The sequence below is a fragment of the Ascidia mentula genome, chromosome 5 (genome assembly GCF_947561715.1).
Source record: "Ascidia mentula chromosome 5, kaAscMent1.1, whole genome shotgun sequence".
Lineage (NCBI taxonomy): Eukaryota > Metazoa > Chordata > Ascidiacea > Phlebobranchia > Ascidiidae > Ascidia > Ascidia mentula.
In genome coordinates this window covers 22,167,680-22,235,900 of record NC_138570.1, presented here as the reverse complement: position 1 = coordinate 22,235,900, position 68,221 = coordinate 22,167,680, and the positions used below count along the sequence as shown (strand labels likewise).

At 38.5% G+C, this 68,221-nt stretch overlaps 11 protein-coding genes, 1 non-coding gene and 1 pseudogene across 16 annotated transcripts in view; 9 read left to right on the top strand and 4 right to left on the bottom strand.

Moving 5' to 3' along the window:
* The window catches only part of LOC145901320 (uncharacterized), a 3,212-nt gene extending 1,511 nt beyond the window's left edge, over positions 1 to 1,701 (bottom strand). Inside the window, exons 1-7 of the mRNA XM_082988949.1 lie at positions 1,469 to 1,701; positions 1,161 to 1,214; positions 939 to 1,061; positions 655 to 789; positions 389 to 478; positions 279 to 329; positions 42 to 166 (exon numbers count right to left, since the gene is read on the bottom strand). Coding sequence (XP_082845075.1) covers positions 42 to 166; positions 279 to 329; positions 389 to 478; positions 655 to 789; positions 939 to 1,061; positions 1,161 to 1,214; positions 1,469 to 1,535 — 645 coding nt within the window. The 5' untranslated portion in view covers positions 1,536 to 1,701. The remainder of the gene's footprint in view (positions 1 to 41; positions 167 to 278; positions 330 to 388; positions 479 to 654; positions 790 to 938; positions 1,062 to 1,160; positions 1,215 to 1,468) is intronic.
* Positions 1,702 to 3,520: 1,819 nt separating this feature from the next.
* Positions 3,521 to 5,548, bottom strand: LOC145903244 (serine/threonine-protein kinase SBK1-like). Its single transcript, XM_082991308.1, has 4 exons — positions 5,380 to 5,548; positions 5,023 to 5,315; positions 4,152 to 4,388; positions 3,521 to 4,066 (listed from the first exon to the last, which is right to left on the bottom strand). Exons 1-4 carry the CDS (start codon positions 5,546 to 5,548, stop codon positions 3,521 to 3,523), a joined length of 1,245 nt encoding a protein of 414 aa, XP_082847434.1.
* A 9,672-nt stretch (positions 5,549 to 15,220) lies between these two features.
* On the bottom strand, positions 15,221 to 20,887 carry LOC145904094 (DNA-directed RNA polymerase, mitochondrial-like). The gene is made up of 11 exons (XM_082992333.1): positions 20,700 to 20,887; positions 20,288 to 20,455; positions 19,699 to 19,883; positions 19,415 to 19,566; positions 17,468 to 19,008; positions 17,260 to 17,408; positions 16,954 to 17,184; positions 16,569 to 16,747; positions 16,305 to 16,443; positions 15,677 to 15,933; positions 15,221 to 15,596 (listed from the first exon to the last, which is right to left on the bottom strand). The coding sequence occupies exons 1-11, from the start codon at positions 20,812 to 20,814 to the stop codon at positions 15,302 to 15,304; spliced, it is 3,411 nt and encodes a 1,136-aa protein (XP_082848459.1). The 5' UTR covers positions 20,815 to 20,887; the 3' UTR covers positions 15,221 to 15,301.
* A 4,540-nt stretch (positions 20,888 to 25,427) lies between these two features.
* Positions 25,428 to 27,583, top strand: LOC145902221 (uncharacterized). The gene is made up of 5 exons (XM_082990101.1): positions 25,428 to 25,610; positions 25,774 to 25,873; positions 26,153 to 26,301; positions 26,671 to 26,784; positions 26,890 to 27,583. The coding sequence occupies exons 1-5, from the start codon at positions 25,458 to 25,460 to the stop codon at positions 27,394 to 27,396; spliced, it is 1,023 nt and encodes a 340-aa protein (XP_082846227.1). The 5' UTR covers positions 25,428 to 25,457; the 3' UTR covers positions 27,397 to 27,583.
* A 42-nt stretch (positions 27,584 to 27,625) lies between these two features.
* Positions 27,626 to 29,419, top strand: LOC145902220 (tyrosyl-DNA phosphodiesterase 1-like). Its single transcript, XM_082990100.1, has one exon. It carries the CDS (start codon positions 27,626 to 27,628, stop codon positions 29,318 to 29,320), a length of 1,695 nt encoding a protein of 564 aa, XP_082846226.1. The 3' UTR covers positions 29,321 to 29,419.
* Positions 29,420 to 31,854: 2,435 nt separating this feature from the next.
* LOC145902258 (transmembrane protein 161B-like) lies at positions 31,855 to 33,367 on the top strand. Its single transcript, XM_082990157.1, has one exon. It carries the CDS (start codon positions 31,860 to 31,862, stop codon positions 33,297 to 33,299), a length of 1,440 nt encoding a protein of 479 aa, XP_082846283.1. The 5' UTR covers positions 31,855 to 31,859; the 3' UTR covers positions 33,300 to 33,367.
* Positions 33,368 to 33,534: 167 nt separating this feature from the next.
* Positions 33,535 to 34,245, bottom strand: LOC145902259 (UPF0729 protein C18orf32 homolog). Its single transcript, XM_082990158.1, has 2 exons — positions 33,935 to 34,245; positions 33,535 to 33,754 (listed from the first exon to the last, which is right to left on the bottom strand). Exons 1-2 carry the CDS (start codon positions 34,073 to 34,075, stop codon positions 33,671 to 33,673), a joined length of 225 nt encoding a protein of 74 aa, XP_082846284.1. The 5' UTR covers positions 34,076 to 34,245; the 3' UTR covers positions 33,535 to 33,670.
* A 1,357-nt stretch (positions 34,246 to 35,602) lies between these two features.
* Positions 35,603 to 39,070, top strand: LOC145903243 (uncharacterized). The gene is made up of 5 exons (XM_082991306.1): positions 35,603 to 36,480; positions 36,537 to 37,240; positions 37,297 to 37,583; positions 37,641 to 38,424; positions 38,616 to 39,070. The coding sequence occupies exons 1-5, from the start codon at positions 35,603 to 35,605 to the stop codon at positions 39,068 to 39,070; spliced, it is 3,108 nt and encodes a 1,035-aa protein (XP_082847432.1).
* Positions 39,071 to 39,315: 245 nt separating this feature from the next.
* On the top strand, positions 39,316 to 40,937 carry LOC145903242 (uncharacterized). The gene is made up of 2 exons (XM_082991305.1): positions 39,316 to 40,181; positions 40,232 to 40,937. Exons 1-2 carry the CDS (start codon positions 39,316 to 39,318, stop codon positions 40,935 to 40,937), a joined length of 1,572 nt encoding a protein of 523 aa, XP_082847431.1.
* Positions 40,938 to 43,742: 2,805 nt separating this feature from the next.
* Positions 43,743 to 43,816, top strand: Trnat-agu (transfer RNA threonine (anticodon AGU)). Its single transcript has one exon. It is a non-coding gene; the product is annotated as a tRNA-Thr (tRNA).
* A 1,770-nt stretch (positions 43,817 to 45,586) lies between these two features.
* On the top strand, positions 45,587 to 55,679 carry LOC145902076 (proto-oncogene tyrosine-protein kinase Src-like). 5 transcript variants are annotated; one of them, XM_082989927.1, is made up of 13 exons: positions 45,587 to 45,700; positions 45,866 to 45,926; positions 48,106 to 48,224; positions 48,607 to 48,706; positions 49,837 to 49,935; positions 50,187 to 50,290; positions 50,787 to 50,936; positions 52,551 to 52,709; positions 53,206 to 53,462; positions 53,822 to 53,975; positions 54,064 to 54,195; positions 54,352 to 54,515; positions 54,690 to 55,679. In XM_082989927.1, exons 2-13 carry the CDS (start codon positions 45,871 to 45,873, stop codon positions 54,750 to 54,752), a joined length of 1,557 nt encoding a protein of 518 aa, XP_082846053.1. In that variant the 5' UTR covers positions 45,587 to 45,700; positions 45,866 to 45,870; the 3' UTR covers positions 54,753 to 55,679. The 5 variants fall into 5 exon arrangements, with proteins under 5 accessions (XP_082846053.1, XP_082846051.1, XP_082846052.1 ...); XM_082989925.1 differs by lacking the exon at positions 48,106 to 48,224 and adding an exon at positions 47,491 to 47,681; XM_082989926.1 differs by lacking the exons at positions 48,106 to 48,224; positions 49,837 to 49,935 and adding exons at positions 47,491 to 47,681; positions 49,241 to 49,339.
* Positions 55,680 to 55,914: 235 nt separating this feature from the next.
* LOC145903241 (uncharacterized) lies at positions 55,915 to 56,851 on the top strand (annotated as a pseudogene).
* Positions 56,852 to 61,734: 4,883 nt separating this feature from the next.
* Positions 61,735 to 65,937, top strand: LOC145902077 (ras-related protein Rab-10-like). Its single transcript, XM_082989931.1, has 6 exons — positions 61,735 to 61,937; positions 62,007 to 62,067; positions 63,489 to 63,627; positions 64,029 to 64,118; positions 64,441 to 64,542; positions 65,030 to 65,937. The coding sequence occupies exons 1-6, from the start codon at positions 61,811 to 61,813 to the stop codon at positions 65,111 to 65,113; spliced, it is 603 nt and encodes a 200-aa protein (XP_082846057.1). The 5' UTR covers positions 61,735 to 61,810; the 3' UTR covers positions 65,114 to 65,937.
* Positions 65,938 to 68,221: the final 2,284 nt, after the last annotated feature.

The window sequence follows — 68,221 nt, the reverse complement described above, 5'->3', positions numbered from 1 at the left end:
CCTGACTCTGAAGTCATGGATTATGTAACAAGCCAACTTACTGAATTCTTGTAGAAATCGTAGGCGTCCTGCATTTCATTTCTGTCAATCAAACCATCAGAATTTTGGTCAAGAGTTTTAAACGTGGCTTTCCAAACATTTACGATCATCCGCTTGGTTCCAGTGGCTAAAGATTTACGTAATAATGATGCAATTGTTACTAAGCCTTACGTCACTAATATTAGAGTGGTGTTCTATGACATTGCTGGAGAAAATTGATGAAAATGAGAGAAACTTACACAAGAGTGAGATTTGCTCAGACTTCATTTCTGTCACGCACTTCGAAATATCTGGAAAAATAATATTTAGTATTCATTCAAATTTAAAAGCAGTCAAGGTTTGAACCAACCTTTGTAAGCTGTCATCAACTTCGTCATCTTGTTGTTGATGAAGGAACAGATGGAGAATTCCGCATCCATCATGTTGCTACGTGGAATCGCTAAGGAAAATAAAACTTGAATATAAAATGTTCTTACACGCAATTGTGGCAAATCTCCTTCCCTGGGTGTGTTTGGTTGCAACAATAAACATAATAACAAACATTATCCCCAAAGTATGTTGATAGTGACAAAGAGTTGGGGAGTCACCAAGTAAACTTATGTTGCTTCTGTGCACCTGATACTTGGCCGATTGTCGAATCGACGAGACCCACAAATTCATCCAGGTTCAACTCGGAGTCGCCATCTAGTGACCCAGTATCAACCCACGTCTGAAGCTGCGGCAAAATCTTCGACATTTCGTTGTTTTCCACTGAAATAAAGAAGGAAGTTTTGACAAAAAAACAAAAAGCGGTAATGTCGGAAAACATCCTTTTTATTAATATTCGATAAATAAACTTTTTTGTCGACACTTTAGAGAATTTGTAACAAGCTTGCCCCTGGGAAATCCCCAATACTTACCCAAACCGGCCGATTCTAATCTGATGGCAATTTCTGATGCACTGACGAGGTTATTATCGTTCAGATCGAGATCGTTAAAGAAAAGGCGAAGAATTGACGAAACGGTGGAAACTCCTTCAGAAGCTGAAACAATATTCAGTCATATTTAAACGAAGTTGGCTTTAAATGAAGTTTTCTTTCAGACGGTTTATTTTCATCGGTGACGAAAATTCAGATACTCACCCACTAACTTTCCAATGTTGACGTCATATTCCTGCTTGCATTCCGTCAAGTTTGCTGCAAACGTAAAATTGATTTATTTTCGACGAGTAATGAAGAAGTTGTGAAGGTGTTGTATTTATTGAAGTGGTTTTAACATTAATAATTCACCAAGTTGTCGGGTTATGTTTTCCAGCCTGGAATATTCGAGCAAGAAATGTCCAGGAAAGTTTTTATGCTGACATTATTTGAAGACGACAGAAATATTTAAAAAAATGCGAATCGGAAAAACCAACTTTAATTGAAAAGTTAAATTTAGAACACAAACTTACATTGAATCGCTGCACTGTAACAAGATCCAACCCCAAACGACAGAAAAACACAAAATAAACTTCTCATTGTTCGACTGAGATGGTTAAACTACAACAAAACATATTGCAATAATTTGAAAGCAACCAAAACCTTTCTCATAGTTTGCAGAATAAACCAAGTCGTCCCTGAAGTTACAAAAGTTTTTATGGCAGCTCAGACTTCGTCCACCTGCACACTGCGCCTTTTGCTCAAGTTGTTGAAACAGCAAAGAATTTAATTCTGACTAAATCCTGAATACTTTCCACCCATCACCAGCTAACTTGTGCCGAGCGCATTCGGCTGCCGCAAAGGAAGCGAAGTAGAAGAAGAATAACGAACAATCTGCACACGAACGCCGCGATGCGATAGCCGGAGGGGGTCGTAATGAGTGCAAAAAACAATAAGTGCGTGTTTGTAGCATTTGTGGTAATTCCACTTACACCAAGTCATGTTTATTCCCTTCTAACCTGGTTTGTGTATTTTAATGGATATGAACACACCACAGTTTTAATAAAAATATGTAATATTTAGTTAAAGTTTTTTACGACGTTAAATAAAAACTTTGCAATTGTAAATAAACGCCTTATAAAATGCATTGTTGCGCTTTACAACATAAACAACTTTTCAAAGTTTACCAAATCACTGCTGCTCGCATGGCGAAGCATATTTCCCGCTCATTCAAGTCAAAACATCATTAATCAATCGACTATGAAGCGGAAACAATCTATCAATATGACGTCACACAGAGTCTTGCGGACACGTGGTAAACAAGGAAGCTTAATGTTTGGTACCTTCTGCAGCTAAAGGTTAGATAGTATAGCAACTACATACAAGGTTGTCGTGCTTATACTTCAAAATACGTGTTTAATTTTAGTTCACGCTGATAGAACCCTGATTATAAAACAAATGCCAACATTCTTGCAAAATAACTTCTGTTATAACCAATCATATTAACCGCAATTATGCAAGATATCTTGGCTCATGTAAGTTAGGTTGCAACCAGTTCCTGGTGTGTTTAAACTCCCCTATCCTGTATTTACGTCACTCAAACGTCATCTTTGTTTACGAAAACTACAACGACATATACAAGAATGTTAATCAAAACATCCAATAATAAAACAAACCTGCATTTTTTTCAAACAAACCAATTCTGTCAGTTGATACTAGCGCTACTGTGACGTCACAAAAGCATGATCGTCTTGTGTGACACGACTGTTGCTTATTGTCACGTTGGTTGGTGCAGTTTCAGTGAAAACTCACAAACATAAAGATATAAATATGGTATCTATGTAACAGATAAATGTGTCTATGACGTCATACTACGCTTGTTCATTTCCATATCTTTCAAAATCCTTTGGACGAAGTTATTTTTGTTGCAGCCTCGAAAATTACAGGGTGTCAAACTTCATGAATAAATAACGGTCTGTATTTTGCAGCAACAAACTACTTGCATTATACATTATTAATATCAGACTTTAACTGAAACATTTTATCTTAATTTGAATAATTCCGATCCTAGCAACGAGAAAAATTCTCAACATAAAAGTTTTTACGGAGGTTTTTTTGAATAAATCAAGTTTTGAATTTACTTTGAATCAGAAAGGTTTCAGATTTCCTTGTTCAAAATAAACTTGAAAGCAACAACTTCCTATGACAAATCACCTCTTCTGCCTTGATTTGTTCGAGAATTCAGGTTGAAATTGGTTGGAAAATTATCGGATATTGTTGGTTTGGAGGAGGAGAGGGCTGACTGTTTGGTGCGATGGAAAATTATTCCACACACAAACGATGTATCAACTTAGCAGAGCGGGTGGGGTGGGGCGATGTCATGATGGCATTAACACATTCTCGAGGTTAGCGTTCGTCATAAAGGCAACAAAGACAGACGAACATTCACGTGTAATTCACATGATACGCATGAGTGCATTCGACAACGACATGGAAGTGATTAAGTGCAAATGTTTGAGGGCAAATGTTTACCCCGGCAGGTGTCGCAATCCTTCACCACCTTCTGTGTTTAAGGGCAATAGAAATCATATGAACTTACAAAGACATTTTGATCCGACACAAAAACATTTGGAACATTTGTTGCTATCAGCGACATCTAGCGGATTACAAAAGAGCGGGAAATTGTTTGAAGTCCACTTGACCTGGATTAACCTCCAATCTTTGCACATAAGACTGCGAAACACTTGAAAATCCCATCTTGACCCCGGGTTAGGGTTCATGACCCCAACCAGTAGCTCACGTGACCAGTCAGTAAAGTGTTTCTCGAATATTCTGGGGATAATCGAAAAATCCCCTTTTCTCCACAGAGTAAATTCCTTAAAGCCGAGATCGGACCAACAAGGTCTGCTCCACGGGGTTTCCCCCGATATAAGAAACATGACGAGCACCCCTAGTGACCAAACATCACAACTTTCCTTGACCATGAACATAGGTTTGTCGGGGGAATCCCGGGGTTGCGCTTTGACCGACGAGTGACCTTCATGGCCCGTTGGGGATTTCCCTGCGAAACGCTTGCGACACATCAGTCTGTTTCTGTCCGCTGGGTGGTGCGAGAGGGCGCAAACTTCTTCCTTCAATAAATTTGAGGTGATTGAGGTCATTATCACTTGTCGCGTGGGAATTGATGCGTGACGATTAATTTCTACACAATTATACCTCGGATGTTTCCTGGCAACGCCGATGTGTTACTTTATGACGTAACAATTCCGGTGGTGAATAGGGGGTACAGAAAACAGAATCGATTTGAGGGGCTGAGGTTCCAAGCTCTCTTGCGCCACCAAAGTCGCAGAGTTTGACGTGAAAAGAATCGCTGTCATGGATTAAAATGTTTTCGGGCTTTAAATCTAGGTGGGCGAAGTTTCTGTTGTGGATGTACTGCAGCGCATGGGATATCTGCGGAGAAGAGAAACTCACTGAAACTTCTGATAGAATTTTTGTACGTAACCATAGGCAACAGGAACACGTGTATGTTTGAGGACATTTGAAGGTCATTGTAACTCGGTTTAAAAGTTTTAATTCGTCATGATTTAAAAAGTAGATTTGTTTTTAACGAACAGGATCATTAACATTTACGTTAATTAGGTTTTTAATTACATTTAAATATTTTAATTACTGGCACCAGTATTTAATGCTGACTAACTTTACGCCAGAACCTAATTAAGCAATCGATCGTATGCTGACTCACTGCAAAACAAATCAATATAATTGGCTCATTTGAATCACGTGATTAATCTAACTGATAAAATTGGCAGCGAATTCGTATTTTTCAGAGCTTGAAACCGATTTTCTTTCAAAGTAGGACAAGCTAATATTAATGTTGGTTCAACCCTCAACCAAACATCCTCAATACAGGGGTGCCAGAATATTTTTTTTGTTTAGAGCCAAACAACACGACAAAAAGCGCCAAAACTAGCAGTTTTGAAGGAACCAGAAAAAAGCCAATCGTTTAAATACTGCATGGTTTAATTTTCCGCTTCCCCTAACATAAGTTAAACTGTATTTACAGGCAAATTACATCAAATGTTACCTGTACGACGCACGATTTCACGATGACTTCGGGTAACCCCACTCCAGGTGTGACGTACGTTGTAAGGTTACCACAGGGCGAATATTCTAGTCCTAAACCAAATTCTGTTTCTGTTTGGTAAACAAATGCAGTCATGAGTTTGGTCACGCATGGATGATCAGACGTGGCGGCCTGTGATTGGATCTCTCGTTGAAACCCGCGTTTTGATTGGTAACGACGACTAATTCGCTTCAGGGCGACGTAACGTTGTTCAAGGTCATCACATTTACACGTGCTTCCGGTGGCCGGCAAGTCTGTAAGAGTCGAAGTTGTCAAAACAAGCAGATTGATACAGAATGTGTTAAGAATGTCGCTCACCCACTGACGTCGTGTAAACTTTGTTAGAATCCGTATTAACCGATGTTGGTGACGTCACCGAGGTTGACGTTTCATTCTTCTCGAGCAAAGAAACTTTAGCAAACCTTCCAGATCCAAGATGTTTTACTTTCCCGAAACAATGCGCGTTTTCCTGTGACTGTGACGTCATAATCTATTTCTTAAACGCCAGAACAAAGATAATAAAGTCGTTCTGAATGGCGTAGAAAACCTAGTTGATGTTGTTTTAGAGTTAACACAAAAATCTACAATCGGAGAATACCTTCACATTGGTTCATTCTTCACTTATGAGACTTTCAAGCTAAAACCACACACAAGTTTTCCTACTAGCTCATCTACAAATCTGGTGATACGTCAGCTACATGGGGGAAATTCCCTGTTTACACTAAACTGGAAGTGAAATTTCATTCAAGTTTCGGCCGAATATCGACCGAGGGAACATTTCTCCCCACCAACGCAAACTGACCTCATTTCATTCCAACTTTAATCATGGAAATGATTTCCGAGTATTTTCTCAATCTTTCTAAAATCTTTTTCAATTCTTTGTGGGGTTTTACATTGATCAAAAATCTCGGGAAACGACAACAAATTGCCCTGGAATATCGACTCATATTCCCGCTGACTTTTTTCCCGAAAGTTGAAATTGCTGCTTTGCAATTATTTAGTTACTGGAATCTGTACCAGACCTACCTGAGGAAATGTAAATAAATAACTTGGAAAGAACAAAGCAATTGGACCTGGGCCGCGTCTTTATCCATGATCAATAATTCCTTAGCTTATGGAGCTGACATATGTTGTCCCGTGGAAACCATTCTAACATTAAACTGCAGAAGCCACAATCAAGTTTTAAACTGGAACTTGTCGGTCATTTTGATGCGACCTTCATTGATTTCACAAACACCTAAATATTTCACAGGCGCCAACTTTGCTTCAAGAATGCAAAGTTCTGCCGTAAACATTGAAATGCATGAAAACACAACAAGAACACACAACCTGTCCAATATTTCTGCAAACACGTTACAACTTGTGAACATTTGAGAAAGCCATCCTGCCCTGCTCACTGAAATCAATCACAGCAGGGAAAAGTGACCGCCCTGCCGCTAAACCATTTCTAATAAACCCATTCGAACTAAATGAGCGATTCATTAATTTGTTTATCGATCCGCTCCTCGACAAACAAACGTTCTAGAATTTCACATTCAGTTTAAAATTATCGGTAATTTGAGGAAGGCTAATAACGGAAAAGGGTGATTAAAGGATTATCTGCCGCTTATGTGGTAAAAGAGGTCATTTAGGGTCTGACTGTGTGACGTCATACGCCACAACAGGAGAGATTATTCAGTAATAATCTGACCAAGATCAATGCAAAACTGACGGGGGTTCGTTTGAATCTGAAAGATATAAAAAATTCGGTAGAAATTATCATTTATTTTCATTTCCTTTTCACATGCTGAAATTTGTTAATTTTGTTTCCACAGAAATTATTTCGCTATGAAACAAATGGCACTGATGCCACCCAAGCAACTTGAAACAATTAAAATCGCGTTGGAATCCTTTACGGCTTTATGACGTCATAATGGTGTGACTGGTGGGAGAGTGGGGGGTGAGGACCCTCAAGCGAACTCTCGCGGCTTTTGTCTTAATTCGACAAAGTGGCGAAGTCAGAGCGCTCGAACGAATTAACGCGATAAGCGCAGTTGGGAACAGAGCTCAGGTTTAATTTTTATGTTCAACCTCAAAACTTTAAGTCGTCCGATAGTTTTTGCTTCGATTTTAAAACAAATCGTGGAGAACAGAGGAGTTTCGGAGGACGAGGAGCAGGAAAACCTTTTTTGTTATTTGTTCGAAGGAGATATAAGTTTTATTCGTTGGATTTCCAGCTAAGGAATAAGAAAGTTTGTTTAAACTTATTTTATTGCTGATATTTGTGAATTGTCCGATCAACGTTTGCACATTCGATAATTCTATTTGTTTGAATCATCTAAACAACGTAACCAATAGCAACAGAAATCTGCAAACTCGAAACATTCTTTCCGCTCATCCACTTGTGTGGCACGCGTCGAGATTTGTAGAATCACTTTGTAACCATGACAACGATCGATCGAAATGACCGCGTCCACCAGGAGATAACACTCCACGTACAAGTGGTTTAACCCGAGTCAATCCCCCCCCACCCTCCACACACACACGCCGCTCAGCCATGATGACGTCAGGAGCGAAATGGCAACGTTACGTCATTAATCCACTTTTGCTCTGCGCTACCATCACCGTCATGTCGTTCATTTTTATTTACACAATGACGTCATTTGCAGGGGGGTTTAACAAAATGATGACGTCACTTGTGAATTCGAAACGAAATCGAAGATCATTGGAGGGGGTGAGAGCACACACGAAATAGTTGGAAAACTTCAGGTTTAACCTTCAAAAACTTTTCAGAGTGGATCAGACCCGTGTTCGGCGAATCCATGTGAAAATGGAAACTGTCGACAAAATGAGAATGGGTGAATGACCTTGTTATTGTCTTTACTTTGTATGACCTTGGAGTAATACAAAGTAAAGTTATCGAAATATGTTATGCCGATTCCACAGATTTTAAATTATTCTTTGTCGCGTGTCCACCTTAAAGGTACGCTTGCGATTGTGACAAAGGTTGGGTTGGATCGAATTGTGACGTAGAAGACCCCTGTATGACGTCACCATGCCTACATGGAGGAAGTTGTAGAACGATCGGAACCGACTTCAGGTTTGTGAACTGGACAAATTGTTCGATGGAATTTATCAAGTATTTCACAGGTGTTCATGTAACAAAGGTTTCGCGGGCAAAGAATGTGAACATAATGTGGATGAGTGCTGGTCCAATCCATGTGAAAATAACGGTATATGTGTGGATTTGGTTGGTGGTTATCACTGTGAATGCGAGGATGGATTCAGTGGGCACAGATGCCAGTAAGTTGCAAAAGTACATTCACAAGGAATCCACAGTGGTCCGTGGCACTTTTGCACTTCTAGCAAACGCCAGTAGTAAATCTGAATCAAGATTTGTAAACAGAATAACGCGGGTTCGAATCCCAGCGTCGTCATGTAATTTATTTCCTCTTCGTAGGGCGGACACGGATGAATGCGCAAGCAATCCATGCGTGAACGGGGGGAGTTGCGTCACACCAAATGTCGGTTTATTTTCCTGCCAATGCTCAGAAGGATTTACAGGGACAACTTGTGATATAAGTATGACGTCACAATCACTAGTGTGACGTGTTTCATCGATTTTGTTGGCGTGTTTGTTCAGATATTGACGAATGCAATTCACACCCGTGTTTGAATGGAGCATCGTGCGTTGATGACGTCAACCAATATAGATGTAATTGCATGCCAGGATATTCGGGGACCCATTGTGACGTAGATATTAACGAATGTGGGTCGAGTCCGTGTAGAAATGATGGGCGGTGCGTTGACCACGTGGACCGGTAAGATTTCTATGTGAGTTACAAGGTTGCGAGTTAAGTTTCCATTTCATCAGATACTCGTGTGTTTGTCCGCCCGGATTCGTCGGTTTGAACTGCGAGGATAATTATGACGAATGTTCCAGTTCTCCGTGTCGTCATAATGGTCTCTGTGACGACAAAGTTAATGGTTTTGTGTGTTTGTGTCGGTAAGTAGACATTATATCCATATAAAGTCGATAATCGTTTTGATGACGTCAAAGGTCGGGTTGGGAAGGAGTCACGTGTGAGAGTGACGTCAACGAGTGCATGAGTTTTCCTTGTTTTAACCAGGGAACATGTTCACAACCTGAAGAAGCAAAATACAAGTAACTGTGTACGTTTTAACGACCACCGTCCATTATTATTGACGATTTCTATGCGTAGATGTTCTTGTACAAAAGGGTTCACTGGGAAAAACTGCGAAGTCAACATCAATGAGTGTGAGAATAACCCCTGTAGGCACGGTGGAAGTTGCATGTAAGTCAGACACATTGAACTTTGGTAGATTAAATAAACATTTGACGAACATTTTTTTACCATCATTGAAGTCTTGAATAGAAGGTGGACATTGAAACGTGGGGGGAGGTCCGCTAAAGTTTTTTGCGTCTTGTTTGAAAGTTTTGTGATGAACTCATCTTGGTTTAAAATATAATTTAGTTGTGCAGTCATTATATAAGTGGCAGAAACCCCCACTTGAAATTGACTCAATTCGATCAGAGACAACCCAGGAAGTTTCAACTGTGTTTGTGAACCTGGATTTTCGGGAAAATTTTGTGAAATCGAACACAAGGCATGTTCCTCCAACCCCTGTCTTCATAACGGTTCGTGTAGAAATGTTAGAGGTTCGTATGAATGCGAGTGTACAAAGAGGTTTAGAGGAAGAAGTTGCGAAGTTGAAGTAAAAGTTTGCGACAGGTAATGTTGATGACGTATAATACAATTCCAATGTGTCATGTCACAATCGTCATAATGACGCAACAAATAATTAATTCTGACGTCATATGTTGACCAGTGGTCCCTGCAAGAACGGAGGAAATTGCGAGGAAGTCGGAGATTCGTTTAAATGTGAATGTTTGGTTGGCTACACTGGACCCACGTGTGATGTAAGACTAACGCTTTATACACCGGTCTTCATGCATTAACATTTGCGATAACAGCATGTGTTGGGGGCTTGATTTAATGTACAACTTGTTTTCTTGCTGATTGCATGAAGAGTATAGCATTGACCTTCGATCTATTATGTTTAGCCAAAACACATCAAGTTTTTAGTTTAAAGCTTTTCTTGGTGAAAACAAAAAGAAATTTTACATAAAAATCCATTTTAATAGAGTGGCTTTTCCATATGCGGGAGTTCACCTTGCCTGAATCAAGGAACGTGCGTAGAAGGCAGAAACTCGTTTCACTGCGCATGCGCGGCAGGTTACCACGGCAACCGGTGTGAAGAGGACACGGATGAATGCGCAAGTTATCCATGTCTCAATGGTGGAAGTTGCACAGATGACGTCAATAGGTCGTGACGTAATATTTGTTGAAAGTTTTTTAATTATAGTCAATTTCGCAGCTACTCATGCGGTTGTAAGCAGGGATTCGACGGCAATCGTTGTGAGGTTAACGTGAACGAGTGTTCGAGCGCCCCTTGTTTAAACAATGGCCATTGTTTCGATGGAATGGGAAACTTTTCGTGTCTCTGTCAGCCAGGTTACTCGGGTAATATTCGTATTCTCGATTTCGCGATTTCGGTGTTTATGCATGTATGACGTCACAATAGGTTGGCGATGCCAGGAAGATAACAACGAATGTGACTCGAACCCGTGTGAAAATAACGCAAGCTGCACAGACCTTGTAAATTCTTTCAGGTAATTTCATGGTTGAGTGATCGCGTATTATTCAACGGTTTCAACCAATCTTGCTAAGGTGTTCCTGTCCATCAGGATATGAAGGTTACAGCTGCGAGGATAAAATAATACTTTGCAAATCTGATTCTTGTCGAAATGGTGGAATTTGTGTTGAGGAAAAGGTGACCCGGTTTGGAAATATTTCCACCCTTGCTTCAAATAAACATTATTTTCAGGGAACATTCTCGTGTGATTGCCTCGACGGTTTTGAAGGTGGTATTTGTGACGTCAACACAGATGATTGTGATGACATAGAATGTTTAAATGGAGGCACTTGTGTTGATTTGATTGCTGACTTCACATGTAAATGCCTCGGAGGATTTCAAGGAAGGTAGAAAGAGATTATGATGACGTCATCGATACGTTTTACTGAGATGTTGCTCAAGAATAATTTTTTGTACAAGGTTCTGCAACGATTCGAGCGAAGCAGAATTTGAAGAATTAAAATCTTTAATGACGTCAATCGCGCCACCAAGTGTCGTGTTTATATGCGTCATCATTGCGTTTTGCGTCATTGCATCAAAAATAAGACACCTACGTTTGGCCCAGGAAGCGGTAAATGACATCCTACGCAACACCGCCATAAACATTGATGACGTCATATTATTTTCGTTCCAGTTAAACGTTCGAACTCGCCATGAACTTCAAAGTAACTTCCATAAACTGAAGAAAATTACTCGCCACCGAAATTCGACGTTGCCTAGCAACTCAGTGGTTCCACTCCCAAACGGTCACGTGATTCCCCACAATAATATTTTTACAGAACCAATACAGGAACAGGTTTGTTTCGTTTAGCCCAGGAACAGGTTGTGTAATTAAGTGTCTTGTGATAAATGAGTGTTTTCCACATTGTATATCAGACTAATACCCGTGATACAACATGACGTATCATATTATGTGAACACTGGCTTCAATTAAGCCCAGTGACGTTTTTATTTTAACGAATATAAACACGTGATCTGGAACAAAAGTGATGTCACTGATGTCACTGATGTCAATGTCATAATTCCCGTGTATAATTTCCAGTCTGAATATTCGAAAATCACAAACATTAAAACCTTCACAAACATTGTGGAAATTAACATCCGTAACTTTTCACATTTCCAGAATTTATTTCCACAGCCCCCCCAACCCATTCCAACAACCAATCAGGATGCAGAAATGGAGCAGATCAATTTAAAGGAGACGGAGCAGGAACGCAAACAATCAAAGTAACAAATTAGTTTGGTTAAAATTTTTTTTCAAATGCCGAAAATTAACAATGTTCTAGAATCGTACGCGAGAGAAGCAAAAAGAAGGAAGAATTAGGGCGGCGCTACAGTCGAGGATCAATGGGAAAGGAAAAAACTTTTAAAAAGCAAAGAAGTAAAAGCATAATCCGCACCAGTGCAGATCGACAAGAAAATTTAGCAAGGGATGGAAGTCGTTCACGAATTTTAACTGTCGACCAAACAGTGAATGGAAAAATGAATAATTCAAACACACAAGAATTCCAAGTAATTGTTTCAACTCCTTCACTAATATTTCCATCTTATTTTAAAAGTATTAACGTTAATTCTGGCAGCCCATGCAAAAAATCCAACCAAGTTTTTCCAGCCAAATGTTAAGAGGTCAAAAAACCTATGTTAACAATCCATCCCTGCATCAAACCACCACAAACACTCAAGGTAAACACAATTTCATTTGTAAAATATTCAAAACGTTTGTTTCAAATTATTTCCCAGATTCTCAATTCCAATCGATTTCAGCGACCAATCCGACCACTTATGTGACGTCACCAACAAATCACAATAATCCTATGTTACGTCATAAACAATTTTCGTGGATATCTTCGCCGCACCAGCAAGGTTTGTTTTTCTGTGTTGCAAGGCAAGGTAGGTTTCCCCTAACATTTCTGTGTGGCAAGGCAAGGTAGGTTTCACCTAACATTTCTGTGTTGCAAGGCAAGGTAGGTTTCCCCTAACATTTCTGTGTTGCAAGGCAAGGTAGGTTTCCCCTAACATTTCTGTGTTGCAAGGCAAGGTAGGTTTCACCTAACATTTCTGTGTTGCGAGGCAAGGTAGGTTTCACCTAACATTTCTGTGTTGCAAGGCAAGGTAGGTTTCACCTAACATTTCTGTGTTGCAAGGCAAGGTAGGTTTCACCTAACATTTCTGTGTTGCGAGGCAAGGTAGGTTTCACCTAACATTTCTGTGTTGCAAGGCAAGGTAGGTTTCCCCTAACATTTCTGTGTTGCAAGGCAAGGTAGGTTTCACCTAACATTTCTGTGTTGCAAGGCAAGGTAGGTTTCCCCTAACATTTCTGTGTTGCAAGGCAAGGTAGGTTTCCCCTAACATTTCTGTGTTGCCAGGCAAGGTAGGTTTCCCCTAACATTTCTGTGTTGCAAGGCAAGGTAGGTTTCATCTAACATTTCTGTGTTGCAAGGCAAGGTAGGTTTCCCCTAACATTTCTGTGTTGCAAGGCAAGGTAGGTTTCCCCTAACATTTCTGTGTTGCAAGGCAAGGTAGGTTTCATCTAACATTTCTGTGTTGCAAGGCAAGGTAGGTTTCACCTAACATTTCTGTGTTGCAAGGCAAGGTAGGTTTCACCTAACATTTCTGTGTTGCAAGGCAAGGTAGGTTTCACCTAACATTTCTGTGTTGCAAGGCAAGGTAGGTTTCACCTAACATTTCTGTGTTGCGAGGCAAGGTAGGTTTCACCTAACATTTCTGTGTTGCAAGGCAAGGTAGGTTTCCCCTAACATTTCTGTGTTGCAAGGCAAGGTAGGTTTCACCTAACATTTCTGTGTTGCAAGGCAAGGTAGGTTTCCCCTAACATTTCTGTGTTGCAAGGCAAGGTAGGTTCCCCTAACATTTCTGTGTTGCGAGGCAAGGTAGGTTTCACCTAACATTTCTGTGTTGCAAGGCAAGGTAGGTTTCCCCTAACATTTCTGTGTTGCAAGGCAAGGTAGGTTTCACCTAACATTTCTGTGTTGCAAGGCAAGGTAGGTTTCACCTAACATTTCTGTGTTGCAAGGCAAGGTAGGTTTCACCTAACATTTCTGTGTTGCTAGCAAGGTAGGTTGCACCTAACATTTCTGTGTTGCGAGGCAAGGTAGGTTTCACCTAACATTTCTGTGTTGCGAGGCAAGGTAGGTTTCACCTAACATTTCTGTGTTGCAAGGCAAGGTAGGTTTCACCTAACATTTCTGTGTTGCAAGGCAAGGTAGGTTTCACCTAACATTTCTGTGTTGCAAGGCAAGGTAGGTTTCCCCTAACATTTCTGTGTTGCAAGGCAAGGTAGGTTTCACCTAACATTTCTGTGTTGCAAGGCAAGGTAGGTTTCACCTAACATTTCTGTGTTGCAAGGCAAGGTAGGTTTCACCTAACATTTCTGTGTTGCAAGGCAATGTAGGTTTCACCTAACATTTCTGTGTTGCAAGGCAAGGTAGGTTTCACCTAACATTTCTGTGTTGCAAGGCAAGGTAGGTTTCACCTAACATTTCTGTGTTGCAAGGCAAGGTAGGTTTCACCTAACATTTCTGTGTTGCAAGGCAAGGTAGGTTTCACCTAACATTTCTGTGTTGCAAGGCAAGGTGGGTTTCACCTAACATTTCTGTGTTGCAAGGCAAGGTAGGTTTCGCCTAACATTTCTGTGTTGCAAGGCAAGGTGGGTTTCACCTAACATTTCTGTGTTGCAAGGCAAGGTAGGTTTCACCTAACATTTCTGTGTTGCAAGGCAAGGTGGGTTTCACCTAACATTTCTGTGGATTCCCACACCTAACAATTTTATGGTAAATTACACAGCGTCAATCAAACGCGGCCTTTTGTTTAACAGATAATCAAACGTTTATGACGTCACCTGTATCTAACCCAAAACTTGTCGAGGAGAGAACTTTTGAAATATCCCAAGCCGCAGGGTGAGTACAATTTGGGTCTACTTTCAACCAACTGTTTGTTGTAAAATAAAATGCGCATTGTTACGTCAGAATACCGACCCGGCCGACGTACAACTTTCCTTTGAAACCGTCCTACCCTCAAATTCAACGCGAACAAGTATTGTTACGTAACAATCGATACTCGGAACCGCATATTGGGTAAGAAATGAAATATAACAAATGTCTTGGGACAGTGCCTCCTTCCCCAGTCCATTGCTTGTGCTGTGTGGTGGATGCAGAATTCATTTCATCCACCTGTCATCACTGTTTCTAATACAAACTAGTAATTGTTATTAGGTCTTTATATGTATTGTGTATGAATGCTTAGCAAACAACATTTTTTTGTTATGTAAATTTAAAGTTAATTCATTGCAGATTTGGTCGATAAGGAACCCAAAACCACTTGAGGGAAGTTGCAGCCGGTTCCAAACCATTTTTAACTACGCTCATTCCATAATCTCCTATTTGTGTAAATCGTGTCTGTGCTCACGAATGTGCTTCGGTGACCACACATATCAAAAAAACGCCATGCTTGCTTTATTGAAACTTTCGGTACAATTAGGGACTTCACGTATTGTTACGTCACAACGAATATATCAGATATTTGCGGATCAGCTGAAGAAGTAGACAGACTTTTTAACTTTATGTAGATCGAATTCACCCCTTGGGGGGAGGTTGCTTATAAGTTTCGATAATTCCTGGCGTTGGGATTCATTGACGTAGAACGGACTATCTTGCACGCCATCTGGTGGAAGGTAGTCGTCACGAAACTGCACCGCAAGGTTGCGCAAAAGAGGTTGTTCGTGAAGATTCACGAAGTGTTCACGACAGACTTCATTCATATGATCGATATCACACGCATGAGTCCAGTAGCAATCATGAATAGAATTGAAAGTAATTCCAGATCTGTGAACAACATGCATGCAATCAGTGAGGCTGACCATTAGTTTAACAACTTTCAGGCAATAATTTTCACACCAACTCACGCGTAGGAATAGAGGGCAGTTAACATCATGTGCGTGGAATCAAGTGAGTGAACAAAGTTTGGTGGAAACGCGTTACGTTGTTTCACAATATTAGGAGTCTTGCTGTCTTCTTGTAGGTAAATACTCTGCATCTTGGTCCTAAACTTTTCGGTGGTTGGTCTGAAGTAGGGTTGGGTCGCGTTAAGACCCAGCGGAGTGGTCCATCGAACAGTTTGACCCCCATGCGATATTAACTTGGCACAAGACATCAACCACTCCTGAAAACATTCATTACCAGATGTGTGCAACCTTAGTCACGGCTAAATATACCAAACTTATTTTGTCACTCAATCATTGAGTATTAGCGGTAAGAAGTTTACAGGATTCTTGTACTTACATAAGTTAACATTTCAGTCTACAACATGCAAGGTTTTTAATTGTTTTGTCGTTATTTTAATGTGTATTCCAAACTTATGTAAGTACAAGAATCCTGTAATCGAAACAAGCCTGGCCATTCTCATGCATTAGCTACCAGATATGACATTTTTACTAATTGACACGCACGATAATTTTTCTCAAGATGTTCGACACGCAATAAAAATTCGGTGCCCTGGTTACAGTGTTCTTGTAAGAATATACAACGATTTACCTGAATTTCGCTGGCAGCTCCAAACATGGACTTTACAGATTGTAGTAGGAGTTGTGTTGTGTAGTTTGTTGCTGGAAGAACATCATGATGGAGAAATTTGTCTTCCAACTGTTTCCTAACCTGCAGTTGGGCCCCAAATCTGAGGGGACAAAGTTAATCTTATAAAACCTCACCGAAATTAAAATAAATCAGATCCTAGTAAACACCCAGGAAAGTACTTTTCAGAAATATTATTTGCAATCTCTAGTTGGTGCCATTACTGACCTTGTTACCCCGTACACTGTCGTCATGACAGTTTGCTTGACAACTTTTCTTGTAATTTTCCCTTCCAGTGAAATTGCAACTTTATTACCATCCAAGGCATCAGCAGCCCTCTGCTTCTCAACTTCTTCAGCAACTTTTGTGTAAACGTCAAGAGGATATTCACGAGGTGACAAATTAACCTAAATTGCACAAAATAATTTATTAACAACAGTCATTGTTTGCATTGAAACTACATCAAGAACAACCAGTTAAGTTATATGGCTGCTTTCTACCCAGCAAATAACCTTGATTTTAAAAATAATACAGTACTCGTAAACCTTACACATATTTTATTTATGATCTTTTTTTAATTTAAAATCTGCCACCACATATTTCTTGTTCAAACCTGCTCAGCCCCAATAATGTCTCGTCCCATGGCAGCATAATGTTGCAATCCGTTGCACGATCCGTCCTGGTGTAAAGGAAGATGAGAGAGAAACTTTGTTGGATGAGGCGAGCGTAGAGCTGATGTAAGTTCCATACATGCAGCCAGAAGCTGCCAACGATCTTCAAACTTCTTCCACCAACCACGACCAGTCAGTGGATTATCGGCAGAATCAAATACTTCGTCCAGCATCTGAAAATGGATTAATTGAAGTTGAGGATTCCAGTGGGGATAAACCATGATAGCAAAACACACAGGGGAAACCACCTCATTTGCATAAGCTAGTCGATCACTGGTGCTTTCACGTTTTTTTATCCCAGTCAAATTTGTGATGTGAATTTTAAGCCAATCCATTCCTTTTTCTCCGAGTGGTTTCCCATCAGCAAACAGAAACAATGATCTGTAAACATCCGCGCCTACAAAATAAACAAACATCAACATAGAAATCACCAATCTTCGAACAGATCGTACGTACCCATGTAGTTGAAGTGTCGTGAGATGGGATACGCCCTCCCACGGAAGTCAAGGTTGTGGGGAAACCAAATGACCTTGTCTCGATATTTGTTAGCGATGGAGAGGTTGTACAAACCGGAACAGTGCAAACTGTGCATTTCTTTGCGAACTTTCTGAGCATAATACGCCTGCATGCGCTTCGCTTTCCTCTCCTCTGGACTTAAATCCATCGAAGTTGCAACGAACGGACTCAGTGGTCCCTCTGAACCAGGAGGGGGGATCCCCAGCTTCTGGTCACCTTTTGCCAGAAGAATTTTGATTTGAAGGTCGAGGATTCTTGTGTTAATTCTCCATGCAACCGTCCCCAAAACATTGAGGGCATCAAATATTGGGTAAATGTTTGGTGAATCGAACTGCGTCCGCTTGGGGTCATTGAACTCCATGTCTGAATGTGTTCTAACGAAGTCGTTCGGACACAACAAAAATCCACCCTGGAGGGATGATTTCCATGGCAATGGTGGCACCAACATTGGCAAAGCAGAGCTGTTGAATTTAAAGTTTGAAGCCGCTTCAGTGACAAGTTTTGAAAACAGAGGATGAGGGATTGTCATTCCAAACATACGTTTACCATATGGGGCATATGAGTTAAACACAGCTGGAATCTCCATGAAAAAAGCTGACGGAACATTATTTTTTTTTCCAAGTGAAAATGTTGTTGATGAAATTAGAACCTCCAACATTTTTGACCCAAGAAACAGTTTCCATAATTTCTGCCATGGCATGATCGGAAGCTCCGACTCCAACCTTCCGTACCTTTCCTCTAAATCTTCCCAAACTTGTCGATGTATCAAATTGTGACGTGAATCTGCATTAAAATTTGCATATTTCTCATACAAGGAAGCCAGCCTCCGGTCTGAGTTGGTTGCTAGCAAGGTCTTGGTTATGTAACGCGAAAATAAAGCTTGTCCCAGAGAGAAACACAGAGAACTTGTAATTTCACCAGTCTTAGGAATGCTCATTAGCTGATTGATTATCACTTCAACATAATCTTTTTCCGGTAAAATGCAAAGAAATGGGTAAACCCCCCGCTTAGTGTTCCACCTCATCATTTCATTCTCTTTCATGGATCGGAATGACTGAAGGATGGAAGGAAACCAACTTTTCTTTAAATCAGCCAATTTTCTCTGTTTCTCTTTTGAGTTTTCTACGTTAGCCAGTTTGTTGACTAAAAGGTTTGGGACATCGACTTGACCTTCAAACTCTTCTTTCATTTGCTGGTTGAACTGTGAACTGATCAAGTCGATATCACAAGTCGAGGTGACACTTTTATGCTTTTTTGTTGCCTCTGAATTGTAAAGCTTCTCAATCAGTGGGTGGTGCGTCACAGGGCCCGATCCAACTTCTTTAACATCTTTTACTTTAATACCCAAGTCGGTTGCTACAGTAACGGCATGTTTGTAAATCGGGCTGTGCTTGTCAAGATGGTCCAACGCTTTATGGAGAGGATATTTTTTCAGCATGGGAATCACAATATCCTCAACCACTTTCCTCCTCTCCTCAAACCTGTAAAGTCTCGGAAAATTATTTTCCCATATTTATTGTTGTTTTAACTATTTTAGTTAAGTTGTATCTTTAAAATAATTCCAACAATGTTTTGTAATTGGTCTCATCCGTGCCGCTTCAGTGACTTACAACAGTCTTGCCAGCAAATTATCCAAGCAAGGCTTGACCTACGAGACACACTTGGTCGAGACAGTGGCCCTGCAGCTTATTAAAACATTATTGTATTGCTCATATACACATGATAATTTGTCCCAATAATTAAACTTCTACTAAGAATTTTCATTTTAGGAAAGCGCTTATATAGTCAACCGTGCCAAAGCATCAGAGACCCCCTCCCCCTAACCACAAAGAATTAACTTCAACACTCAAGCCAGGACTGTGGACACGGAACAGAAGCCAAACTTACTTTCCCAAAGTTGCAGTAATAAAGCAACACGTCACTGGACCAAGAGGGACATCTGACAAAAGAATTTTGTGAATCGTCTCTTGCAACATATTACAAATAGTCTCATGTGTTTCACTGGAGTGATACAAACTATAAAAGTAAAGGTCAAGGGTCTGAAAAACAAAAGCATAATTGGCTGGTTTAGATTTGAATGTGACTAAACAAATAATATTCCATGTCATGTTTATCAAAACTGACAATCAGTTTATTTCCACAAATAAGCAAATAAGTGAATAACCTCTAACCTTGGTTGTAACAGATGGTGATTTTAACTGGAGGTTGGTTTGTAATATGAAGGTGGCATCCACCATAAGGTTAGCATGGCTGCATGCCTCGATCAAGTTGTACAAGAAATGAAAAGACTCCGAAAGCATCACTTTAACTTTTGACTTCCCTGGTTTTTTGCGATCAGAGACACTTTCAGAATATTCTGCAAATTAACAACAAGTGTGTCCAAACTTTGCTAATAAAATACAGTGCTTGACTCAACAGCAACTGATCACAATTTTACATAATAAAGCAGTTTCATGAAGACAAGGTTTTGAGGTTGAGACCTCCAGATTCAATTAATCTGCTGCCATTATTAATGTGCATTGCAATATCATGTTTCCTGCTCAACGTTTTTCATGTAATGAGATACGTCCTTTCAATCTTCATGTTACACACATATCTTAGCTGTGATTAATTAATTTGATCAATATCTTACCAACTACACGTTGTCTTATTCAACAAATGCATTTGGATAACTTTGCCTACACAAACTTGATGGTCAAATTAAAACAGGTTTAGTGTGGTTTATAGTACTTTACTATAGCATATATAGGTGTAGATTACCAATATAACAATTGTCAATTTCCTGCAATCCATTCAACTCTTGATTATTTGCATCAAATTCATCCCAAAGTGGTGGTTCAGCTTTTCTTGCCTGGTGATAGTATTTGTAATGGCACCATGTGAAACTGCAGACTTGCGTGTTGTTTAAATGGCAAGCTGCAAATGAATCTGAAAAAAATCATTTTCAAAGTTGTGTAACAAATATACTTATCCCAAACTTTTACGCTTGACCTTTGCAGAACTCTTTAAGCGCGCTACAAAAGTTAATTTTCAACATGGCTTGTACTTTAATTCAACATGAATGAATGCTACTGATGATGCTTACAAGCATACGCGATATGTATTCATTAATTGAAAACCTGATGAAATAAACCACTTCGTCACGGAAGTTGTTTAACATGATTTTGCTTACGTTTAAAACACCGCTGCATGTTCTTGCTTCCATTATTTTTTATCATGGAAAATGATTTCTTTTGTTGCTTCAGCTGCCGTAAGTTAGAACTTACTTTCAGTCTTAGGACTGACATGATTACAAAAATGCTACCTTTACATTTTTATTTTTTCATTTTCAGAAATTTGTTCAAAGATCCCCATGTCGCTGTCACACCACCATCATTCTGGCAGAATAATTTTGCAAATTTGCCATATTTACAAGGTACAACAGGCATTCTCAAACATTAGTTTCTTTTGGTATAGAATCAAATTACCGTATTTTACGGACCATAAAGCGCACCCGATTATAAGGCGCACTGTCAATAAATTGCTTTGATTAGTTTTTTGTTCATACATAAGGCGCACCGGGCTATAGAACGCAACGTATTTTAAGGAGTATGGGTTACCGTATAAAGCTCATTAAACAAAAACTTGTTAGGTAATAAATGTAAGCAAGTCACAATAGTATGAATATCACAGTTGCTAGTTGCTTTTACCGTAGTTTATTGTGTAAGACGGTGGTTTATTTATAATAGTATCGGAATCAGCATAATGGCGTAATGTCGGCATGCGAAAAACTTCCCTACAGTGAAACACATTTTGCCGCATACAGCCCTCGACGCATTTTTAAAAAAAAATTTTTGTTTTATTCGGAACTGATTAAATTGGCTGTGGTTTGTTTATAGTAATGTTTGAAGAGAGAAAGCCTTTCTTGCTATTGCTCTTGTTGAGTCAATTACTATTGTTTCATCACTGGATGCCATTGTTTCTTTATAAGTTAATCTTCAAAGAAGCACAGCTTATTTGTTCGCCCTGCTATATATTCCGTTTTTTCACCTATTCGGCAAACCATTTCAACTACAGTTTATACCCAAAATGCATTATTTTTAGTGACATTTTATCATTGTAACTTTGTAACAGTAGCATAGTTCTATCAGTGCCGCCCACGAGTTACTTTCTAAATTTCTAATTTGGCCCTCCGAAAGTTTGAGATTGAGACCCCTGCTGTAATAAGGGGTCCACTTTGCTGCTCCGCCATTTCAAAAACATAGAAGTGATGATGTAACTGACTAAAATGTTGGGTAACTCCACTCTGTGGGCAACAAACTTACATCATGTGACACATACGTAATTTAATTAGGGAAGTTTTTCTGCATGCCGACGTCACGCCATTTTGCTGAATCGCGAAAAGCGGGTCATGTTCAATGGGCGATTTGAAGGTCATCCGGCATCTTAATTTCAAATTGTTAATTGCATGTTGTAGAGCATTAAATTTCCGTTCTGGTGATTTTGGTCAATATTGTCACGTATTACAAGAACGCCGAGCAGAATTGTTTGTATTAGGGAAGTTTTTCGCATGCCGACATTATGCTGAATTGCAAAACCAGGCGATTTTTTTGATTGATACAGCTGCGAAAAATTTTGTTCAAATGTTTTTTGGGTTTGAACTGCTTGCTCATCCCTGTAATTTGATTCTAATCCAAAAGAAACTAATGTTTGAGTAAATGCCTGTTGTACCTTGTAAAATATGGCAAATTTGCCAAATTTTTCTGCCAGAATGACGGTGGTCGCTGTAGGTCACAATGTTACGATCACTCATCTGGAACCGACCATGCTTTTTAGGCAACAAAAATGAGCCTATTTTGAAAATTTTTGCTGGTTAACAAAATATCATAACCGTGTCAATGCACAGGGATGTTCCAACACAAAAAATATTCCGAAAAAAATCATACGCATTATAGTTTTTCACCAGCGATAATTTCAAGGCGCTCAAATCGCCGGTGTTAGTTTCGTCCCAACCCCAAGCGTCTTTGTTTAAATTTAATAAAATTACCGTATTTTACGGACCATAAAGCGCACCTGATTATAAGGCGCACTGTCAATAAATTGCTTTGATTAGTTTTTTGTTCATACATAAGGCGCACCGGGCTATAGAGCGCAACGTATTTTAAGGAGTATGGGTTACCGTATAAAGTTTATTTGTATGATAATAGTATTGGTACTGGTTTTGAGTGTAGGCAATAAACCACTACTTGATCCATACATTAGGCGCATCGGCTTATAAGGCGAACGATCAATTTATGAGGAAAAAAAAGATTTAAATTGCGCCTTATGGTCCGTAAAATACGGTAAATAAAAAAAAATAGATTCCGTTTCCATATCCGGATCCGGGCAAATACTGAAATACACCCGCGAACTATTGGGTTAGATCCGAATATTCGGTCATAATTGGGAAACATGGTGGCACCACGAAACCATGTCGATAAGAATTTATTAAATCTGCTTTGTAATAATTTTTAAAACGCAGTAAACCTTTCTATTTCGAAAATTTTATAGACGCGGGAGTAATGGCCCACAGCGACCTGCTAGACCACAACGGAGAATATTTGAAATGATGCACTTTCTACAAAATTTAGTCTTGACCCAAGTACAACAGATTTCACTAAGTTTCTCAAGCTTATAGCATGCATACCCGAGGAGTGGGACTATGGACCAGTGCCTTCACATAAAAAGCTAACAGACGTTTCAAAAAGATACATTGCGAGAGCATGAAGGCTTTGTATTCGTGGCTTCAAACCGCCGATATAATTCAACCCAAAGCACAAGCTGTATGGGAGTCCTTAGTCAATGACAGAGTAACTTGAAGGCAAATATATAAAAATATACCGCAAGCTACAGTGGAAACTAAATTAATAAGTTTTCAAATTAAACTAAATCTCAGGGCCATTGTGACCAACAAAAAGTTAAAGGATATGAAGTTTACAGAAGCAGGGTCATGTGTCTTTTGCGAAAATGCCGCGGAAACTGTTTTGCGTCTATTTGTAAATTGTCATATATTGTAACACATTACTGGGAAAATGTATGCGGTTGGCTCACTGCTAAACCTCGTGTCCCCTTGTATTTTTTCCCGCGCATATTACTGTTCGGTGTACATCAAAATAACATTAATTTTGAATGATTTTTAAACTGCGCTTTTCTTTGTGCCCTATTTGTAATTTATCGATGCAAATACGCTAAGAGGAGACCAACAACGACAGAATTTGTAAATATGTTGCAAACAACAAGAACCATTGAATTAAACATCGCCGATGATAAATACCGAATCGAATTATTACAAAAGAACGTGGTCGTACGCTGCTTGACGTGAATTCGAATGTAACTTGACTTCTTGTGCTGATTTCTCGCCATTATGTTTAACCATTGTTGTTTGTCTTCTTGCTTTGCCCTTTCTTCAGTTGTACGCCTTTAGCGTCCTTTTTTTTCAATAAAACAAATTCGAGGTTGCATCAACAGTATCCCACGCCAACGCAATTCTGTTAGAGTCAAGGCATAAATGGTCAAACCTTATTGTTTTGCATTAAGATTGTTACGTTTTTTTGGTACGTTGTTTTATGTTAGATTTATAAATCTTGTTTAAATGCTTGTAAACTTTAGGCTGATCTCGACACAGACGTTGTACGAGGTGGATCCCACATAAACGGGTTATAGCTTGGGTTAACGAGTTTGTAAGGTTTTACCTACCTCACAAGTTCAGGCTCTTCCACAAACCGGAAAACAAACAAGTTTGTTGCGTTAACTGAACTTGTGATAATATGTTAAATTACGGATCAATTATTTGTTCTTTCGGTGAAACAAAATCGAAATGTTGATGCTCACATAACTGTTCGGAATTGTTTTTATTTATGACGTTTCGCTTCTACATAGTAGACGCAGGTAAAAAATTTATGCAATAATTTTTCACGACCAATTTACCGCTTCGCCAAAATGGTTCCTTGTTTATGGATTCCTGTTGATGCGGTTGTATTGTCTATAACACGGGAACACAATGCAGATTCATTTGTATCCCCTAAATTGTGTAGCTACTGCAGTCTTGTGGTCGTTAGATTATGCAACTTTTATATCCACGAATAGCAACTGTTTCATGGCAATTTTCACTACAGTCGCGGCAGGTATTCATTTGCTCAAAAATTATGTGTATACGTCATGCATCCTCCCTCAGAATTTTTCCTGAAATCTACATATCTGTCAAAGTGACGTAACCACCCTTGCAGTCTTCGATGATAAGCCTTGGATTTATGCTGACTAACTTTTGTGTGAATCAATCAAGAAATATTACATGCGCAAAAGAGCCATGATAATTAATGAGAGCTGCAAAGCAGGTGTACAGATCTGTTTCGACCTGTAAGGTCTTGTCAGTGCAGCTGGTGACCGTGGCACATGCTAGCTGGTAGACTAGCAGGCACACAGATTTCCACTTTGTGGTACCCCGCTTCTGAAACGTCATACTTTGCATGAACAATGGTTCTAACGTCACAATGGGTCTGACGTTTACGCTACAGGTAAAGATTGGCTAAAAATGCATTGGTTTAAGATAGAATTTTTTGAATAAATCGCGTGGAGCGCAACGTTAAATCAAAGAGCAAAACGATGTTAAGTAGTTATCGGACGCGCTAGTTCCAAAGTCGGACGCGTTTTTTTCTTTTTGGTACTTTGACGACAACAGTATGCAGCGTTTTATTGAAGAACTTTAATCATAACTAAAATGCATTTTCAGCGGGACTCAAACCCATTGTTTGACAACAAGATGAAACCAGTACTTATGTATAGTTATAGAAATTAACAACAAACGATTGCCAAGGGGCCAATCAAAATGCAATTCCCATTGATTCTGACTCTTTATTACTTGTTAACTTTGTGTTTGAAGATGATTTTTAACTTAAAACATTGATCAAACATAATGTCGAATCCTGGACCACCAGAAATTGTTGAAATTATAGAAGACGACTTGGAGTTTGTTGATGAGAACTGTGATAATGAGATAACTATTGAATACATCCCAATGACCCACCATGAAAGCATTCCATACTTTGCTGGGCAGGACCTCATACAGGTTCGATTGTGTTTTGATGGCGTTCCAGTTTAATGTTGCAAAGTAAATTATTGTTAAAACATTCTTGTTTAAAATAATGAGTTGTGCTTAGTTAGTAGTCTCCATACAGGCTATGTGATCGTCATCCAATATCACATGTTATTGTGGGTTTGTTATGTTTCAGTGGTACCCTAACGTAGAGGAAGCAAAACATGCCGTAGAGTTATACCAAATATCGACCAACACGAAGTACATTAAACTCAACAATCATAAGTATGGGGAAGGTAATACTTTATATTCACATAATTATCACTTTTTAACTTTTAAAATAGTCTGATAATATTAAAAGTTCTAGTCTGTATTTAATAAAGGCAGTATTACGAAGACCAGACTACCTTTGTAAAATAGGTTTATACCAACAGTTGCATGGTTAAGTGTATTGCATTGTGTCTCTTGTTAGAAGCTTGCCTTAATTGAAGATGCACAAATGTTGTCAAGAAATAAAAAAAAATTTTTTTAATTTTAAATAATTTTTTTTTTGTAAATGTCTTCTTTGTTTGAAGATATTACAAGAAGTAGAATCAGATGGGATGATTCTACCAACATTCCCCATGTTATACTGAGAAGTCTTAACCTGGAATGTCAACATGCAAAGGACAGGAACAAGGAATCAAATCGGATGCGACGAGAACAAGGCACCGGACCCTATCAGGTGGTCAAAATTTTCTTAATTTATGGTTGTTTTATTCAATTGATGCAACATTTTCGAAGTTTGTCACAATGATGAATATGATGATGTGTTTGTTTGTGTAAATCTCCTGGTTAAGCCTCAAATAAAAATGGTTGAGACGACAAGTGCTTACATGCAGTTTATCCAGCTTATTTTTTTATTTGTTATCATTGTGTACAATCGCACATCTTTATGCAAACATAGGACATGTGCGAATTAACATTAGAATCAGTGATGGAAATGCAGCAAATTTGTCTCATCATTTTGTAGAAATGTACCAGTAATAACATGCAGTGGTCAATGTTGGTTTCCTTAGTTCCGAATGGCTAGTGAAACTTATTTCATTTTTAGATAAATGGGGAACAGAGAGAGAGAAAAAAATACACCTGTAGCAAGGGATCGAAGAAGGGAAACTGCAAAGCAACAGTTAGTATGATCGAAGTTCTACGATTCCCACAATACCAGGTGAATAGTCTTAACAGGTTGTGCATGAAATTTAAAGTTTTGTAGTAAGCCTTTATTTGTGGTGATCAATTCTTAAAATGAATTTTAATATTCTTTATATTGTAGATATCTGACACAAGCAAACCTAATAAATCTGCAACAAGCAAGTTAATCAGGAGGGGACTACAACGACAGGACAGTTCAATGGAGAAGGACTTTGCAGTGAGGGTTGTGTTTCCAGCACTTGAATCTCATTCTGGTCACAGCTTTGGCGATATAACTGAAACACAAAAACACATCATAAAAATCACAGAACTTGCTTCAGAAATCATTAAAGTTTCAACGCTGGTCTCATCCACTGACCTCCTCCAGGAAGCGCACAGCAACTTAACGTCTGTTCTCCAACGTCTGGAAGAGGAATTCCATAAAACCAAGAGCAAGGAAAATGTTGTGAAGAAGAAGTCCTCAGCTGTCGGGAAGCTCCTCGATGAACCGGGCAGGAAGAAATTAAAAATAGGTCGTGAAAACATTTTGCAGCATCAGGAAACTTTTTACGTGTCGCTCGACAACCAAGAATCTGTTATTGTGACGCGGAAAACAGAAGCAAATAAACTACTTGAGTCTGACATATGAGAATGGAAGATTTTGTTCTTGTGGAAAGTTTTGTTGATTGAACCTGTGCTGCTCCCAGTGGTTGGTTTCCAACCATTTATTGTGAACACACTTTCTGTCTTGCCTGGTTTTCAATGTTGTCTAAAACATGTTGTTCATTATTTGCAAAAAACAATTTAAGAAATAAGAAATATACTTTTTTTATAGATTCTACATAGTTATAAATATTCTGTGATAAGTGATTTTGCCGATGGATAAAAATCATGGATGGACGATTTCAAGTTCTGAAGATGATGAAAGTATTCTTCCACCAAAAGACAAAAGAAAAAAATTCATGAGCCCAGCACAAATAAAAAGAAAGCTTCAACTTAAGTCGAGTGAAAGTGGTTCAAAGGAGAGAACACCCTGTAAGTTCGGGGGGAAATGTTACAGATCAAGTCCAAAACATCAGTTAGAATTCTCCCATCCAAAAAAACGGAAATTAGAAAGTGGAAAAAATGTTGAGGAAACCGTGAGCAAAAAAGTGAGGTCATCTGAAACAAGTTGCCCAGTGGCAGCGTTCAAAGCCTCTCAACCTTTTAACTTTCTGTTAACAACTGTCAAAGATATTCCGGGCAAGTTTAATTACGTCCCACAGACAGATTTCGATGAAATCACTTCCCCTCCATCTATCAACATCAGGGACATACTATCCCTTAAGTTTGGTAAAATATTAAAATCTGTTCAGTTCAATTATTGTATTGACATAGAGTGGTTACTGGACAAATACCCACTCGAAGTTCGGAGTAACCCTATTTTAATCGTTCATGGTGAGCAAGCGGGAAACAACTTAAAACTGAAAGCGGAAACCTCCCCTTACACCAATATACAATTGTGCAGAGCAGAGCTGCCACCGTTTGGGACGCACCACACTAAAATGATGCTCCTCCAGTACAAAGATGGACTGCGTGTTGTCATAGGAACAGCAAACCTTGTCGAGCAAGACTGGAGGAACAGAAGTCAGGGATTGTGGATGAGTTCTCTGTTTCCCAGGGATGCAAAGCAAAGTGTGGAAAATAGTTTCCAGATGGATCTTGTGTCATATCTTGCTGCATACAAGAAAAAAGAATTGGAACCATGGATTAATGTTATCAAGGAGCATGATATGAGCTCTGCAAATGTTTTGCTTGTTGCTTCCGTGCCCGGGAGACACACAGGAACAGCGTTAAACTTGTGGGGTCACATGAGGCTCAGAAAGCTGCTTTCATCTCATGTTAGGGGATTGGACCACACATGGCCAGTGGTTGGACAGTTTTCAAGTATTGGGTCATTGGGTGCCAACAAAGATAAGTGGCTTTGTGGGGAATGGTTGGCGAGTTTGTCATCTTGCCAACGAAAAAAGACACTTGGTCAAATGGAAAAGGCAAGTTTAAAACTCATTTTTCCAACTGTTGACAATGTTCGGTGCAGTTTAGATGGGTATCCATCTGGTGCTTCGTTACCATACAGTTCTTCAAATGCTAAAAAGCAGCCATGGCTGAAAGACTTCTTGCATCAGTGGAAATCAGCTCACAGTGGCCGGAGTGAAGCATCCCCTCACATCAAATCCTACACAAGGGTTTCGCCATTCAAGACAAATATTCGAGCAGCTTGGTTTCTACTGACAAGCGCAAACCTCTCGAAAGCTGCTTGGGGAGGTCTGGAGAAGTTGGGATCCCAACTTGCGATCAAATCGTATGAAATGGGTGTGCTTTTCATACCCTCCCTAACCTCACCAGATGCTGGAACCAACTCACAAAATAGTAATTACTTCCACCTCAGCAAGCCTTCAAGTAATTGCAGGAGGTTTCCGCTGCCGTATAATTTGCCTTTATTGCCGTACAGTAAAGAAGATGAACCGTGGACATGGGACGCCCCCCACACTGAAGGACCAGACAGGTTTGGTAACATATGGGTGCCTTCCTAACAGAAAGATTACGCATTTTAATTAAATCTTGTTGTTGCTTGTTTAGTTAATAAATATTGATGGGACCATATTGTGAATAAAATGTGGATGTTGTAGAAACTAGTGGTCGTGTGCAGCCAACCGAGCAAGGGAACAAACATGAGTCCGACCTGAATCATGAAAAGATAATATAACATTTTCAGTTCATGCGAATCAAGTGCGAAACGTCATCCAAATGATTGAACGCAAACGTTGGTTCGTTCAAGCCTAGTTTTATACCCCGATCTTAGTTCTGTGCCAAGACCTGCGTAGTTGCCGTGAACCACCCACTTATATGGCAGGAGTTGGGTGACGTTGTATTTTAGTTAAGGCAGGTTGGTGCAAATCTACCTCGGGTAAAACGTCAAGTTGTTATATTAGAAATTGTTTAGGCCTCCTGCTTCAATAAAATGGAAGCCAAGAGGCAAAATATAGCCTCTGCGAATCTCATAGCCCAAAGGTTATATCATAAACTCGTAAGACCAATAATTACGATGGGATATTCTAGGAATCCTTGTATGTGTGATTCGTGTTTCACTGACGTTTGTTTCCAAACTATCAAGTGTAGGATTCTGTATTGACGGTTTTGATTGCATTGCCGAAAACATCAACACCGATGGTCTGTTCTTGGCCCTAAGTTCGGTCCTGAAAAACGTTGTGATCTATGAGGCCAAAGGCATATGATCTGTGAGATAGTAGCACAGCTGTAATTGGTTACAACCGGCCGCATGCAGAACATTGGCTGGCCAAAGTAAAACTTATCAAAACGAAAACTCCAACTCGGTTAGTGGAAAGTTTCCTTTGATCTATTTCGGCAAACTTAAGGTTTCCAAAGGACAGGTGATTATAGGTGTGAAGGGGTTGCATGGGCGGAGACCCGACACCATGTTGGCAGCAGGTCCCGACACCACAAGGTCTTGGAGGAAAAAGTTCGGTCTGTGACCAAAACAGAGATCTGGGACCGAACACCGTGATCTGCGTGATCACATTGCGATCTGTTACATTGAAAACCATGATCTGAGACCGAAAACTATGATCTCGGAGAGATCACATTATGATCTGTTTATTTGTGGAAAGAATCGCAAATATATTGGGCGATATCAAAGACGAGTCAGAAACAAAGATATAATTGCTGCGATTACGCGACAAAGGGGACTTAGAAGAATAGCGCAAGTTGAAAGACGTAACGCAAGCGAGATAACTAGCGACGGCGTCAGAAAGACGGGGTGTAAATGTAAAAGAGTAGAAAGCAGTTTCAAAAGACCAAGTTTAAACCAAAATATCAATAAATATTCGAATTACGACAAGCTAAAATCCCTACAGGTGCGACAAACGAATCCTACGGAAGAAAACTCAATAAAATACTACAATTATTTGACTTTTTGACACACCAATTTCATCATGATTATTGCTTGTGATTGTTATTGTGATTTTTGAAAAAGGTTTGCACTAATGTTGTTGTTGTGCTTCAGCGTTTTCATCCAAAAAACATGTTACTTAACCTGGGACGGCATTACGAACACATCTCGCTAAGTTTAGCGATCTCGGTATTGACGCACGACCTCGTTAAGTCGAGATTTGGTATTACGAACCCCCGTCTCGCTAACCGGGCCTCGCTAAGTAGCGAGGAGCTTAGACCACTCGCTAACGTCGAATTATTCCGTACAAAGCCGCACAGCTGCGTCAGCAAGTGAAATTGGCTGTCTATTTTGCCGCTAAACGCTCATACAAACGAAAAAAGGTATGACAAAATCCCCTGGAAATGTCGGATTTAGAACTAATTTCAGAATATCGAATGCCCAAAGCTGTGATAATGGATTTGTGCAACCACTTGCACCAAGATTTAAATCCAAAGAGTGCCTGTAAAAGATGTCTAACAGTGGAAGAACAAGTTTTGATATCATTAAAACTTTGGCATCGGGAAGGTTTTAAAATTCAGCCAAGGACAATGTTAACGTTTAACAACCAACTGTCAGTGTAGTACTAAGTCGATGTATGTGATATGCACTAAAAATCATTTCATCACAAACATGTGTGGGAAAATATTTTTTCACGGTTGGCTACACACAGGCCGGCCTAATACAAACATCTGTCAAAATTTCCACCCTCGCCAGTTCGCAATCCTGCTATCAGCTGTTGCTGGGCGTCTGAATGATTAATCTGGTTGGGCAGCAAGAAGTAAGCAGGGGTGTTTTTTATAACGTTTCGCTTCGTACCACGTTTTGCCAGATTCACGTCTGAATAGTTTGTTGGTCAATCGACTCGAGAAACCTTTGTTAACAATTTTGGACGAAATATTATGATTCTATTTTTTGTGCGTTTTCAGGGTAAATGAGGTACAAATATTGATTTGTGAAATAGTGAATAACTTAACGTTTGTGGCTTGTCTGTGGAAAAAGACCAGGTCCAGCACAGAGCAGTTTATCCAAATTACAAACTTCACAATCTAGAGAATAAATACACCATTTAGTCTAATTAATGTTGTTGTTTTATTATTTAATGTCATTGTAGGATTGTAGAAATGGCAATATTTGGATTTCAAATATGTTTTACATTAATAATGGCAAGCTTTTTACAAAAGTTAATGCCAATATACTCATTTGGAAGATGGCTGATTGCAAATGGTAGTTTGGTTTGGTATCAATACCCAACTGACGGAGAGCTTCGGAAAGCTGCCGGAAAGCCATTGACGAAAAAAGAAAATGGAAAGTTAAAAAATCGTCATCAGAACCGGAATCGGAGTAAAGATGGAGAGGAAACTTTCAAAATCCCCAAAAATCTAGAAATTGCTTTGGATGTTGCTCCTGTATATTCTTTTGATTTAGCAACGCTTAAGTATTATGGAGACTTTGAATGGATTGTTAATTACACCCTCTTCAGTGTCATAGTTTATATTCTAACAGAGTTATATTATGAAATTTGGATTCCTGATAATGAATTTAATATCTCAATGGTTTGGGTTGGTCTGTCGATATGGTTTGCCTTCAAAAATCTTCTTTCCATCTTTTGGATGTACGTGAAATCCCGAGCTGGTGGAGAAGTTTCAATGTCCGTTGTGTTTGGGATGGTTTCTTTCATTCTCTCTCTTTCTGTACTCATGGTGAAAGAGGATATATTGGAATTTGGATTGGACAATTCAACTATACACAATACAACATCTTTACCCAACACAAACCCAGTATCCAGCGTTAAACTTGTGCTTGCGACATGGAGTTGTGTTGTTGGTTTGTTGTTCATGTTCCCTGCGGTACGCATGGCACAGATGTACGTGGACGCTCTCAAATATGCAGCTGGAAGCAAGTTAAAAACATTTGCATTGCATGCAAACTTTTTTGCCCCACTCGTTGTTTCACTTCTGTGGGTTAAACCAGTATCCCGGGATGTGATAATGAACCCAACTTTTAACAAGGAAGATTCACCTTTGCTTACAGATGGACAGTTTGAGTTGATGAGGATACTGGCTGTCATTGTATCCTGCCTGCTCAGACTCAGTTTGATCAGAACACATTTGCAAGCATATCTCAACCTGGCTTATGTCAAAGTTTTGAAACTGAAAAAGGAATCTGGTCTCATTACTAATGTTGACTTTCAAAAAACTATTCTTCAAATCTTCTACTATGTTGGAATTGTGGCAACACAGTACATCAGCCCCTTGGTTTTATTGTTGTGTAGTTGTATGCTGGTTAAAACCATGGGCAGTTATTCATGGCTGTCCTTGCAAGCATCGCATGTTGATGAACTGCACAACACATTCAATACTTCATTCCCAGAACACCTGATGGATTCAGATTCGCATGAAAACATGGTGCAAAAAATGCGGCAAAATATTATTGCCCTCAGGTCAATATTTACCCCCAGCCTTATTAGAGGTGTTTCATCGTACATGCTTTGGTGGACTGCAACCAACTGGTTCCTTGCCAGCCTAGTTGGACTCCTTTATCACTCATATTTAACAGAATAAATTGTTTGTTGGTCTTTGCTGTTTAACCACCACACTGTGTACAACACCATACAAGAACAAATCTTACAATTGAAATATGCTGCTTGTTATACGAGGACTTTGTAAAAAAAGAAAAGTTGTTTTTTTTGGTGGTTTATTCTTTTGTTTTTGTCATTTGAAAAGTTTTGTGTTGTTATGTAACTTAAACAAAACATTATTTCTGGTAAACTTCTACATAATAAACAAACCATTGATTTTAAAACCTTGTTTTTATTTAAGTTGTCATGACAACCTTCTAATAAAACACCATTGCACGAAAATGTCTGCATGAATCTACAATGTGTGAAATGATAAAACCACAACAAATGAAACATAAAAAAATATTCTGTGTATCAGTCAGTCTTCTTGTCGGAAACAGTGTCACCAGATGCTGATACAGTGGGTTTTGCAGCGTTTGATCCGTTGCTGAAAGGACACTTGAAGAAAAAACAAACCACATTGATATTATTTTACATTTTATGAAATTCCTAAACTTTCACAACACAGATGAATACAGTGTGGCCATGCCTTAAAATTACATCACTTGCCTTAACATCTTACAGATAGGCTTATTAGAAACAACATTACATTCAATGTTTAGATTAAAACAAAAATACCTTTTTTACTTCTCCGTTTGGGGCATCAGTTACAGCCTTCGGGCTCCACACTTTTGATATAATCGGATAAAGCCATGGTTGTAGGTATTTGTGGTAAACCCACAATACAAATGGAATAACAATGCAAGGAATACACACCATTTTTGGATTTGTTGATCAATTTATATCAATTTTATTTATCCCCGCTATCAATTTATATATACGCTATATATACTGGCTGGAGTACAAAATAATATATTACAGTAATTATACAAATAAACAACAGATTTCGTGTCACAGATTCGCAAAGAGTTACATTGTTTCTATCTTCATTCGTTATTGATCTTAAATTTAACCAAGTCTGGACAACTCAGCATTACACAGCACTTGTATGACGTCACAAGCACCACTCACGTGACAAGAGTTCCCGACTTTGACGTCTTTGTTTTGTTTATGAAGCGACGCGCAATGAAGCATAACCAACTCACTTTTTATTTATAATTTAAAATTCTTTTTTCTTATGTTATTTTTTTAATCTTTTTATGTAAAAAATTGAGTTTAAAAATTTAAGACAGCGAAAAGTCGTTTCGTACATTGACAACATTGGGGTAATATCAATATTTTCTTTTGCTCCAGAAAGTCAGATATTTTCCGAGATTAAAAAAATTAATTAATTTGTAAAATTAATCTAACTTTTGTAAACATCGTAAAAACGCGGGAATTTACAGCTAGTTTGATCATGAGATTTTGAATGGAAAAACGACAAATAAATATTACTATAATTTCCAACGCACGAACAGGGACAATTTTATGACTGGTTGTTGGTCACGACTTGTACAAGTAATAAGCAGTTGTCTTAATGTAAAATCCGGCCCAATCTTGAGGCGACTGTGGGATACGAGAAATAAAAACAACATTGAATGTACTTGAAAAGATGACTGCATCACTTTTTTTAAACCATCGTTCTGTGGATCACAAATTGCCTGCTGCTGGACAAAACTCTGACTTTACTAATATTTTTGCCTGCTGCTGGACAAAACTCTGACTTTACCGTTCTGTATGTGTATATATGTGATGAAACGTCGCTATTAACCACATAATATCCAGAGGCCCCCTTATTCCGAGGAAAGAAAATGTGACAGTTCGAGGATTTCTTCTCAAGATTACATGAGATGCTATAGCGTCCACTAAGCGTAGAAATCTCCAGTTTCGAAACAAACAATGGTGTCTATTGTCTTTTTCAGACTCATTCTGGGCTTTGTAGGCCCACATGGACCCATAGGCCCCATACCCCTTGTTACGGACAATACTCTCCCCAGCACGAAATAATTCCTTCCCGCCACCAAAGTGATTTTTGTTGTCGACGTCTTGTGACGTCATAAGCATGTACTATCTTACATTCTTCACTTTTCGGCCAGTGTAATGTTGAGGCTGGTGTAATGAGTCTGTATATGCTTATAATATTCTTTTTGAATAGGTGTGGTCGGAAAATCGTTTAAAAACACGACTTAGAAATTGATTTCGTAACTGTCGGAATAAACGTGCATGTTAAACTGGACCGACCTTATAGGCTACTACCAGTTGGAGGACTGTAAGGTGGAATTGAGAAAGTGCTCGAATTCTACATTATTTTAAACGATTTTATTTGCCTCGGTGATATCTCAGTCACCATCACAAATTTGAAGATCTATGTCTAAAGACACAGGAGAAGTCCCGCCTACATCACAAGAGCTGTTTGATGTAATTGATGCTGTGAAACCTGTACAGCCCGGTGCACCGTCTTCTAATGGCTCGGTACGGACTTTCAAAAGCACAGCGAGTGCACGTGCTCGCCGAAATGCTGAGGCCGCAGCCTTAAGACTTCAACAACTTAAGCGACGATGTGCTTCAAAATCAAGAATGTTGGATCTTGAGCTCGAGCTCGACCTCGAGCTCTCTAAAGCCCACGACGATGTGGAATTGGCTGAATTCGCTGCGGACACAGTAAGTGAATTTGACTCATGCGAATCTACGCAAGGATGGGACCTCACCCCAGTTACAAAGCCGAAGCCCATACCTCTGTTGGAACACGCCAAAACTCCTGAACTACACAAACTGGGCGAAACATCCACGAAGGAAAGCGACCTTTTGGGTCAACCAAACTCCAAAGTACATGAACATGATTTGACACCATCTGATAGGCCGTCATTTGTGGACAGCAATAAAATGATGAATGTGAACTCGACAGACAAGCCACTTGCGGCAGGCAAGTTACAGGCTCCAGTCGAGCCTTCCAGTGTCCTCCCAGCGAAGACAGAAGGATTTGGTCCAGCGGTTGTCACCAGCGCAGATGCCACTGGGGCCGGCACATTTGAGACGAGTCCTCTCAACCGGGCGTTGGGACCTCATAAAATACGTCCACAGGCGACTACCTCAGATTTGTACGTATTTGCTGAAACCGTGAAACAAGGTTTTAACTTACCCAAACTGACGTTAGAGAAATATGACGGGGATCCTCTTAATTATCACAAGTTCATGAACGATTTTGATCGACAGATAAACAAGGCTTATCTATCTGACGCCGAGAAGTTGGGATACCTCTGTGAATTTTGCGTTGAAGAACTAACATTTTGGAATGCAAAAGCATGCCTCCCGAATTAGGATACAGGGAGGCATTGGATATACTCCACAGGAGACATGGGAGATTAGACCTTGTTGTTAGAGCACACATGGACAGACTGACCTGTCGGCCGCCACTTAAAGACAACGACTTCAGAGGTTTGCGTTCTTTTCGAGCACAGGCTTCTGAGAGTTATAACCTGTTTAGTCAGTGGAACTGCCAGTACACACTTGATTTGCCACAAAACATTGAGGCCGTTGTACAACGTTTGCCACAAAACGCAATCAGACGATTTATCACAAAGTCATCCGAACTCCGTTTGCGAAATCGGCCAGTGACTTTTCAAACCTTGTTGGATCTTCTTGAACTGTTGGCAGTGGATAGTCTTTCGCCTATGATGAGGTTTGTTTCCGTCGATGAACGTAGGTCAAAAGGTCAAGCGAGCATGAAAGGAAAGCCGCCCGAGCGAGTTGCAGCTACCTACTCAACGGTAACCAACGGTGTCTCAGCAGAGACTTTTGTGAATCACGACTCCCTCCGACCCACTCAAACCTGCCCCGATTGCGAAGCCTTTCATTTTTTGTGGAAATGCGAGGTCTTCAAGAAACGGTCGCTCAAAGAACGCCACGCATTGGTACGTCGTAACAAGCTGTGTTACAATTGCTTTCGTCCCGACCATTTCGCGTCCGAGTGCACATTGAATCAGGTGTGTCGGGTAGAGGATTGTGGTAAAAGGCACCATACACTACTACATTGGACATATCCTACTGGTCCATCGTGTCAGGAACGTCTGCTGCCACGCTTCGAGCTAGCTCTGTGCGTCTGAAAGTGGTGCCAATGACTGTCTTTGGTATGAATTCGGAGCCTTGCTTTACCCATGCATTTTTAGATGACGGATCGGATACTTCACTTTGTTCTGAGGTCTTGGCAAAAAGGCTGGGATTGCGTGGTGTGGAGGACAACTTAACGATAACCACCGTAAATGGAACGCAGACATTGCGCAGTAGCAAAGTTTCGTTATCAGTACAGGGTTTAAAGGAGAACGAACGATTTTTTATGGAAAACGTCATGGTCGTGCCCAAGTTGCCGAACTTATAGGGTAGCATTCCTACAGTAAATGATGTTAAGCGGTATCAGCACATCCGCGACCTTGAATTTCCTGTGATTGATTGTCCAGACATTGGCTTGCTTGTTGCAGCCGATGTGTACGAGGCGCACGAACAACGCGATGTTGTGCATGGCACACGAGGCGACCCCGTTGCTATACGCACTGGGTTGGGCTGGTGTTTGTTTGGCCCAGGACGAGAACATCGTAGCCAGAAAGCCTGTGTCAACTTCATGCATTCAGACACGAAACTACATCGCCAGTTGGATCAACTATACAGCAATGAGTTTCAGGAGCAAGGCCATCAGGGCCCGGGACTGTCACTTGACGACAAACGCGCTATTTCCATTATGGAAGATAGTGTCATCAAAGTGGATGGACATTACCAGATTGGGTTACCTTGGAAGTCGCCCGAACCGAAGCTGCCATACAATAGAATTTTGGCAGAGCGACGTTTGCTACATCTAAAGCGGCGTTTTGAGAAAGATACCAAGCTTTTTGAGAAGTACAAAGAAAAAATAGAGGACTACTTAAAACAAGGGTTTGCGCGGAGAATACCCACGGACTGTTTGCCATATACAGAGCAAACATGGTACATACCACACCATGCTACGGGTAGCAAATTTCGAATTGTCTTCGACTGTGCTGCTTCCCACAAGGGATCCTCTTTGAACGACAAGCTGTTGCAAGGGCCAGACCTTACCAATAGTCTTGTGGAAGTGCTGCTACGTTTTCGCCAGGAGGTTGTTGCCTTTGCGGCCGGCATCAAGGGCATGTTTCATCAGGTGAAGGTTGTTCCAAAGGACTGTGATTCGCTACGACTTCTATGGTGGCCTGATAGCAATTTAAGACTGTGGACTACCAAATGCTTGTGCATTTGTTTGGTGCCACGTCTTCGCCTAGTTGTGCAAGCTTTGCGCTGAGGAAAGCAGCGTTGGATAAGAAGGACTTATTTTCGACACCTGTTGTTGAGACTGTTTTAAAGAATTTTTATGTAGACGACTGTCTTAAGTCAGTGGCAACAGTTGCCCTGGCCACTGAGCTTATCAAGGATGTAAGTGCCATTTTGCGTGAGGGAGGATTTCATCTTACGAAATTTCTCAGCAACTCATCTGTTGTGCTTGAATCTGTAGACAAGGACGACCGCTCAGAAGCGGTGTTGAACTTGGATTTATCGTACTTGCCGATGGAAAGAGCGTTGGGTATTCAGTGGGACATGGCCAACGACTGTTTTGGAATTCGTGTGAATATAAAGGAAAAACCACATACTCGCCGCGGTATGTTGTCAATGATCAGTCAGGTCTACGACCCGCTGGGGTTTATTCAACCATTTGTCCTTCCCATGAAAAGACTGATGCAGAATCTGTGCAACCAACAACTTGGTTGGGACGACCCACTTCCCCAAAGTGTGGCGAGCATTGGAGTGTCTGGTTGGACCATGTGCCTTTGTTAAAGAACGCGACAATTCCGCGTTGCTTCAAACCGCCTGACACTGTTATCGTATTGACTGAACTTCACTGCTTTGGTGACGTCTGCGAGGCCGGGTATGGCGCCGTTTGTTATCTACGTTTTGAGGACTCAAGCGGGAATATACACTGCTCATTGGTGGTAGGAAAATCACGAGTGACCCCTCTGAAGCCGGTCACGATACCTCGGCTGGAATTAGTGGCCGCAGTAACTGCTGTCAAATTGGGGACAATGATTATTCAGGAATTGGACTATGACGTAGACAATGTGTGGTTTTGGTCTGATTCCACCACGGTGTTGCACTACATTCACAATTCTTCACGCCGCTTTCAGACCTTTGTTGCGAATCGACTCGCTGTAATTCACGAGCACTCGATACCGTCGCAGTGGCGACATGTGGGGAGTAAGGATAATCCCGCCGGCATTGCTTCGCGTGGGTTGATGCCTAGCGAATTTGAAAAGGCCAGAACGTGGTTTAGGGGCCCAGATTTCCTGTGGAAAGGTCGGAAATTTTGGCCAGATCAACCGCATGTCCTTCCCGTGCTGGATACAGATCTCGAATTAAAAGCACACACTGTTTGTGCTGCGAATGTGACCGTTAACCAAATGCCTTTGCAGAGACTGTTGCAACATTTCTCCTCGTGGGTTACCTTACAAAAATCAGTTGCCTGGTTAACCCGCTACAGGAATTGTCTGCTGTGGAAATACGGACGAAGAGGAGCTGCAGTTTTCACTGAAACCCCGAAATTTTGTTCGGTTGGTCTAACAGTTCAAGAGTTGGATCTGGCCACGAGAAATATTCTGCAATTGGTGCAACGAGAAGCTTTTCCTGCTGATCTAGCGAATCTGGTGAACTGTAGAAGTTTTGAAGAAGGAATTAAACACCATCGTGCAACGAGCTATGCGTCGTCGCTGTGCAAGCTCTACCCTTGTGTCGTCAACGGAATAATTCATGTTGGAGGAAGGTTACGAAAATCAGACTTGGATCTACAACAGAAACATCAGGTAATTCTGCCCCATCGCCACCATGTGACGGATTTAATCATAGACTATTATCACCGCTCTGAAGGACATAGCGGAACTCTACATGTGCTCGCGTAGACACTTCCTCGTTCATTAACGCTTTTGGAAGGTTTTCATGTCGAAGAGGTTCGCCTTCTGACGTGTTCAGCGACAACGGCACTAACTTTGTCGGGGCGGAACGTGAGCTTGGTAATGGGATTACCAATTGGAATCAAACTCACATACACAATCATCTGAGCCAGCAAAGGACCAACTGGCATTTCAACCCCCCGCTTGCAAGTCACCAGGGTGGAGTATGGGAGCGTGTCATTCGTTCCATACGACGCGTTCTTCAAGCGATCGCGGGCAATGCTTCATTGTCCGACGAGTCTTTGTGTACATTTCTTGCAGAAGTTGAACGAATACTGAATAACCGACCAATCGCCGCCGTTGGGGACGATGTTCGGGACCTGCGAGCTCTCACTCCCAACATGTTGTTACTTGGTAAGATGGACTGTTCGCTCCCCCCAGACGAATTTGTGACGGCCGACGGCTACCGGAAATCATGGCGTACAGTCCAGTTGTTGGCTGACATGTTTTGGAAGAGATGGGTACGGGACTACCTTCCAACGTTGCAACTGCGCCACAAATGGGTCCGACAATCCGCAAACTTTGGAGTTGGCGACCTGGTTTTGGTCGTGGAGATGAACGCCCGGGGCGCTTGGCCGAAGGGCCTTATTGAGGAGGTGTACCCTGACGGAGAAGGGGCTGTTAGACGTGTTCGCGTACGTACTGCAAGAGCTGTTTACACGCGTGATGTGCGCAAGCTGTGCCTACTCGAGGCCGCTTGATAATTGTGTATATACCTGTGTTTCGTTATTGTCCATTGTTGTGTGAAATAACTTCCCACGTTCGTTATTTGGGGCCGGTATGTTACGGACAATACTCTCCCCAGCACGAAGTAATTCCTTCCCGCCACCAAAGTGATTTTTGTTGTCGACGTCTTGTGACGTCAGAAGCATGTACTATCTTCCATTCTTCACTTTTCGGCCAGTGTAATGTTGAGGCTGGTGTAATGAGTCTGTATATGCTTATAATATTCTTTTTAAATAGGTGTGGTCGGAAAATCGTTTAAAAACACGACTTAGAAATTGATTTCGTAACTGTCGGAATAAACGTGCATGTTAAACTGGACCGACCTTATAGGCTACTACCAGTTGGAGGACTGTAAGGTGGAATTGAGAAAGTGCTCGAATTCTACACCCCTCTCGTTTTGGGCATGCTTGGCCACATGTTTCCCACACTCTCAAAGTCCATCATATTTCTTGTGCATTAATAAAGCAGTTAAGAAACCAGATACAAAGATAAAACGCTTACAATTTGAAGGTATGAATATGATTAAGGGTTTAGACCAGAATGTTTTGACGCATGGATTTTCAGATGGTCTTATACTTGTTTCCTCTACATACAAGTATACAAGTAGCCTACGCCCAATCGTGTTTATACTGTTTACACTACACCTCAATATATAATTGGATGATTACCATTTCGTTGGTACACAACCACAAAATCTGAGCCAGTTTGGTACGATAGCTAGCCTAATTACCGACAAACAAAATACATCCATTCCCACTCAAACACAAACAAGTCTCAAACCGCCATATGTTATTATTTGCCTAAAAAATAGTAAAACGTTGTGGCCGATTAGGCCTTTTCTATTGCTTTTATAGCGAAATTATGCACGTATAGCCTGCTTTGCCATATGTTTTTTTTTTTATTTTGATACAATATTAAGACCATTTACAACATTGGATATTTTTATTGGAAGCACTGCCCCCAAAACCTGTAAAATATGCTGTTGTCGGATTAAACACATCGGTGTACTGATGTTATTTTTCCAGGTATGTTTGGCACGTCAGAATTCAATTTGTTATTTCATTTCGGATTATTTTTTTGATAAAAAAATTTAAATTTTGACTCGTTTCGACAAAAATAGGTTTGGGAAAACCCGTGTCACGGTTCAATAAACACAGGTTAAAGTGCAAAATGTCGGCAAGAAAATGTTCGCTAAACAAGAGCTACTTGACTATGTTCCGAAGTTAATTGTTAACTAAAAGCACATTATTGTATTTGTGCCTGAGTTTCATTAGGATGTTTAGGTTGATTTGGTCTGGTTGGAAAGTAGTTTTTATGTTGCGTGTGTTTGTAAGATTAAAATACTACAATGTTCTATGTTGCTAAATGCTAATGCTAGTCAGTGTAACATAGTGTAGGTCCTTGTTCAATACCAACTGACCCATCAAATGTTTTTGAAATTGTATTGTTAATTAATGCAGACCCCTTTTTCAATCGTTCCTATATTTATGAAATAATGTCGGCCAGTCTGCCCACCATTTGTTTGTTGTGTGTGGACATCAGGATAATTGTGTTTTTAGGTGAAAACTGTTGTGGTAAGCTATATATATGTATATATATTTAATGGGTTTTATATGGTTTATTTATGAATCATTTGCAGTATTAACATTACTGTCATACTCCAATTTATCCAAAGAGTTTTCATCAAAATTGACAGATGATCTCTCTTAGGGTGAAATATATTTTTTTGATATAAAACAGCTATTCCATCAGTGCATGTATTGTCATAGCTATGTGTTCTGCGTATGTTTGATTGTTTTTCACAGCTATGTGTTCGTGACACACTGGTTTGATTGTTTTTAAACCGTTTTAGGAAAAAGTTATTTAATGCAAATAGACCAGATGTCAGCCACCTTTATTTTACAAAAAGCCAAATTTTGCACAAATCTAAAATATACTGAGAGCCACAAAGTTAGCATGTTTTATTCAGCTTGCCAGTGAAACTTATGACTGAGGTACAAGAGGTGAAATCACAGGGTAAAGACTTTTGCAGGACAATTCTGACTTCATGAAGCACTTTATTTATTTTAATTTTTAAAACCACACAAAACAAAGCAACAATCACAATAAGAGAAATAACCACAAAAGACTGGTCACGAATCATCTTGTGTTGCTAAAAGTTGGCCGATCTTTCACAATTTCACACATAAGTATCTGGAACTTAAAATGAATAAAAGTAAAATATATCATACTGACTCTGATTGTCTGCCACTTTCCAAACCTACAGCAAAGTACACAAAAGTCCCAAATGAGCTCGATGTCTATGTGCATCCATAACAGAGGGTAAACAGGTACATGTCACTCTGCAGCCATGGAAACTAAAGCACGGTTGATTTTTCATCATTAATTCATCACTATTTTAGGGTTTTTTAACCGCCCATTTTTTATACATCACATGATTTTACAAGCGGTGTTAGCGTTATCCCCTTTTTCGTGTTGGCACGCTTTTTGGCGTTAGTTGTGTGCTGTAACATTACCTTGAGGAAGCCTTGTTGAATAACAGGCGAAACGTCGGTGAATAAAGTTACGTTTTTATATGTGCCAGAAGAACAGATTATTAAGTTACTATTTTAGGCAATGCGCAGTGGGAGATCCTGCCTTGCTATGCGAAAGCAGGGCATTACTTCTGCGTTGTCTGATTACGGTGGTGAAGATCCTCTACGCATGTGAAGGTCGCCTGACAAGTTGTGCACTTGCGCACCAGTGTACCTTGGCCACAATATACCCTGTGAAACCACTGAGCTCCTGTAGCTCAGTTGGTAGAGCGTTGAGCCTAGTTAGTCCAGGGTCGTGAGTTCAAACCTCACCGGGAGCTTGATTTTGCAGATTTCGCTCCGACTTGTCGGGAAAAGTGGCTGATCCAGCTTGGCTGCAATGCCTTGGCTGCGAAGCCTGTGAACCTTATTTTAGGCAATGTTAGAGACCCACATTTTTTCACATATTGTCTGCAGACCGATTTGGCATAACAAATAACTTATTGTTTCCTGCGTGGTAAATTGGTGTTTAGTAATGAAAGAAATGAAATGAATGAGTTGCAATCTGACCAACACTTCTCAAAATATTTGAAAAAGCCTGGAATAAATGAAATATTTTATAATAATGTTTAAACATAAAGAGTGTATTTTTTTGTGTTATTTTGTTAAACCATGTTTTAGTTTGAATCTGTTTGTTATTACCGGTTGATGTTTTGACGACTGGTGTTGTTGCGTTTTGTTGTCGGCAACGTATATGACGAGTAGTGATGCAAAAAAACAGATGAATATTTTGTGAAGATTCAACTGAATAAAGTGAGCAAACAACCTTTTGAGTTAAAAATTCTCATGCTCACGTAGGATGTTTAAAGTTAAATATGGAACTATGTGGTAATAAAAACATTTAATTTACAGTATGGTGTGTTTGATACTTCGCATGTTTTGAAAAATCATGACTGACAAGTTTGGATTATGACGAAATGTCTTGGGATTGGGCCAGCAAATTTCCGTCTGGAGATAATTATCCATTATCTGGTTAAGTTCTCTTGTAGTTTTCGTTCATTGAGGTTTGATGTTCGTAAGAAAATGCTGAGGTTGTTTACTTGTTGGGTGATTCACATTCTGGTAAACTTTAGTCAACACGGACGTTTGCAAAATTTGCGTTGAACATTGAGTAGCTTGGTGAGTCTGTCGACTGCCAGAAATTTACCAGCAAGGTTGTACCTAAATCTACCAAAAACAATGGCTTGTAAACCTAACAATCAAACAATCTATTGTTTACCTTCATGTGAATATTAAGTCAGACAATATTTGTACAAGCGAGAGAGGGTTGTTTAAACTCCTGTTAAATGTAAAACAACAATACAACGACTATTTTTCATATTACTGTTGATTTTCATTAGTTGCTAGTTTTTATATGTGCTGGTTAGATTGTGTGTGATTGTTTATTCTCTGCAGTAAGTTTTATCATCTGTATGTTCTTCACCATGTTTAGAGGTCAAATTTATTCCCAATTAACTTGAGGTAATGAGAAACGAACACTCAACATTTTATTATTTGTTGTTTTTGGAGAAGAGTTTTACTATTTTCTTGCACAAGAACCTGTTTCATCGAACACCTCAAAGGGAATTGTAGTTGTGTGAAATGTTGACGATCTTAGTTCTAATCTAATTTTATTGAGTTCTTGTGTAATTTCTGGTTTTCCCTTCCATTCTACGTTGTATGTAATATTTGAGGCAAGTTCATCTTTCAAAAAGGTACCTGATACATTTACACAAAGATGGGCTAAACTAAAGTTCCCGTAGTTTAGAATTTTGCTGGAAATGTCCAGGATTTCAACACCAGGGATAAAGAGTAAAATGCCTTCAAGCTCGTGTTTTGAAACATGGTTCAGTCACTCGTTGCCAATGAATTAATATTTCTTAGTTGCACAGAAGTACATGACAAAATAGCCATCAGCTTGGTCTTACAAAGGCCACAAAATTTTGTGAAGGTGACCGACACAAATTGGTCTGGGATTTTGCTTTGACAAATTTAGTAACCCACAAAAAATATATATAGCAGCTGTTGGTTGGTTGCATGACTCAATGTGAATATATGCATTTATGTTTTTCAGAGTTTTTAATTTTATTTTTAAGAAAAAATATTTTTTGTACATTTCCTCCTAACTACTTGCCAGAAAAATATTAACCTGGTGTCTGCTTTGACTGGAAGATTTGATTAATCCGGTAAGTACGGGAAAATGAATTTAGTTTAAATGTTCTTTATACAAATGCCATTAATAATGCAATGTGGCTGGTGTAGAATAATCTCTTCAAGATTTTCCTCCTGCTGGTGATTAATTTGTAATTCTTTGTCCACAAGTGGTGCAAGAGAGCTGTTTTATTTTTCAGGTGACATGGGTTGTTGTTCTAGTAAAGAAAAAAGTGGTGGCAGCAATCCACATTCTACCACGTATGTTACATCATAACTTCAATTGTATAACTTATTATTTGTTGAACAATCAATTGTTTGTCACGATTTGCTATGTTTATGTTTGATAAACAAGATTTGACTTGTTTCGCTTATTTTTACAACAATCACTCAGCAAATGTCAAAAAAACATGTAAATACACTTAAAAAAATTTTCTTCCTTTTTTTTCTTTATATTTTTGGTCGAACAGTTGATTATTTGCAAAATATGTTTAATATCAAGTAAACAGTTTACTTTCACTATATTCTCTTATATATATAGGAACCATCATTGTAAGTTTCCTTAAATGAAAATTTTCTGAGGCATATAAATGTTGGTTGGAAGCACTGTTAAAATCAAACACATTCATAATAATTGTGTGCGAACAAAACATGTGTTTTTAATAACTGTAGACAATTAGTTTCTTAAACATCCATCGTCCCACGTGCTCAAACCCATGAATGAAAGATCTCCACTTCCTGTCTGCAACCCACACAGGAAGTCAGAATACATCAGGTTTCACTGGAGTCCTAACTATCATGAGTTTATCGTGTTTTAAGTGGTACCGTTAGATTGTAGGCCTGTGTACAAAGTTGCTTAAGAATGACGTTACATTGTTGAGAAAGTTGAATCATCACAGTTTGAGATTTCAGTGAAACTATGACTCGAGCGATGTTTATGCATTAAGGAGTGGTTTATGTTTTGATTGCAGCTGGTTTCACCAATCCTCACTTAGCCAACTTGCAGCGTAGTTATTCGTTACAGAGCAAGTGCAAGTTAATGTAATTATTATCATTAAGACTGGATGAGGTTTATGCAAAAAAAATCATATTGTACTTTGATGTAGAATGTTTGGTGCAGTGCTGATATTAATGGATGTTACTCTGTGTTAACTATAAGCAATGCCAAAGAAGTTTTGGAGTAGCGTGTTTCGAAAGGAGAAGAAAAAAACAAACAAGAAAACTCAGGAGACAAACCCAAGTAACGATAATGAAGATGTTGCAATCATTTTTAGAGGAGATTAGTTTTTTTATTTTCTAGATTTTTTGTTTTGTTGCAATCAAAATATTTATTTTTTTAACACAAAACACAATATTGTCACCAAGTTTTGACTAAAGATGAAAGTATAGTTTGGGAATAAGTAGAGGCAATTTAATTCAGAATCTATACATTAAATTCTAAACTATTCAAATCTGAATTCTATTTAAACCAACTGATAGGTTTAGATGTTGTAACTGAAAATTACCACACACATGTGGATTTTTTTTGATTAAATTAAACAAAGGCAAAGACCTTTACTAGTTGATTCCTTAAAGTGTCAGAAGTTGCACCCACGACAGGAGTTACAAACACTAAAAAAAAAGTCCAGAGAAACATGCCAAGAACGCCTAAAACACCAGAAACTGCACAATATTGAATTATTCTGTATTCTTCATCCCCAGAAATAAAACTATCCTAAAATTATAACTAAACTTTAACGTAATTCTATTTGATATATTTATCTTGGGTAGTTTCCCTCATTTGTTTTGAATAAGTAGTGAAAAGTTTTGTTTGAACAAATTCCAGCACTCCTTTCAATACAAACACAATTGTGATCGGCCAGCAAACGTCCATAAGCGGGCCCCAGATAACATCGGGCCCAATAATATCGGGCCCCACCCCCATGCAAGCAGGAATGGGGGGTTATGCGGCCCGCAGTCCCACTTTTACTCAAACCAACATGAACCAAACTATTCCTTCCCGACCCTCCATGCAAGGTAGACGTTGGCATGGCAACATTGGTTTGCTTATATTCACATGTGTTCATGCACACTTTGCCTTGTGGTGCTTTCTCAAGGCATGGCTTTGTGTGAACAATTAACAAGGAGTGCAGGGCAAGTCTGTGTGCACTTTAGCAATGCTTTGTACAATTTTGCTAATTGTTTTTACTCAGTCTGGCTTTTATCTCATGTTAAGTCATCATGCATTAAATTGCTGGCTTTCCCCTGATGACGTAACGTGTTTTAACATGAAATTTTATGATTCCATGTTCTGAGTCCTCTGCTAAAATACAGGAAGTTTGTTAAAAGCATTTCTAAACCCCTGATAACCCACGCATTGGATCATGTGTATTATTCCATGTAATAAATATACAAGTGTGAACTAATAGCGTTGTGTGGTTTTGCATGTTGCATGTTTTAGTACGAAGGATATTTCCCTACCTACGACCAGCCTCAGCTTCCCGTCCGAAACCACCGTCACAATACCAACAGCGACACCAAGTGTTAAACCAGTCCCTCTTGTACCTTTCAATTCTGCAGGTTCTCGTAGCATGTTTAGTCCAGACAACATGTAGCCATCACAAAAATTTAATTCTTTTCATATTCTTAAAAACAAACATCTTTGGGCAATAACTTTTTCAACTAAATTCAGTGAATTATTTCTTGATAATTTTTGTTGAATTATTTTAAGGTAAGCGTCAGATGTTAAGTTAAAAAGACTACAAAACTCAAATTTAAATGTTGTTTTATTATAATTTGCATGGAAGTTTTGGTGTACATTGGGCCTTTGCATGTTTTATGCTTTCCTGGTCGCATGATGTGTTTTTGTATTTGTAAATTATAACAAGCACTTGTGGGTGTTTTAAACCTTGTTTATTTTCTATAACAAGAAATTGTGTTCCAACTTATTTTCTTCCTACAGGTCAGTCTGTACGTTATGTTGCGTTGTATGATTATGACGCGAGGACTGCTGATGATTTGTCATTCAAGAAAGGTGAACAACTGTTCATTCTTAACAGCACGTGAGTTTAATTAGATATGTTCCAAACCATAGTTGACTTAAAGGTTTCATATAAGTACACAGTATCAGGTTTCAACTTATAACCAGTCGTTTCCTGAAAATAGAGATCATATTTTGTGATTTAACTCCTTCAATTTACACATAATTGGTTGTTTTATTATTTATTGTGAAAACAATGTTTGCAGACATGTTATTGTAGCATTCTTGGGGTAAATTATAAACAACATTCTTGGGTTCATCAAACTTTTGTTCCACAAATATATAATTAGAAACTCATCATTCAAATAGTTGTCATGTAATTGTCTCTTAATAAAGTTCATTTGTTCCTACTTGTACGCACTTAACTATGATGATGTTGAAGTTTATAATTTAATTGTTTAGAAGAAAATGTTTTTCAACTTTTTCATCGTTAAATGCTGAAAGAAAAAAATTTTCCTGAAAAACTTTATAGAGATTGTTTGTTCGAACATAATTTTTATGCTGTTTGCGTAACCAACCTTGTCTTTATAAAACTAACCACTTGACGGCACTATAGAGAGTCAGATTGGTGGTTAGCAAGCTCGATCAACAATGGACAACAGGGATATGTTCCGTGCAATTATATAGCACTAGATGGCGGCATTGACAGCGAAGAGTAAGGGGATTCCCCTGATATTGACTGCTTTTTGTTTCTAATCAAAGAATGTCATTTATTTATGTGATGGCTGGCTGTATTTTTTTACGTTCAGTTGAATCAATTACCTGAACCACATTCAATCTGATTCTAGCAAAATATCTTGGATGGTTGCTTTCCTCTCATTCTCATAAATTATGACAATAAAAAATTGGAATGTTTCAGCTATTTTAAAGACTAACTTTAATTAATTCAATTTTTTTAATGAGTGAAAATTTAATGTCAAATATAAGTGGAATGTATGAACAGGGTTTACGCCAAATTAGGTCACAATCTGATTGAAAACCTGGGAATAGGTTTTCATAGTTTATTTCTGATAAGAAAATAACCAATAATAAAGTAACCAAGTTGTTTTAATGCCCAATCACTCTGTACAAGTGAAGATTTGTTTATTTTACAATTTAAACATTTTTTTGCTGCTTGCTGTCAGAGTTTTATGTTGATGCATGTTTGTGCAGTGAAGGAGATTGGTGGGAGGCAAGGTCTCTTGCCACGCAGAAGACGGGATATATTCCAAGCAATTATGTTGCTCCCGCAAACTCCGTACAATGCGAGGAGTAAGGTTTTTGTTTGCTTTCAATCAATTAGCATGCTCATGTGATTTTCATTGTTACTTCTTTTATTTCGTCGAAACCTTTTTATGATTAAACTTTTAAAAGTAGTTCTGATTTAAAGCAATAGAAGTGCGTTGAACCATAACAAACTAAATCTTAAAACTTCTTTGTAAACATAGAGTTTGATTTTAATATTGATGTTAGAGGCTGGGGATGATTGAAATTGCATACAAATATTTTGTGTTTGACGACAGGTGGTTCTTTGGTAAAATCAGTCGGAAAGACTCTGAACGTTTATTGATGAACCAAGAAAATATGCGTGGGACATTTCTGATTCGTGAAAGTGAGACAGCCCAAGGTACAACAACCACAGTCATTTGCTGACAGTAATTAAATTGGTTGATTTTAATTGAAATTCACTGAAAAAATTTAATATTTGTCATTCCCAGCAAATCAACAACATTGCATTCTTACATTTAAGACTTGTCATGAATTTCGGGAATTTCTAAAACCTAAATCCTGTTGTGTTTCCTTGGACTTTTCATAATGTGAAACCACCCCAAAATGAATGGGGTTGACTTTCACTTCATGATAATACAATTGAAACTATCCTATTGTGTTTAAACAATTAAAGATAGTTTCTGGAGGTTATGTAGCAAACTGTTAGGCTGCAAGGAATATAAGCTAAGAAAGTTGCTGTCTTTGAATCAAAGTCAACATTTTGGTTAATCGAATAAATCCTTGCGACTGTAACTGATGCTTCCAATATATCTGGTCAATATTACAATCACTTTTCTTTCAAGCTGTATCACCACCATCTGTAAGTTTATGATTTAAGTTCTTAAACCATCCAGGAACCTTCTCACTATCAATATTGGATGAGGATATGGCCAAAGGTCCCAACGTGAAACACTACAGAATCAGGAAACTTGACAGTGGGGGGTTTTACATCACATCCAGAGCTCAGTTCCCGACACTTAAGGATCTCGTTGATCATTATCAAGGTAAGCTCATCAATTCCACCATAGGGCTTGGACCTTTGGTGCCACCAAGTGTCTCCAGCCCTATGTGCATTCGATAATCTTGTGTATTTTAAGCTCCCAACATTAAAATAATTTTTGTGTGTATGTGAATTATAAATTGTGCCCATAGGCGTCGATTTAGGGGTGACTGGGGTGACATGTCACCCCTCACAAACAAACAGGGGTGACAACGCATGTATTGTCACCCCTGGATTTCGTTTAAATTAAAAATTATTGTCAGAAAAAACTACACACATTATACTATGCGTTAAGCTATTTTCCTGTATTATCACTAGTGATGCACCGAAACAGCTATTTTTATATTCGGCCGAAACCGAATATTCGGTAAAAGTTGTCGAATTAATTCGGTTGAATAAACCGAAACTAATTTTGGTATTTATCTCTTTAAACGCAATAAATTTAAACAAAACATGTGCTGGATTGGATCCATTCCTAAATCTTAAAGGTGATTTTCAATGAAACGAACACATTCGTACAGTTTAAACAATGATTAACCTTTTCTAAACTTTGCGTATCAGCGTTGAATGCAGTAAAAAAGTTTCGGTTTCGGCCGAATTTTGCAGAAATATTCGGCCGAAACCGAATAATTGCGAAAACCTTAGTTTCGGCCGAATAAATTCGGCAAACCGAACTTTCGGTGCATCCCTAATTATCACTGTCACAATCAAGACAAACACGAGTGTCTCGTGGATTATTGCGCAGCGCAGCAATTGTTGCAGCATAATGGTAAGAATCGGCATTGTTGCGTAATAGGTTTGTTTGTTATTTCATAATTACTAAATCTGCAATACACCAAGTGAAACAAATGTGCCACTTTTAGTAAGGGGGTGCATAATTAAACTGTTCAAAACTTAGTGCTACAACAACATGATTCGGTGTAAAAACAAAGTGACACGAAACAGAATTTGCGTCGTTTGCCTACGTTTAGGGCGATACGACTTGACGAAATGTTTTTTGCGTGTTTCTAAAACTTGGAAATGTCACCCTTAATATTTTACAAAACGTTGAAAAATCGACGCCTATGATTGTGGCCAAACCAGTAACATATGGTAACATCATAGATGTTTGCAAACAAACATTGTAATTGTTAAAATATATCATGTGTCAGCTATGTGACCAATCAGACAAACCCCAAAACCATGTTTGTTTGATGTGATTAGTTAGTTGTGATGGGTTGTGTTGCCGTTTGTCGAGCCCTTGCCCCCACATAACCCCACAAACATACTCCATGGCTCCCGATGTGTGGGAAATCAACCGTGACGAACTGCAAATGTCTGAAAAACTTGGTGCCGGAATGTTTGGAGAAGTTTGGAAAGGTCAAGTGTTGCTATGCACCGATAGAGCTGATTGGTTGTTGGTTGCTATGATTCAAATGGGGTTTTCAGTTTACAACAATCAAGCCATAAGTTTCACTGATCCAACATTTTTTGCTGATTGTGATTTTTTTATTTTAGGTACAACAAGCATTTAATAACTTCGATCAATTTTTATTTTTTCTGATCAAATATTTCTGTTTTTTTCTCCACTTTTCCACGAACCCTCAAAATTTCCCACAATGCTCTGGTAATGAACCAGGCGTCCCTGATGGCCTCTGCTGCCAACTAATGGATCCCTGCCCTCTTCTCGAAAAACCTCAAACAATCACAATTGCTCGAGATGTTTGGGAAATCCCCCGTGAGTCGCTTCGCCTTGAAAAGAAACTTGGAGCTGGAATGTTTGGTGAGGTGTGGAAGGGTAAGTTAAACCCAAGTTTGTGGCAGATTTAACTTGTTACATGTAGAAAGCAGTTTTACTCTTGTGTATTGAAATGTTGTTTAAACATTGAACAAACAGAAAACAAAGTTAGAACCAAGGTTTCATGCAATTTATTTTACTTGTATCAAATGATGTGGAATTAATTTGTAAGCATCATTCAGATGTTTTTTGATTATGTCTTTTTCAAAAACAACTTCCCATTATACACCAGATGTTTGGGACAAAAAACAATTGGCTTCCCAACAACATTTCCTATGTTTCTACTTTGTGATTTGCATGTTTATATTTTTATGTAAATTTCCTTGGTTATGGTCAGCATGTTGCTTTCAGTTTGTGTTTCCAGTGGTAACTAAAGGACTGTAAACAATACAAAATAAAATTATTTACCTGTTGAAAAATTATAATTTATCTTTACAAATTTCTACAATTAAAACCTTTTACAATCTGTGTAAAATATCCTTTTGCACCCAACCAGGTTTGTGGAATCAGACCACGGAGGTGGCGATAAAAACCCTCAAGTCTGGAACCATGTCACCTGAAGCTTTCTTGGCTGAAGCAAAAATAATGAAAATGTTACGTCACGAGAAGCTGGTCAGTTTGTATGCGGTCGTATCCAAGGAACCAATATATATTGTTACGGAATACATGTGCCATGGAAGTCTGCTGGATTACCTCAAGGAGGGGCAGGGGAGGGGTTCAAACCTCGTCGACCAGATCGACATGGCAGCACAGGTTCAATGCATTGTTTCAATTGTGTCACAAATATTTGGTAATTTGTTTCAAAATTCACTTTGGAAACATTCCGATCCAATCAAAACCAACTGAGATTAGTTCAATATTTGTCAATGGTATACTATGGGACGTTTTAGGGGTGTGGGTGCACTGATGGGAATATTATAAAATTCCTTAAATATATGAATATAAATGGGCATGGGATTCACATGGGGTTTTGAGCATTGCTGAACAAGGATGGCCATAAGCACCAAGGGTTGGAAACCATAGGATTATTTAAACTTGGAGAATGTGTGGATGAAATATAACTGGAAATTCAACTTCACAATATTCAGTTTATTGATGGAGTTTGTGTTTAGATTGCTGCTGGGATGGCTTACATTGAAAGGATGAATTACATCCACCGCGATGTACGAGCAGCAAACATTCTGGTCGGGAAAAATCAAGTTTGTAAGATCGCTGACTTTGGTCTGGCAAGATTGATCGTTGATGATGAATACAGTGCTAGGCAAGGTAAGCTCACAGACTCAACTCACACTGGGGGAAAAACACATTCACTTACTGACAATAATGGAGGGTATTCCCCTGACCTTGTTTGCAGGAGCAAAGTTTCCGATTAAATGGACGGCTCCTGAAGCTGCGATGTATGGGAAGTTTACCATCAAGTCAGATGTATGGAGTTTCGGGATTATGTTGACCGAGGTCGTAACGAAGGGGAGAATTCCATACCCCGGTAAATTACAATTCCATGATAATTTTTGTTGCATTTAGTTTTTAAAACTTACGTGCAAAGTTGAAATATTGAAAAATCTAAGGAAAGTTCACATTGCCTCAAATAATAATCACATATAATTTATTGTTTATAAATAAATATGATTACTTTGCACAGGAATGATGAATCGTGAAGTGTTGGAACAAGTAGAGAGGGGGTATAGGATGCCCAAACCGAGTCTTGGGCCAAACGAGCTCCCATGTCCCGACTCTTTGTACGACCTCATGGTCCAATGTTGGCACAAAGAACCAACTCACAGACCCACGTTCGAATATATTCAGGTTAATGTTGTGTTTTGTTGTCTCCTGCGTTTACCTTAATTCTGGTCAGTCACAATATTTGTTGCTAGGCAATAATTATAGCTTTGTGTCACAACTTGATTCCATTCAGTGGAAAGTAAGGTTTTACTTACACAGCAACTTTTTTGACAGAAGTTTTTTTCAAAATTTTTGCAGGGTTTCCTTGAAGATTATTTCACTGCCACTGAGCCGAACTACAAAGAGATGAACGACTTTTGAAATGAGTAAAACTTTTAGGATCCACCCTTGCACTTAGGAGAGTTTGAAAAAATCCCAGTGAATCGTTTAAGTAATGATTGCACTACGATATCAACACTGGCAATTGTGCCTTCCTGTTTGATCCAGCTCATATCTCATGTTTTAATTGTTTGTTTTTGTTTTCCCCCGGAACAAATAATTATATATTTTAAATAATTAATTTTTGTGTGTTGTTCCTTAAAACTCCCCAGTGAACGCATGGCTTTTAGGAGCAACAAAATATTGTTGAAACTACAGTTGTGAAACTCACCACAACTTCTGCAAAATAGAATTTTTAAAAGTTTTTCTGCAAATCTTGTTTTCTGCAGAAAAGTTTACAATAATGCAGAGTTTCTGGTCATTTTTTCATTAAAGAGAAATTAAAGTTTGTTTGTTCGGAACTAACGTCTATATTTGCTCTGTTACATTCCATAGAAATCTTAAACCTAAATTTATATCGGTTAAATAGTTATGTAAATAGTAAACCACTAAGACTTGTATATAACAGGATATTTGTGCTAAAAACGTTTTGTGTTTGGCTTCGGCATTCGCTCCACATAATGTTTGTTAAAATCCCACTGGAATTCTTTGCTTAGCTTTCATAACTTTATGTTAATATTGCTGTTGGCTGAATGTGAAACTTAAAAATTGCGATTTTAAGCAACGTTGGATGATGTAGAGAACAAATTAAATATTTAAAATTAATTAAAACAAACCGTCGTTGATTAATTTGTTATATGACGTCATAAAGCTGCTTGTGAGTTCAATATAGGTCATCACATCTGCAATATTAGGCAGCTTCTCTTCCGTTTCTCATGTGAGCGTTTTTTTTCCTTTTCTCCTTTTGTTTTTATTGCTTTTGCGTCTTCTAACCTGCAACCATGTTCGCATAATAAACAACTAATAACTTCACAATATCGTATGGAAACAGCGGGATCATCCAGTTTAAATACCTTTTAATGCTGGGTGGTTAACTTTCGGTCTCCCCAGAAACAAATTTATGTTTTACGTTTCATGGTGAATTCTTGATGAAGGTTTGTATGCAACCGCCAGGGGGCGCACGTGTAAGTACAACTTGGCCACATCAGGGTTGAAAGTGAAATTGGCCGATTCTAAAGTTGCGCGCGTCGGGTGCGGACGCAAAATGGAGAGGGACAAAACTAGCTACGCTCAGGCAGCTAATAAAAGCAAGGCAGCCAAGTCTTCATTTAAAAGGCCTTGCTGTTTGACTTTTGTGACTGTTACAAAATTACCAAGAGATGAAATATTAAAAATATTTCAAGAAATAAAATATGACTTGAAAAACGTCATTGGCGTGGCAGAAATGAAAGGCACCAAAGTGGATGTAACATGCACATCGAGAGAAAATGTGGTAAAGCTCTATGAAGCATTACAAGGAACAAAAAACATTAAAACGGTACGCCTTTATGAATCTGACCTAATCAATGTGGCTGTTGGTTGGGTGCCCATCCCTTTTTCAAATGAACTAATTGCTGAAGGTCTGAAGGACAGTTATGGGGAAGTAAAAAAGATGTTCCACCGAAAGGAGAAAAATAATTTACTTACTGGAATGAGGATTGCGACAATGAAAAAAGAAGACCTGGAAAAAAAACCCAATACCAAGCTATATAAATGTGGATGGATTTGAGTTCTATGTCAAGTATAATGGACAAGAATCAACATGCAAATATTGTGGCAAAATTGGCCACAAACAAAAGGACTGTGAGGTGAGAAAAGAAGACTATCCTGAAATACAATTCGACAAACCAACAAAAGAAACTCAACTACAGCAGAGTTCACGAAAAGCAAATCACCCTAAAGGCCAGACAAAACAAGGAACTGACCGCTCTGAAAACCAGGAGCAACAAAACGAAATAATTACACGCCCAGAAGCTGACTTGCCCCAAAAATCAACGCCCAAAAGACCACGTGAGAGCACAAGCCCGCAGAATGCTGGAAGGAACAAACTTCCTAAAAGCGTTTCGGACGCTGATTTTATAGTCATATGCCCGAATTGCGAAAAAGAAGGAGGACTACATGCAGAAACAACACAATACTGGTGCTTACATTGCAAGCATTAGTACGCGGTGGTGTATCTATGTTGTTCCGGCAATGCAGAACCGTTTTTAGTAGAAGAGAAAACGAAAAAAAACACATGTTCAGAATGCAGTTTAACGTTGACGTTGATGCCTTGCTGCAACAAATTCCAGCCTGAGTACAAACTAGCGAATGGATTATTAGAATGCCACCAATGTGAAAAGACGGCCGTTTCCTGCTCATGCGAAACGTTAAACGCAATCCCCAAAAAAGGTATGAACAAAAATTGTGACAACATGTCATGCGACGTTACAGTGGTGCACTGTGATTGTGATAAGATTTTTTTGTAAACACTGACCCGCAGCTTACCGTTTAGATGTAACTGTGGTTACGAATTTGAATACGATTTAAATATAGGCCAGGATATTACTGGTTAATACAAAAGTAAGTGCACTCTTATTCTGCAATCATGTTGAAGCTCATAACATACAATGTCGCTGGATTGAAAAATAACCGGAAAAGAAGAAGTGTATTTTATTTGTTGCGCCAGAAAAGTTTGATATAATTTTGATACAAGAAACACATTCATCCCCGGGAACCTTAAAAAAATGGGAGTTAGAATGGGGCAATAAAATAGTGGCTTCACACGGCACTACAACCAGTAGAGGCGTCGCTGTTTTGTTTTCAAAAAAACTGTCGTATAAGCAACATAAAGAAATTGTAGATGAAAACGGCCGCTTTATCTATCTGGACATCAGTGTAAATAATATTCGATTTACTATAGGCAACATCTATGGCCCGAATATAGACGACCCAAACTTTTTCAGAAAAACTTTTCAGACTCTTAGCAATGAGTTTGAAAATGATAACATCATAATCGGGGGAGATTTTAACTGCGTCTTTGACAACAACTTGGATAAAGGAGGAAGTTTAACGCCACACAATAATAAGCGTGCTAGTAAAAAATTAACAGAAATAATGGAGGACATTGGATTGTATGACGTCTTTAGAGTTAAAAACCCAAATTCCAAAACCTTCACACGTATCCAAAAAAATCCTTTTTGTGCCACTAGACTTGATTTTATTTTAGTGACCGATAATATTCTGGGAAAGTGTGGGAGCACGGAAGTGATCCCAAGCGTCCGCTCCGATCACAGCATAGTTAAACTAGAAATAAATTTAGATGAAGTAAAGCGGGGTCAAGGATATTGGAAATTTAATACTTCCCTCCTCGATGACAAAAATTATTGTTTCAAAGTTAAAACGTGGGTGGCAGAGTTTCTACGTTTCAATGACAATGGAACTGTATCACCACAAACACTTTGGGAATCCCTAAAATGTAACCTGCGAGGACATACGATTAAATTCTCCAGCGTAAAACGTAAACAAACCAGTGCAAAACAAAAAGAAATTGAGACAAGACTCGAAAGTTTAAATATAGCACCTCAGCCACACGATAAAGCGACGACCATGTTAAGGCAAGAACTGAAGGATAAGTATGATTGTCTTATTGAAGACAAAACTAAAAGTGCTATTGTGAGAAGCAGAGTACGTTGGGCTGAATACGGGGGAAAAAATAATTCATATTTTTTAAATCTTGAAAAAAGACGTATGGAGAAAAAGTCAATAACTAGATTAATGCATAAAGATGACATACAAACCGATCAAACTGCGATTCTACAGCAACTCGCAGAATATTTTGAAAATCTTTATAAAAAAGAAACTAACCCAGCGCAAACGAATAAAAACGTGAAACACTATATGGACACAATTCCCACGCCAGTGTTAAGCGACGTTGATCGCGAGTCATGTGATTGTGATGTTACTCCCGCAGAATGCCTGAGGGCTTTAAAATCAATGAAAAACAACAAGTCGCCTGGACTAGATGGGTTTCCAGCTGAGTTTTACAAAAAGTTCTGGGAATGTTTGAACGGCAAAATGGTTGAGGCATTTAACTACGCTTGTAAAATTGGATCCTTTTCTGGACAAATGGCCTGGGGGGTTGTTACCTTGTTGCCTAAGCCTGGAAAAAAACCATTGTACCCGGAGAGTTATAGACCTATAACCTTATTAAATGCTGATTACAAAATTGCAGCAAAAACTATTAATATGCGAATAAAAAAGATTCTCCCCTCAGTAATTTCGAAAGAGCAAGTTGGTTTTGTAAAAAGCAGATATATTGGGGGCAATATCAGACTTCTGTTTGATGTTATGGACTATGTAAAGCAAGCGGGAGAGTCTGCGGCTTTACTCTTTTTGGATATTTACAAAGCTTTTGATTCCCTTAGCTGGAACTTTATAAAAATAGCCTTAAAAAAGTTTGGGTTTGGACACATTTTGATTAAGTGGGTTGAAACGTTTTACGCTGAAGCAAAATGTTTGGTCATAAACAATAATCACATGTCCAACGCTTTTGATGTGCAGAGAGGAGTGAGGCAGGGTGACCCGCTATCACCAACTCTATTTGTGATATGTATAGAATTTTTAAATTTGTCCATACAAAATAACAAAATGATAGCGGGCGTAAACATAGGTCAACAGGAAATTAAGGTTGCGCTATTTGCAGATGATACGTTAATCATTCTCGATGGAAAGGAAAGCAGTTTCAAAGAAGCTTTTAACGAACTTAACCGCTTTGGTAATTATTCAGGGTGTTATGTGAACATGGCAAAATCCAATGCAATGTACTTCGGAAAAAAATATAATGACCAAACCAAAATACTTTTTATCGGAAGGACTTATGTGGCCTGACAACCACATAAAGTACTTGGGAGTAAAAAGGAAGAATTTAGAAGGAATTTGCGAACAACGCAACAAACGTCTGCGTGTTTAAGTGTCTGCAATATATTTTTTATGTCTTTGGAATGGCGGGTGAACATACATCTGGCAAATAACCGTGGAAATAATCCTTGACTCCAAGGTTGTATTCGATGGATCTCAATTGACATCATCTTGACACCGTGGAAACCAGCCAAGGTGTTCTTGTATGCTGCTTGGTGTTGATATTTTAAATGGAAGCGGTGGTTTTGTGTCTGACAATGAAGTAAAGAGAGTTTTTTTTGATCCAAGGAACAAAATATGACGTCATAACAACAGTCGAAATATGTGCAAGTCAACCAGATTTAATATATTACCTGTCCTTGAAAATTATTCTGCTAGTTCATCTTCCGAAAACTAGCAATCAAATTCCACAATAAATTCTTCTTGTGCAAAATCACTCTTTTATTAATCTGCTTTATTGTTTTAAAGTAAGTTTAAATTTAAAATAGAAGCTATTTTAAAATTCCACAGCATATTTACAAAGACTGAAAGGAGTGAAGGGAATGTGAGAATTTACAGCAACGTGGTGCGTGGTTTTCACCAATTTTATCTAATTATCACGCGCCTCATAAAAAGAAGCATTTTACCTACTTAACAATGTAGATTTTCAAAAGCCAAACAAGCTAAAAATATATATTTTTTGATTTACCACATTAAGTTGTACGTCAGCAATTTTCTTGTTTTGTCTTCGCATTGTTTGTAGAATTTTTATCCTAATTCAAGCAAAAATTAGCAAAAAATTAAAACGTCTTTCCAAATCGGGCCCCGCGCTTTCTACGACCGGGTGTGATTGTTCGGTCATAGAAATAGTTCGTTGATAATACGCAGCAGTATTGACGTCACGCGTGACGATTTGTGACAACAATTACAAACAACGTTGCGGAAATCTGATCGAGATAAGTTAAATTCAGCGTTAAGATTCAGTTTGGTGAACGACAATATTTGTTTCGGAGTTTGGACTTTTTGTCACGAGTGATTCGTGACGTCACGGGGTGCGGGCCCTAATATATTACGTCATTTTCTACCTCACAGTATTGACAATTAATCCTGACTTCTTGTTCAAAACTAAAACGTTTTATATCAAAATTGCTTTAAAATTTCCGCATGAATAGCCATCTTGTTAAAGATTACACATTGGTAAAATGTAAGCCTTAATTTAGGCAATAATCGTAATTTGCTGAAAAAAAATTCAAGGAAAATGGATTTAAATGGAGCGGATTAATAAAATGTATACAGAAGAGAAAATTTAGGAAGATGTTGCGGATTATTTTTGTTAACTTGAAGTAAGAAAGTTTTGGGAGATGTTTGTTGTGTGTGCAAAGAATTTATGGATAAGTGTCGTAAATATATCTGATCAATGCCATGTCTTTTTCAGTTGAACACTATTCTGCCTTTTCGCTTTGTTGTTAGATTGGTGGTGTCATACTGTCATGTCATCAATATTTGCTGGTTTGGCTTTATATTGTGTAGTGGATAGTACGACCAACTACCATTCTCCGTGAGGAAATCACCTTCACATGGGCGCCTGACTCAATAACCTTCATCGTTTTATCGGTGCCTATGCCATTTTATGTTCATTGTTCATTTATTGTTTTTTTGCACAAAATACAAATGATTCAATTATATTATTATAAATAACATATCCTACTTCTTACTAATTGGGAAATGTCTTTTGGCAACTTTTTTTTCTTTTAAATACTACTTTTCGAATTATTTTGTTCTTTTTTTTTGTTCCCCTTTGTTGAATGCAAATGAAGGTTTTGACCCAATCTTGTTACAAATGGCATTATGAAAATTTTCACTTTAAACTCATTTTTTTCCTAATTTGCTTTGAGACAAATCAGCTTCTCATTGTAGGTAGTCAAAATTGGAAAAAAATTCATCTGGCAATCTACAAAACTATGTGTCTTGAAGTCCATTCTGAAGGGATTTCTATGTTTATGTCAAAGTCACATCATAAAAAACAGCTGCTTCATATAAAGTAATATGGCTGTTGTGTAAATGCCAGCATTAAAACACTCATTTCTTTATCAGAATTCAATCCTTTTCATAATGTTTTGTGGATCAACAAATCCATGTATTGACGGGGTTCTTCTTATGCAGATTTGACAAAATATTTTAAATTAAACCTTTTTAGGCAATTTCTGTTTGTGTATTGTACCTTGTTTGAGCAAGGTAAAATTATGGCCAAGAAGACTTACGATTTGCTGTTTAAACTTCTTCTTATCGGAGATTCTGGGGTTGGAAAAACTTGTGTTCTTTTCCGATTTTCTGATGATGCTTTTAACACCACGTTTATTTCAACCATCGGTGAGTTTTGCATCTTCAAATCGATTATAATGTTTTCAATAATGAGTTTATAATTTTTTTTTACTTCAGGAATCGATTTTAAAATCAAAACAGTAGAGTTGAATGGAAAAAAAATCAAATTGCAAATTTGGTAAGTTTAAGCAATTATTTTTACATCATATGAGGTTTTTATGTTTATCCAACTTTATGGTTAAGTGCAAACATGACCTATAACTCCTTTAAATTCCAAAAGCGTTTAACAGTGAAGAGTAGTTTCTATTGTTAGACATCAGTTGCATTTCAAAATGTAAGTTGTTGCATTAAGTGATTTTGGGTGATAAAATGTGTTACAAACTTTGATCAACCACTGCCTGTTATTGTTGTAAGTCATGTGACTGCATATTGTCAGTGAAATGATTCACTGTGACAAAACAAAGCAAGTATGACATCACAGGAAGAAGCATTTGAATGAGATGTAAATTTACAGATGCTAAGATGTGGAGGGTTTTATGACAAGATTTACGCGTTTTAGAGTTTATGAAGTGTTGTACTTGGATGCAGGGTGTCGATTTATGCTTTTTTCGCCATTCTAAGTGTTTGACACGGAGAAGTGAATAAATTTTAAGTTACCGATATACAATACCACAAACAGACCAACTCTATTGTTATCTACCAAAGTCCATAAATTAAATTACTCAATTTAGCCTAACGTATCGGTCACGCCAATCTTGCAATATTCACATCGATCTTACTAGTTTTCCTTTTTTGAAGATTGGACGGCAATAATTTTCCCATTAACATGTAGTTGTCAATTTTTTGCCTTTCATGCTGGTGGCAAAAGTGGTTCGAAGACACTGGTGCCAGTATAAGTCGTTTAAGTTCAAAACGCAAACTATTTTTTGGGGAGAAATTTGTATTTCAAGTCACTATTAAACAACAGCTTTTAACTGAATGGTTGCATAGTGTTGAAAACTCAATATCATAATCTTTCGGGATCCCCACCCAAAATAAATTTGTCTGTTTAGATTGCTAAATAAACCCAACCGCAATACATTTTTGGACAAAATCTATGCAAAAACCAACCAGCACTTACTTTGACGTTCAGTGAATAAAGGGCGTTAAACCTAAAACTAACTATTGTTTCCAAACATGGAGCATTGTTACCGAACACGTGGCATTGTTACGAAACAAGTTGCATTTTTCGTTCAATCGGACCTTAAAAGAGACATAGCATCCTATAACATGCAAGGTTTTCAATTGTTTTGTCGTTATTTTAACGTGTATTCCAAACTTATGTAAGTGCAAGCACCCTTGAATTTGAAACATGGTCGTTCTCATGCGTTAGTTACCAGTTACGACATTTTTACTATTCGACATGCACGACAATTTTTCTCAAGATGTTCGATACGAAGAAAAAAATCGATGCCCTGCTTGGATGTAAAGAGAATAATTTTTAAATCCCCTTGTATTTGTACTTTGGTGTAGAAAATATGAATATGGTGATGTTATTATTTATCACAAACTTTAGAATCCTTATGTTACTCCATTAAAAAACAAATTTCTTGGTTCCAGGGACACAGCCGGCCAGGAGAGGTTCCACACCATCACCACATCCTACTACAGAGGTGCAAATGGAATAATGCTCGTTTATGACATCACAAATGCAAAGAGCTTTGAAAATATTTCAAAGTGGCTTCGGAACATAGAAGAGGTTTGGATCTGTTAAATTCATATAAATTTACACTGAGGAAAAATTGGGAACAAATTCCTGAAAAAACTTTTAAAACCAAATAAATGGGGTGAGCTTTAAAAACACATGTGCAAAGGGTTTTGCCTGAATGACCAATTGCCTGTGATAACTTTTCTCTATTTGTCAAACTTAACCAAAATCTAGTTATTTGTTGAAACCAATCCATTGACAATCTGGCAATCATGATGATCTTTACTTGATTCCAGCATATGTTGATGTTTTAATATCAACCTTTATGTGTCCAGCATATGTTGATGTTTTAATACCAACCTTTATGTGTCCAGCATATGGTGGTGTTTTAATATCAACCTTTATGTGTCTAGCATATGGTGATGTTTTAATACCAACCTTTATGTGTCCAGCATGCAAGTGAGGATGTTGAGAAAATGTTGCTAGGCAACAAATGTGACATGGAGGACAAGAGGATGATCAGCAAGGAGCGTGGAGAGCAGGTAACCCCCATATTCACCTTGTAAACACACTTGTCGTTGACCTTGAGAGGTCGTGAAATAGCTGGTTTAGTTTATTGCAAACCAGATATGAGAGGGTACTGACCAATTTAGAACCAAACAATGGACTTAACATTGTCCCATTCATCTACAATAACATGATATTAATTCAATGCCACATTTTAACATTGTTCTGAACCAGCTGAAGGTCAAAGAGACAGAAGGGTGTAATTTATTTTACATTTACTCATTCTTAACAATTATTGTGAAATTAGAATATTTAGGTTTAAATTTAAATAATCGTAATTATGTTTACGTGTTGCAGATCGCAAAGGAACACGGGATTAAGTTTTACGAAACCAGCGCAAAAAACAACATCAACATTGAAACTGCCTTTTTTGCTCTGGCCACTGATATATTGCATAAGGTTTGTTGTTGTTGTGTGTTGTTACACATTTTATGGCTTCTGGTGGGTTTAGGTTTAAAACATGGGAAGAGGTTTAAACAATGTATTTGAGTGAGGACCCCCCATCCTACTTTGTATGCATGTATAAAGGATGTTGGTGATAACCTGCCTTGTTTTATGAAAATATTTGTTAAACAGCAAACATGTTAAGCTTGTTTGTTTATATTGAATCTGACGCCAACCCATTTCCTTTTATACCTGATAATGTTTGAATATTAGTGTATATAAAGTTTCCCATTCAGTGGGTTTTGCCCATGCAAGTCAGGTCCTAAGAAATACCAGATTATTACTTTCCTTGCCAACCAAAGTCACAACACAACCAAAACCTGGGATAGGAGAAAACAACCATCAATTTCACACCAAATATTTTATTTTTTTATTGTGTCAACTTCAAACAAAGTTGTGTTAATTTTTTCCCCAACTCACTCAGAATCTATTTTCTTTTCAGACCCCGTGCAAGGATGCACCCGGTGGCAATGCAGGGGTCGATATCCAACAACAACGACAGACAAGTCGGTCGTGCTGCGCTTAAGATCTTTATGTGGACATGCTTATACATAGTTTTGGATGATGTCACTTCTTGTGGCTTTGGGGTTGCAAACTATCAGAAGTTAGAGTTCTAAAACCCAAACAATTTTAATAATGTACTCCTACATGATAAGCACTTGGTATATTTAATACTTTACCAACATTACAGTCTTTTAACTTAACATTTTGTTGTGATATTTACTTATACTTTTGAATTTGTGGGCAAAAGTACTTCTTCCTTTAATACTTGTAGGCAATTTTTTGCCTCTGATAACTCCTATTTCCATATCTCTGATAATTTTGGTTTCATATAACCAACTGGAATGTACAATATTGGCTGCTTTGTGACCGAGTGTATTTAGTTTAACATATTACTTGTTCTGGAAATGACACAGTCTAAAGTGTTTGAATACGTTTGCAACTTTAAGTGTTGGAAATAATTACTGCTAAACACAATGAAATTTGTTTGCATTTAACCACAATCTCAGAATTTAAAGTCAGCTTATTTTCTTGGTATAGAACACAACACTTTTAAGGGTTTAACATAAACAATTATATTTCATGTAAAGGTCCAATACATTAGTGTCCAACTATCAAAATCCAACACTCATAAAGAGTAATTTATTGACACATGACCAGCTTAAAACTTCTCGGCCTGATTGTTTATAAGCAAAAGCGTTCTTTCCGTAACTTCCTGCTACGCTTTGTTGTGACGTCATAATGCTTTTTGATTGTGCGATTGTTCCAAGCGCGTTGTATGCTGATTGTTTGGGTGACTTTAACCCAGTAAGGCGTGGAGGCCTGTAATAAACATTAAACACTCTTCGACCATTGTTGTTTATTGTGACGTAATAGTGATTGTTGTTTTAATTGAGAGGAACTTTTATGTGATTGTGACGTAACAATCCGTATTATTAGGCAACTATGGACAACTAGATTATAATTAAGAGCTGGTGTTAAAATGACTGTCATTAAAACAGGTCCATTAAATTCATACAATATCAGGTCAAGATTAACACGTGATAAACTGTTTGCCTATATTGTTGGCATCTCATTCCGAATAAAACAGGCAGTTGGACAAAGTAGCGTTTTTGCTTAAATTTCAAATTAAAATTAGAGTAACCGACATTTTGCTCGATTTGCAAAATTCGCTGTTCGGGATTTATACGGGATGGGGTAACATTTGAGCCTCTATAAATTGGGGCGTTGCCATTGTAAACTCTGGTGAACCATGGATTCGTGAAGAATTGTCAGGGGGTCCATGGCAACTTTCTGAATACGACATGTGATCAAAAAACTCCTGTTTCCGAAATACGTTTAAGTATTTTGCAACATAAGCTTGAAAATCTGCAAAATTTGCTTGGATTTCACAGGATGGAAATCTCGTAAAAACTAAAAAAAAATTAAAGACATGGTATTAATGATTGACTTGTCACACGATTGAAAGAGCAATCATTCCATTGTACGACGGGGTTACAACGTTTGTTTGAGGGAATTCAGAAGCAAAAAGTTTAAACCGTTATCATGCCAGGTCAAAGTAAGGTAAACGTGGCACAATTTAATTGGTTAAGTTAGAAAGCAGATTTTCAAACATGGATTTCATCACAGATGCATGAGATTGATGTTGGTGAGATTATGTGCGACCCGAGGTCAGCTATTGTCGGTGGTGGAAGTTTTGGAATGGTTTTGTTGGGTGAGCACAAGTCACTCAACAAAGTTACTGTTAAAATTTTAACTGTACAAGGTGGAGTAAAAGACATGCGACTTATTAAGAACACGTAAGCAAGGAAGTGCTTGAAATGAAACTTCATTGTGGACAACTGTGTTTACCCAGCGATAACTTTTCATTGCAGCATCCGGAACGAATTTGCGAAACTTCAAACACCCCAGAACATACGGTTGGACAATGCTGTCCTGTAGCATGGGTTTGGTCACAGAATATTGTGCTGGCGGAAAGTTCGCGACCGACATCAACGCTTGTTAGACAAGAAAAACCCAGCTGACATTTTGCAACACGTGACAGATTCTGTGCGGCAAATGAGTTTAAACGATCCTGTCTCAGCCAATCAGAGACCACTTGTTCCGCTTCGCCAGTTTAAGCCACTTACCAGAAAGTTCGATTTATCAGAAGGTAAAAATATGTTTTATTTGAAATTTGGACAAAACATGAATTGTTGGTGACGGAAATTATAAAAGTCACGTGTCAGCGAAATATCTGTTACTTTGTGATTAAAATAAGCTTCGATTTTAACATTTCTATGCTTACCAATGGTTTGTAGAAGAACGCAGTGGGTCAAAAACCGATGACCTTACGAGCACATCACGTGACGTCACACAAGGTCAAACACCACGCGGTGTTTTGGAAATTCAAAGGTCATCCACTTTACAAATGGAGACACCTAGTGTCGCGTTGCCACGGCAACGAGGTATTACTTCTATGTATTATTCCAACCCAAACACAGTTGATGAAAATTAAGATCCAACATTGATTTGTGGGAGATGGAAAGTTGGTGTTTGTCGAACCGGGATTTGAACCCACGATATCCAGGTCACCAATATCTGTTTATACAAGTCACGTGATGTTTCAAATGCGCGCACGGAATATTGTTCAGTAGACATTGTGGCTCTGACAAGGTCATCATTCATTTCAAACAGTATCACAGTGCATTGCATCAAAGAAAAACATTTTTACCAAATCCACGTATATTTGCAGATGACGTCACAAAGTTAAAACTACAAGAATTGTTTCGTCATCAAAGTGAGTGATAAGGATTAGATATTAAAGTTGATTTTTGATCAAATAAATATTCAGTTCTAAAATACGACAGATTATGGTTAGAAACTGTTGAATTAACTGATATAATATTTCGTTCGACGTCATTATCAGTAGGGATGCACCGAAAGTTCGGTTTGCCGAATTTATTCGGCCGAAACTAAGGTTTTCGCAATTATTCGGTTTCGGCCGAATATTTCTGCAAAATTCGGCCGAAACCGAAACTTTTTTACTGCATTCAACGCTGATACGCGAAGTTTAGAAAAGGTTAGAATCCTTGTTTAAACTGTACGAATGTGTTGGTTAAAAGGATAAAAATCAAGTTATAGCAGTTAGAAC

Coding starts and splice junctions, on each gene's coding strand:
- LOC145903242 (XM_082991305.1), top strand. CDS start 39,316: ATGATTATTCAGGAATTGGACTATGACGTAGACAATGTGTGGTTTTGG. Junction 40,182..40,231: donor GGAACTCTACATGTGCTCGC/GTAGACACTTCC, acceptor TTCATGTCGAAG/AGGTTCGCCTTCTGACGTGT.
- LOC145902258 (XM_082990157.1), top strand. CDS start 31,860: ATGGCAATATTTGGATTTCAAATATGTTTTACATTAATAATGGCAAGC.
- LOC145902259 (XM_082990158.1), bottom strand. CDS start 34,075: ATGGTGTGTATTCCTTGCATTGTTATTCCATTTGTATTGTGGGTTTAC. Junction 33,755..33,934: donor CAAACGGAGAAGTAAAAAAG/GTATTTTTGTTT, acceptor TTTTTCTTCAAG/TGTCCTTTCAGCAACGGATC.
- LOC145904094 (XM_082992333.1), bottom strand. CDS start 20,814: ATGTCAGTCCTAAGACTGAAAGTAAGTTCTAACTTACGGCAGCTGAAG. Junction 16,748..16,953: donor ACATTATTGGGGCTGAGCAG/GTTTGAACAAGA, acceptor TGTGCAATTTAG/GTTAATTTGTCACCTCGTGA. Junction 15,597..15,676: donor ACTGCCCTCTATTCCTACGC/GTGAGTTGGTGT, acceptor TGTTGTTCACAG/ATCTGGAATTACTTTCAATT.
- LOC145903243 (XM_082991306.1), top strand. CDS start 35,603: ATGTCTAAAGACACAGGAGAAGTCCCGCCTACATCACAAGAGCTGTTT. Junction 37,241..37,296: donor GTGTCGGGTAGAGGATTGTG/GTAAAAGGCACC, acceptor CCATCGTGTCAG/GAACGTCTGCTGCCACGCTT. Junction 37,584..37,640: donor TTTTTATGGAAAACGTCATG/GTCGTGCCCAAG, acceptor AATGATGTTAAG/CGGTATCAGCACATCCGCGA.
- LOC145902221 (XM_082990101.1), top strand. CDS start 25,458: ATGTCGAATCCTGGACCACCAGAAATTGTTGAAATTATAGAAGACGAC. Junction 26,302..26,670: donor AAGGCACCGGACCCTATCAG/GTGGTCAAAATT, acceptor TTTCATTTTTAG/ATAAATGGGGAACAGAGAGA. Junction 26,785..26,889: donor TACGATTCCCACAATACCAG/GTGAATAGTCTT, acceptor TTTATATTGTAG/ATATCTGACACAAGCAAACC.
- LOC145902077 (XM_082989931.1), top strand. CDS start 61,811: ATGGCCAAGAAGACTTACGATTTGCTGTTTAAACTTCTTCTTATCGGA. Junction 61,938..62,006: donor CACGTTTATTTCAACCATCG/GTGAGTTTTGCA, acceptor TTTTTACTTCAG/GAATCGATTTTAAAATCAAA. Junction 62,068..63,488: donor AAAATCAAATTGCAAATTTG/GTAAGTTTAAGC, acceptor TCTTGGTTCCAG/GGACACAGCCGGCCAGGAGA.
- LOC145902076 (XM_082989925.1), top strand. CDS start 45,871: ATGGGTTGTTGTTCTAGTAAAGAAAAAAGTGGTGGCAGCAATCCACAT. Junction 50,937..52,550: donor TCTCGTTGATCATTATCAAG/GTAAGCTCATCA, acceptor GTAATGAACCAG/GCGTCCCTGATGGCCTCTGC. Junction 53,463..53,821: donor AGATCGACATGGCAGCACAG/GTTCAATGCATT, acceptor GTTTGTGTTTAG/ATTGCTGCTGGGATGGCTTA.
- LOC145902220 (XM_082990100.1), top strand. CDS start 27,626: ATGGATAAAAATCATGGATGGACGATTTCAAGTTCTGAAGATGATGAA.
- LOC145903244 (XM_082991308.1), bottom strand. CDS start 5,548: ATGACGTCACAGTCACAGGAAAACGCGCATTGTTTCGGGAAAGTAAAA. Junction 5,316..5,379: donor AGTTTACACGACGTCAGTGG/GTGAGCGACATT, acceptor CGACTCTTACAG/ACTTGCCGGCCACCGGAAGC. Junction 4,389..5,022: donor TGAAATCGTGCGTCGTACAG/GTAACATTTGAT, acceptor TCTTCTCCGCAG/ATATCCCATGCGCTGCAGTA.